General features: G+C 31.2%; 5 protein-coding genes and 1 long non-coding RNA gene across 7 annotated transcripts; 3 read left to right on the top strand and 3 right to left on the bottom strand.

Moving 5' to 3' along the window:
* Positions 1 to 804: 804 nt before the first annotated feature.
* LOC114396072 lies at positions 805 to 4,869 on the bottom strand. 2 transcript variants are annotated; one of them, XM_028357972.1, is made up of 8 exons: positions 4,389 to 4,869; positions 3,381 to 3,528; positions 3,130 to 3,280; positions 2,822 to 2,947; positions 2,641 to 2,721; positions 2,245 to 2,437; positions 1,895 to 2,165; positions 805 to 1,577 (listed from the first exon to the last, which is right to left on the bottom strand). In XM_028357972.1, exons 1-8 carry the CDS (start codon positions 4,587 to 4,589, stop codon positions 1,309 to 1,311), a joined length of 1,440 nt encoding a protein of 479 aa, XP_028213773.1. In that variant the 5' UTR covers positions 4,590 to 4,869; the 3' UTR covers positions 805 to 1,308. The 2 variants fall into 2 exon arrangements, with proteins under 2 accessions (XP_028213773.1, XP_028213767.1); XM_028357966.1 differs by having other exon boundaries at positions 805 to 1,580; positions 4,389 to 4,868.
* Positions 4,870 to 7,484: 2,615 nt separating this feature from the next.
* On the top strand, positions 7,485 to 9,945 carry LOC114396061 (ataxin-2-like). Its single transcript, XM_028357958.1, has 3 exons — positions 7,485 to 7,884; positions 8,027 to 8,279; positions 9,103 to 9,945. The coding sequence occupies exons 1-3, from the start codon at positions 7,705 to 7,707 to the stop codon at positions 9,642 to 9,644; spliced, it is 975 nt and encodes a 324-aa protein (XP_028213759.1). The 5' UTR covers positions 7,485 to 7,704; the 3' UTR covers positions 9,645 to 9,945.
* A 6,974-nt stretch (positions 9,946 to 16,919) lies between these two features.
* On the bottom strand, positions 16,920 to 19,141 carry LOC114396053. The gene is made up of 2 exons (XR_003663199.1): positions 18,749 to 19,141; positions 16,920 to 17,694 (listed from the first exon to the last, which is right to left on the bottom strand). It is a non-coding gene; the product is annotated as an uncharacterized LOC114396053 (long non-coding RNA).
* A 7,000-nt stretch (positions 19,142 to 26,141) lies between these two features.
* Positions 26,142 to 28,360, bottom strand: LOC114371766 (hydroxyacylglutathione hydrolase cytoplasmic-like). Its single transcript, XM_028329110.1, has 4 exons — positions 28,217 to 28,360; positions 27,906 to 28,019; positions 26,687 to 26,863; positions 26,142 to 26,437 (listed from the first exon to the last, which is right to left on the bottom strand). Exons 1-4 carry the CDS (start codon positions 28,340 to 28,342, stop codon positions 26,363 to 26,365), a joined length of 492 nt encoding a protein of 163 aa, XP_028184911.1. The 5' UTR covers positions 28,343 to 28,360; the 3' UTR covers positions 26,142 to 26,362.
* Positions 28,361 to 31,149: 2,789 nt separating this feature from the next.
* On the top strand, positions 31,150 to 32,948 carry LOC114396045 (60S ribosomal protein L10-like). The gene is made up of 4 exons (XM_028357942.1): positions 31,150 to 31,295; positions 31,836 to 32,337; positions 32,468 to 32,549; positions 32,722 to 32,948. Exons 1-4 carry the CDS (start codon positions 31,286 to 31,288, stop codon positions 32,794 to 32,796), a joined length of 669 nt encoding a protein of 222 aa, XP_028213743.1. The 5' UTR covers positions 31,150 to 31,285; the 3' UTR covers positions 32,797 to 32,948.
* A 6,269-nt stretch (positions 32,949 to 39,217) lies between these two features.
* Positions 39,218 to 43,629, top strand: LOC114396033 (probable inactive receptor kinase At5g58300). Its single transcript, XM_028357932.1, has 3 exons — positions 39,218 to 39,467; positions 40,821 to 42,233; positions 42,743 to 43,629. The coding sequence occupies exons 2-3, from the start codon at positions 40,910 to 40,912 to the stop codon at positions 43,363 to 43,365; spliced, it is 1,947 nt and encodes a 648-aa protein (XP_028213733.1). The 5' UTR covers positions 39,218 to 39,467; positions 40,821 to 40,909; the 3' UTR covers positions 43,366 to 43,629.
* The last annotated feature ends 7,488 nt before the right edge of the window (positions 43,630 to 51,117 follow it).

Here is a 51,117-nt window from a genome sequence, read left to right as displayed (position 1 = left end):
TAAAGTAGTTGTTTTTATATGTAATTATTGACGTATTTGTGCCTTCGGCCAATGAGCGTACACAAAGATTTTTATATGGTATGTGACAAGTTAGAACATAGTTTTCACTTAGGTGTTGAAAGATAAGCATGTAAAAACATACTATCATACAAGTGAAATGGGTAAAACTTGTTGAATGTCCCACTTAGAGGGAGAGAGAGCTTGTTGCAAGATCAGAAACTGATTATAATTAGTTTGGGTTGATCACGTGATTAAATCGATTCACATTAAAAAAGATTAATTCCAAAATCAAATCAACTACAAATGATTTACTAGTTTATATTTGAAATAAATGGACTAATTAATTAAATTAAGTCAATCTAATCTAATCAACACTCATTTTCTAATAAATTTCAATCAATATGAGGGTTTTAAAAAAAAACTTATCAATAATTTGTCAAGATTTTCCATATGCAAAGGCATTTGATCCATGCCAGCAACAAAGCATGTTTATTATTAATTATTTTTTAAAAAACCATTTTTTTTTTTTACTTTTAAAGAACATTTTAATTATTTTGTTGGAACAAAAGAATAAAATAAACTACGTACACATAATGTTACCAATATAATTGCTTTCTCAAGTTTGCACTATACAAATAAACTTAAGTCTTGAAATTAAAATTAAATAGTACATTTCAATTATATCAAGATTCAAGAATGATCTTCCACTTGCTGAAAGCAAATTCATTTTATAACAATGTCCTTTTCTATTTGGCTTGGCAACTGACTTGGATAAAAGCGATAGAAAAAAGTTAAGATACAACAGAACAAAAAAATTTGAATTGATTGAAGTACCATCAGAAACCAGAGTGTAACAGCTACAATACAACACTATCTATTGCTTTCTCCCTTTCCTTTTATCCCCACACAGATTTGGCACTACGGCTCTAACAATCCATGTGAGAGCAAACAGGTTAATCCACTCTAGGCCCCAACAAGGCAAAAGTATCAAAGAAGGAATGAACAGAGAAAAGTGAACATTTATTCACATATTTCACTACATAGAGCTGACTCCATAAATGTAAATATAGATTACATCTTCAATATTGTGGAGAGGTACCAACATACTATCACTTTAATACAGGGGTGTTGCCACCTACGGATTAAACTGGCCTAAGACATGACAAAAAAACTAAAAAACGAATGATACAATAACACTTAATGGTTACAGCTCTCCCAAAGGTTATTATTATCAGGTGAGGACTATCACCGCAACCATGGATAAATGCTAATGAGAAAACACAAGGCAAGAATAAGCTTAACAGTGCATTAGTTAGACCAGACATGAACCAGACCGAGCCTATTGCCGGTATAGATCTCGTTGCGCTCTTCATCGTAGAAGAGAGCAGTAATGTCTTCCAAGGCTTCCGCAACTGTGCTCCTAATTCTGGAGGAACACTTTCGTTTCCCTGAATTGCAAGCACTACTTGAACAATTGTCATCGCTGCAACTGCATTCCTTCACCATGGGTAAGCCATTACTTGCTCTTATCTTTGCAAGACACTTGCCAGTTAAAATGTTGCTGACATTAATAGAACCTGCTGCGTTAAAGAAGCATAACTTGTTAGTAACCTTCAATGATGGTGCTTGCTTAGAAATACATAATGATCACTGACACGTTGGAGAATTATATATGATTTGCTACCCTGTATTACATTTTTAGTTTATCAGGTCAACATGTAAAAGACTTGGCTAAATCAGCTTTTAGTTAAAAGACTAAAACACATTTCAAAATATTCATCACACTGAACCTCCAACACCACAAGGACAAAAGTGCATAAAGGGAAAACAAAAAAATAATTTAAATAAAAAAATGTGGGCGCAACTAGGAAGGGATAAAAAAGAAGAAAAGTACCATTTCCTTCGGACAATGAATCATCAGAATCGGCCTTGCAATATGATATGATAAGATCCTGGTCACTGGTTATATATATGTTGTTTGTATTGCAATCAGGATGCCACAAGAGGTGATCCTCAAAAGAAGTTACAAGTTCTCCACGGAAGTTCCACACAGCCACAGTTCGGTTTCGAAATGTCAGGAATAATTGGTTCTCATATAGAAATATAAATGCAGATGGTGTCATAAATTCGCTTCTGCTAACTTCTGTTAGCTCAGAAGTCCTTACCTAGATTTAATTAAAAAGTCAGATATCAGGGTGTCAATACATACAACTCATCTCATGTATAAACCAGAAAATTACTTACATCAAGAATTTGGAGATTCTCATTTTCTTGTTTAACAAGAAGCTTTTCATTGAATTGTTCAATGAAATCCACCTTCTTATTCCGATGAAGGAGATGGTTGAACGATTTCAAAACAGTACCATCTTCTATTGAGAGGATTTTCAGTGGGACATGGCTACTTGATTTAGTAAAAATCAACAACATGATCCCTGGGCTGATAAAAAAATCACAAAACAAAGAGTTAAATAGTGTAAATCATGTAGAGCCACACAAATATGAAAAGGGAAGAAACTTTAATACTATCAAGAACTAAAGATAATGCAATATAATTTTAAAAAAATTGTGAAATACCATAGACCATATATTTATCCACAGTAGAGTATTGTAAATGTCAGGAAAATCAACAAGAAAAAATACCTGATCTTAATCTCTTGTACATTTTTATCTGAAATGGAGTACAACATGGAATAGTTTTTCAGGTCAAACACTTTGTATATACTGTACAGGGAAAAAAGAAGATATTTATCACAACCAAGAAGCTTTGAAATATTATATAACAATTTCACCATACCAATGCATAAAACAACAAAATATTTACCTATCTTGTGCAGAGTATGTGAGCACCTTCCCATTTACATCATCGAACTCTACAAAACCTGGCCACTTTAATGACTCGGATTCAAAAAGAGCAAAGCCAGCATCCGGTTTAACCCTCCTTATATATCTGGAAAGGGGAAAACAGATATTTTAGCATAGAACACATCAGCACAAAATTGGACAGGCAACTATTGCTATCAGCTGTTTTTTCTTTAACTCTCCTGACAAATTTATTTTTCCTAAGGCTTTCTTTTGTTGAGCAAGGAAAACAAGGGTAGGAGTTACAAAGCAATAGAGAGTTATACTCACTCAATCCTTGTACTTCGGCATTTTAAAGAACTGTAATTGTCTGATGCATAGACAGAGACTGTGATAAGTGAGTCGTTATTTTTATTATAAAACAAACTCCTTATAACTTCATCAGGACTGACATTCAAGAAGCATATTCTTTCATTGGTCTCTGCAGTGAAACAAACATGTAACATATATCATGTAACAGCATGTTCAAATATAAAATTATAAAAAATATATAAATACCAGTAACCAGTTACAAGAACTACCTCGGCTAAATGCTGCACAAACACCGGATTGTGCAAGTGCAAAAACAATGTCACGTGCTGCAACGATCTCAATTATCTTTGACCTCTTTCTCAGAAATTGCAATACAGCAGACGAAGGACCTTTTGGATCATGTGTATCATATTCTTCCTGTAAATAGATCCATAAGACACAATCAAGAGAAGTGGGACAAAGGGGTATAGTAAATCAAAGTACACATCTCACTAGAGAAAACAGGAGACAGGTAGTTTCCTCAGCATCCAACGATTAAAAATAGTGGTTTCAAATGATGCATTACACAAATATATAGGGAATTTCCACAAACAAAGTAACACAATACGTTTGCATTAACATTGGAAATCAAATTTTCTACTACATATTCCCCCAGAAAATTTTCTACCACATAATCATCTTGCTCTCTCAAACACAGTTTTCTCAGCATCCAAAGATTTAATAGAGTGGTTTCAAATGTTGCATTACACAAATATATGGGAAATTTTCACAAACAAAATAACACTCGAAAATTTTCTACCACATAATCATCTTGCTCCCTCAGCAATGACCATTCTTAACCTCAAGACAAATTTATGACCTAAGTAATCACACATCCACATTAACCTAATTATCTATTCCTACTCTCTTATTTGGATTGCCTGTTGTTTTGCACTGCATACGGATCAAGCATATGACACGCCCACATTAGTCCTTAAAATCTGTAAAATCACCATAGACAGTAAAACTATATACAATAACACCGCCGACAAAATCTTAACGGACAATCATTTAGACGCAAAAGAATTCATAATTCAAGCAACAACTCGAGACTTTCGAGTACAGTTTCTGCTAAGACAAACGGACAAACCAAATAACATTAAACCCTAGAATTGTTCCGTATTGAAAAATTTCACAAAACACTCCGCAACTAATTGCTTATGTTTGAATAAATTCATCACTCTTACTACGCATATAAATTCAATTTATCACTATTGATAAGCGAAATTGAAACGAACCTGCAAGCGAATGTTGCGAAACCTCTCTTGCGCGTCCGTCATGGAGAAAGCGCGGTCGCGGTTGGAGCTGATTTCGCGGCGCTGAAGCTTCTTGACGCTGTTGACGAAGCCGTCGACCAGACGCGGCCTCTTCTTCGCCACCACGCGCCGGCCGCAGCACGGCCGCGGACTCACCGTGATCCGCCTCCCGCCTCCTTCCATATCTCAGCGAGCGAAGGAGACCTCCGCCGCCGGCACTCTACGCCGCACCGAGCGCGGGAAAAGCCTAAATCCGGCGAGAATTTTACCGCGAAAAACGGGGAATTTAGGGTTCGGAGAGCGCTGGTCGCAAAGTGCTTACTCTGACTCTCTTAGTTCAAGTTTTCGATCTGGTTTTCAAATTTTTGGAAGGGAAACGGAAGAAAATAAAAGAAAAAGAAAAAAAGAGAAAATAAAACAATATTTAACGCGAGAGACAGCGCGTGTGGAGTGCAGATGATTTGAAAAAAGTGTTGTGTCGTGAAGGGGTTATTATAGGGACACTGTGTCGTTACTGCCGTAGCAAATTTGGTAATGATAATGACTTAGGCCTAAACTCGTTCACAGGCCGGGCCCACCGGCCCAGCATGGTTAACCTCCTCTCAGCCCACCTTATTTTAAATTCGTAATAGAGTATTTTATTTTGTTCATCGTATATTTTTATTAATGATCTAAACATGTTACCCTAACTTTATTCTATATTATATGTTACTAACTAAAATATTAAAACAAAAAAATAAAGTAAAAATTAAGTGGTAATTTTATTGTTTACCATACATTATAAATTTAAGCTTTCATTTATAGATTGGAGTATTTTTTAAAAGTCATTTTAGTTTTTTTTTTAACTCGTGTGACTTCTCATGCATTAGGTGTTTCATTTTATTCTTTTACTTGTATTTTTTTTTATCCCTCTCAAATATTATTACTTAAATTTGGTTACTTTGACTTTAAATTTAAATTGTATTTTAATTTTTTATTAAAATTAAAGATATTTTCTATAAAATAATTTTTTTAAGGTTATTATAATTTTACTTAATCCTAATTTAAAAATACCCTTTATTAATTTTGACACATTATATTATATTAATAAATATAAATATGAAGTTTTTAATTTAAAAAAGTATCATATCTTAAATAGAATAATTAAATGTTTTCTTTATTTTTAAAATTTTAGTTAACTTAAAAATGCCTATAAATAATATAAGAGAAATTAACATAAATAAAAATAATAAAAAAATCTCACTATGCACACATGCATTGATGTGAAAATCGATTCGAACTTACTAGTTAGATTAATTTGAGTTGGTTATTGATTATACAATTAGCCCAGATTAACTTGATTTTTTTCATCGGACTTTTTTTATATAATTCTTGAAAGGATGTAGCTATTTGAAATTCTTTTCCATTGTACCATTTTAAATTTGAAACTTAAAACCCGTGAATGGAGCTTAGTAATTCAAATGTTGTATGCTTGGTATCAGTAATATTATAATGAAGATTTTTTTTTAATTAAAAAACATTCTAACGAATCTTTTTAGAAAATAGAAAGATTGTTAATAGTGAAGGGTTGAATAGTATAAAATAATATAATAATATGTTTCTATAACATATCAAGGATGTATTTGATTCGTTTATTATTATGATACTGGATAAGACAAAATCTGTAATTTTTGTTACGCAGAAAACTATGAGACAATTTTTTTGTCCCATACAAAAGACATATATTTATATTTATGTTTATATATCTTTAATAATAAAAAATAATAATTAACCTATATAATTATTTTAAAAAGAAAATATCCTATTTTTTATTATAATCTCTCTCGTGTTAGTTTGGTAAACACATTAAATTTGAGATAAATTATATTAAGTTAATTAATATTAGTTATTTTAAAAAAATTTATATTATTTTATTTGTATTGTCTATTATTTATACAAGATAAAAAAATTATCCAGTAATTTGTATCTTTGTCCATGTTATTTTTTTTCCATTTAGTACCATATTTTTAAATCAAACTGACGCTAAATTGTTTATAGCTAATTTTTTAATATTATATAAAAATATACTCTTATAATATTAATTTAATCTTGATAATATTATGTGTCCTTTATTAAAAAAATATTAATATTTTGTGTTTGATATGATTTATTATTTATGTGTCTTATATATCTTTATAAGACTTGTTCACGAACCTCCAACAACTTTTGTACTCAGTCATACAAAATAATAATAAGAGTTTTCTAATTAGTAATATTATGAAAATACTCAAGAAAATAATTTATAATAATAGATGATTATATAAATCATGATTTATTTAATTATCCTTCAATTTTCATTTACTTTATCATGATAGTTATTTTAAATTTAAAATATGAACTCATCACATTTTGTTAGTTACGTTATATATCCTTTTAATTTTTAATATATACTAGATTATCTCATTCAAATTTTTTATTTAACTACTAATCCATCAATCCAGTGTTGCAATCATGTGGATAGCCAGATGATCAATTTTTACAACCTAATCTCTTCTTCTATTTTTTCTTATTTCTCATGTACCATATGGACCCATCATAATTATAAAAATAAATTAATCTTCACTCAAACCTTAATGTGTCATTGGTAACTTTTTATAATTTTTTAATATAATTTTTATAAACTTCACTTACGTAACATTTGGTATTTTGGTTACAGTTTCGACTATACCCTCCCCTTCCCTTCTTAAAAAGAAGTTAGACTATTAATATTTCTTTTAAGAAAATAGATTTATTTCATATAAGTTAATTTAATTAAAGAAATTTTCACTTGAAGAAAGCTCAAAAACTTAATTCTAGAGTCTAAACCTTAACAAAACCCAATAGAAAGACCGAGATCGCCATCAATAACAAATTATTATAAAATTTATGACGCCCGTGCTGAACCTTATTTTCAGGATGAATTCAATAAAACTTTATCATATACAGTACTACTAGATATTGTTATTTTTTTCTCAAATTAAAAAAATTAACTAGATATTACTCCAACAATTTTTCATATATACATGCTTTCTTTCATTTTTCCCAATGTACTTCATATTATAAAAATAAATGTAGACAGATTCTGCCTGGCTGTGATGCACTTAACACTAAGAAAAAGATGGCACTCAGAAGGGCAACCCCTAACACCGTTCATATGTATAGGAATTTTTCTTACCACCACCTAAAGTAGTAGAAGCCTTTGAAAATTTGACACAGTGCAACAAAATCCCTTCACCTTATCTCTTTTTCTTCATGCACAGTCATCACCTTTGTCTTTTCCATGGCTAAAATCTGGATTGAGGTGTGCTTGATATCTGCTCGTGGTGTGAGGGGTTCTCCCTCACTTTGGAAGCGTCAATGGTATGCTGTAGGGTGGGTTGATCCTAAGAGCAAGTACTGCACCAAAGTTGACGCTTCTGGGAACGCCAACCCTGTCTGGAGGACCAAGTTTGCCCTTCAGGTTTTCTCTTTTTTATCCGCAAATATTAGTTATTAGTTGTTAGTTTTTTGTTACTCAGATTCGAACTCATCACGACTTTTTTCATATTTTTTTTCTCTCTTAAACGCTAAATCAATCTTATATTATAACTCTTGTTTGTCAGGTTGATAACTCTGAGCCAGATCTTGCACTCCACGTGGAGGTTTACAGCAGAGATCCTGTGTTCTTAACTGAGAAGCTTCATGGCTCAGCTACCGTTGTTCTCAGAGAGTTTCTGACTAAGGAGGTCCACAACAACTCTGAGGAAGTGGGGAGCTACCAGTTGAGAAAGAACAAGTCTAATAAACCAAGTGGCTTCGTTGATGTTTCAATCCGTGTTTCTGAGGACAAGGAGGAGCTTAATTTCCACCCACAAGGTATGTATATATATATGTGTGTAGAGAAATTATTGAATGATCTGATATCACCACATGTTTATATTTTCAACCATTTTTTTTATGTGATTTGTAGCTGAGTTTTATTATTCTAACTCTTTATTGTAAATTGAAAAAATTAATTAGTTATGTGTCAAGTGAAGATCAGTTAAGATCATAGACATATAAAATAGTATCCTGTATGCGTTTTTATTATTAGTGTGTTTCGAAGCTGTTAAAGAAGGAGCAAATGGGATGTGAAAACTATAAAAGAGAGATAATTTTAAAAAGTAAAAATAAAATGATATGTTGTTGTGTTGATTGGATTAAGAGAAATAAATGAAAGATAATAATTTTTTTGTCTTAAAAATTGATTTTTGTACCTAAAACATTGATTCTTTTGCTTAAAAAACTAATTTTTTATCTAAAAATCAAAGAAAATTGATTTTTTGTTATTGTTTAGTTTCAAAAAATTGACTTTTGAAGTCCAAAAAATCGATTTTTATACAAAAAAAAATCAATTTTACTATAATTAGAAATAGAAAATTTTGTAATTTTACTTCAAAAACGCAAGAACCAAACATACCTACTTCATTTCTGTATTGTTAACTTATTTCTTTCTTTTAAACCAAACACAACCTGAGTTTCTTTAAATCACTTCTAAAATGTGAAAAATCAGATCCAAGATACAAATCAAATAAGTTTATTTTTTTGTAAGTCCTCTTATGTGAGTGAGTTTTTGATTCAGTAAGCTAAAAAGGGTTCCACATTTTAATGTCAAAGCTGGCAACTTTGAGTGATTGGAGGCTTTATGTCTGTTATGCAGGTGATGGGGGAGGAATAATACTAGATTATGGCAATAGTACTACTCACTTGACCACAGGGGCTGGATTTGGGCAACCCTATCCACAGAAAAGGGCTCATGGTTCATTCCATGGGCCTCAAAAGCAGGCCCAAACAAATTTCCCCTACTCACACCCAGTGCCATTTCCTGCAGACTATGCTACTGACCCTTATATGGGTGGACCAAGCTATGCACCTGCTGGACCAAGTTATCAACCACCCAGAACAATAACACCTCCACCACCACCACCACCACCACCCTCAAATGTTAATTACGCTCCCAATTTTTCCCCAAGTAGTGGTGGAATGGCACCTAGTTATTTCAACATGCCATCATCATCATCATCATCATCTGGGGCAGGTCCTAGGCCAAGGGGTCCTCCAGGATTTGCAATTGGGGCAGGTGCTGGAGCATTGGCTGCTGGGGCTGTTATGTTTGGTGATAACTTCATGTCAGGATTTGATGTTCCTTCTGGTTTTGGAGGTGATCCAACTCTTACCATTGCAACTGATCCTCTTTTCTGAACTAGAATTAAGCACTTTTGTAATTATTATTATGTTGGGCTGCACATATATATGGTCATTGTGCCATATAAAAGAGTTCTAGCTACATGCTTTGGGATTAACACTAACCTGTTAGAGAAAATGCATGAAGAGTTTTCTTCTTCTGCCCGAATCTGAAAAACAAATTTTTTGGCGGTATTACTGTTGTTTTTTCTTTAGTTTCATGGTGCACTTTGGCTAAAAGAAAAAGAAAAATAGGTGCCTTGTGTTGGGTTTAGGGGAAAATATAATTAAAATGTATACAATACTGTCTTGTTATATAGATCCTAGGTGAACCTACCTAATAATGTTGGTCCAATTGCATAACCGCGTGTTAGGATCCTTATCCATGTACAACTTGATCTCTCTCACGTCATTGAAATAAGTCAAATAACTATTAAATGTTGCCCTAAAAAACTATATATATATATATATATATTTTTTGTGTGCATTGTGGGTGATAATGTCTGAGACGTGGATCACGATGATAATTTAAATATATGCACTAAAAAAAGTTGCAAAATCTTTTGCTGGATGAAAGTGCTACACCCGTCACGTACCATGAAAATTTGCTTGCAACTGTTTTTCTGCTGACCGAGGTTTTCTTCATGTTGGAAAACTTCTTTTCTATAATGACGACAGAGATTTAGCATCTTTAAACATGTGATCGAAGAAATGATTATAATACCAAAATGAGTTTTAATGTTTATATATTATTTACTTGTCAAAAAAAATTAATGTGCGATTTTTGTGGAGCTGGTTTCTTAGAAATTTTGTGCAATTAATGTGCTACTTTAAATCATGTTTTCAAGACATATCGATCTAAACATCATGGTCAATGAAAAATTAAGTTTGACCTTAGGCCATCCAATTATAGCCAATCTCATACAAAAGACCAAACTATCCATTACTAGATGAATTCTAGTAGGTTAGGCAGGTTTTAAATTGTCCTATTCCTTTTCTTGTAAAATTTAAATCTTATATATTGGAATTACATTTTTAAGTTTAATATTTTTTCTTTTAGTTGTTACTTTTTTTAAGAGTAACTATTAGTGATAACTTTTTACATTAAATATTTTCTTAACATATGTATCATTTTCTTTTATCTATTTTTTCTATCATATTATATCATCTATCACATTTATAATTTTGTTTTCTCTCACCAAGTGCCATTTAGGTATAAGGGCATCCACCAATCATTTTTTATTTTTAGACATTATATATTTTTAATGAAAAACCAATTGATATTGATGAGGAATAATGTTGAATTGGATCAACTTGATGAACCAAAAAGATTCAAAAAAAAAATGATGAACCAATAAATAAAATTGAACTTATTATATTTTTTCCCAAATTGAGTTTAATTTATACTAAATCAATTAAATTTATTTTAAGGGTTGCTCTATAATTTAACTGTCCTTGTCTAGTACTAAGAATGCCATCAAGACAACTACACCTGCTAGGTAAGGGAGGTCACATGTTTTAATTAGAAGCCAAATCTAATCAAGCTTGACCTTTTATCTGGTTGATTGGGCTTCATTAACTATATCATATCTTTTGTCACTAAGAGCATCTTTAGTGATGGGTTTGTCATAATTCGTAACACGGATGAACTCACCTATGTTGCATTCGACCATTGCAACATCGAACGAATGGTTCATCACCACGAGCGCGATCACAGGAACAAAAAATTAATTCATTTTAATTGTAAAAAGCAACTGAGAAGAAGAGGGAAAATAACCATAAATGATCTAGAGGAAAACCCCAAATTTAAATGAATCAACAAAAACAGAGGAAACCATGGATGAACAACAAATAAAAAATAACCAAATCTGAAAATTAAAGGATCAATCTAAATTAAGACCAAAAATCAACAAGGAAATAGAAAATTAAAAATCAACCCCAAAATGATAAAAAAATCTCAACTGCAAATCCAAAATCATAACCATTATAACAACATAAAGAGGATTAAAAAGAAGGAAATTTCAAATCTAGGTAGAGGTAGATCTGGGTCGTAGAGGTGTGTGGTGGTGCGATGGTGTTCATGGCAATGCTGATTTGGGTTGGAGTCTTCCCCTCCACATCATCTTTGACATCATGGGCACAACTTGGCGATGACGATGCACATCATTTGTTAAATGTTTGGAGGGCACATGGGTTGGTGTTGAGGAGTGTAGGTGGCCAGGAACTTTTTTTCTTTTTTGCCTTTGGAGCGTTGTTGCTAGAGTGAAAAAAAAAAGATTGAATGAAATTATCTTTGTGGAGAAGCTATATATTTTTACCGTTTCCTAATGTTTGTAGTTGAATTGTTAATATTTCCTATTATGTACAATTGATGTAAATTAAAGTTACTTTAAATATTTATTGAAATTAAAAAAAATTATTTTTATAAAATTGTAGCTGTTACTTTTATAAAAAAAAAAGTTTATGAAATATTGTACTAGCTTTTATTTTTATTAAAATAACTTGTTATTCAAACTAGATGTTATTCAAACTAGCCATTATTTAAAGTGTTACATATACTCTAAACAAAGAAGCAAATTTTCATCCCATTCAATTTGTGCTATTCTCTTCTTACCCAATTGTACTAAACATCTTATGGATCCAAGCAATCCAAAGTACTACAATATGCTGGAATGACAAGGAAAAAGAAATTATGAACAAAAGTGAAGAAGAATACATGAGGAAACTAATCGAGAGGCAAAAACAACGTGAAGCTGACAACTCTAGTAGACAAATACATAGAAGAAAGGTGATTGATCAAGGTCGTGAAAAAGGACATCAATGATTGTTCACTAACTACTTCACTGAAAATCCCATACACACAGATGTTTAATTTTGGCAAAGGTTTCAAATGTGAAAACATTTGTTCCTTTGAATTATAGATGCGTTGGACAATCATGATGTGTACTTCCAAACAAGGTTCAATGCAACTGATAGAATGGGTCTTTCACCATTGAAGAAATGCATTGCCGCTATCCATGCATTGGCATACGAATTGCTTGTTGATAGTGTAGATGATTATGCTCGAATTGGTGAAACTACTATAGTAGAATGCTTAGAGAGATTTGTAAGAGGTGTGAATGAAATATTTGGGGTTAAATACTTGAGAAGACCTAATAACAACGACATTCAATATCTACTACAAATGGGGGAGGCACGTGGCTTTCCAGGTATGTTAGGTTCAATTGATTGTATGTACTTGGAATGAAAAAATTGTCTGATAGCTTGGAAAGGTCAATATACTCGAGGTGATTATGGTAAACCCACAATTATGCTCGAAGTAGTTGTTGCACAAGACTTATGGATTTGACATGCATATTTTGATGTTGTATGTGCAAATAATGACATTAACGTCTTAAATGGCGTTTAATGACGTCATTTAAGACGTTAATGTCATTATTTGTGAGGAGAAGTTGTTTAATGATGTTTTGTGAGGATATATTTCATATGCTAGATAATACAAGACTTATGCTCGAAGCAGTTGTTTAATGACGTTTTGTGAGAAGTTCCTACCGTGAATGGAACAAAATATAATATGGGATATTATCTAGCATATGAAATATATCCTTAGTGGGCTATGTTTGTGAAGACGATCCCAATGCCACTAGGAGAAAAGAGACAATTATTCGCCCAATGACTAGAATCAACTAAAAAGGATGTTGTGAGGACTTTTGGAGTACTTCAAATTATATGTGGTCTAACCTGTGGTTGGAAAATGAATACAATGGAAGATATAATGTATGCATGCATGCATCATATTGCATAATATGATTGTTGAGGATAAATGACACATATGATGATAATTTTGAGCATTCTTATGATCGTTTAGACAATGACATTACAACTATTCCAACCACTAATGGTCATCATTCTGATTTTTTAAAAAATATCTACAAAGGAGAGCACACATGCGTGAAAAGAAAATTGATCGACAACTTCAAGCAAATTTGGTAAAACACATCTAGACATGTTATACAGAAGAAGAAAATGCTAATTAAATTTTATTTTACCTATTTATTGTTATGTATTTTTGTTAATATTTTTAATTTATTGTGAACCCAAAGTTAATGTCATGTATTTGTTTTTTAATTCGAAGAAATTAATTATGCTTTAAGAATATATGTTTTTAGTATATTTATTAATTAAATGTAAAAATAAAAATGAATTATTTTAAAGTAAAAATATATAAATATAAAATTACAAATATGTGGAATTCAATTGAAGTTATTAATAATATCTTCATTAGAGTAAAAAATTTACTAAAATCTTAAAAGTTAATGTAACACATGGAACCACATAAAATAACTTAAGATCCAAATAGCAACATGTCTATCAAAATGCTCTAATGAACCAATTGTTGTGTCTGTTGGAAAAGTTGCTCACCTCCCTCAATATCATGGCTTAGCTATCATATATAGGGCTGAGACGAGGAGAACACATGCGCAACTCCTGGATAATGAACATATCTCAACCACACCATAGACACCTCCTTGAGTCTTTCCTCATTAGCATCAACCTACAAATTGACATAGCTAGGTTGAAAATTAAGTCAACCTGTTTGGTCCCACTTTTATGCGACAATTGGGTCGTCTATGCTGGCTCTAATTGATAACGAAGTTAGTGACTTTTTTTATCCATTAAAAATAAACTCAAATATTAAAAAATTTATAATAATTCATAGACATCTCAATCAATTAACTTAAATCTTCATGGTAAATCAATAATTATGTTCAAATGAAAAACAAAAAAATAGTATAATATTAGTCATTACATCAATATCATTTAACTACTTAGTGAGGAAGTTTGAGTAAATTTGCATGAGGTTTTAGCTTTTAACCTTAGTGATGCTATTATACAGAAAGAAAAACAATATTATTTGTAATTAGTAAATATGAAACAATTTTCATTTGACTTACATATATATGTTTTCTTCGCTCGACTATATCAACCCCAAGTCTATCCTTCTTTCATGTGTGTAACCCAATTGGGTAACCTTAAAAACATAAGTTAAACATGCGTGACATTGACTAATAACATTATAATGTTCGTAATCATTTGATTAAAATTTATTTCGATCAGCATCAGAACCACTAGACACCATGTGATAATATATAGTCTAACAAAAACGTATGATGGATAATGATGCTCACATATATAATGGAGGAGGTAAGAGGGGAATAGTAGATAAGACATTTTTATGGTATAACATTATATATAATTTAATTTAGTTCTCATTGTTTAAATTAAGTTTAATATGTTTGTTTTTATTTTATTTTTAATTCTAGTTTAATTCTTTAGGATACTTTTAGTCAATTTTTCCATTTAACTTTCAATTTATTATTGGCATTAAAAAATAATTTAAAAACTAAATTGAATAAAAATATGGAAATATGAAAAAACTAAATTGAACTTTAGATTATATTAGGACAAAAATTAAAAATTTTATCTCCACACTTGATACTATTTTTTGTTTTAGTTTTTATAGGAAAAAAATCTACATTTTAGTATCTGCCTGCAAAAATACTCGTAACTTGATTCCTGTCATTTGCCAAAATTATAATGGTATTATATTGATTTATTTGACACCCGTTTTATTTTACTCTCCGTGAAATAATTTACTTTATTAGTTTTGGTCCTTACATAAAAAATTTAATTCTTACATTTGATATATATATATATATATATAGTTTTTTGTTCATGTATAAAAAGTTCTAATAACATACAATTTCAATATATAATATAAACCAATTTATAAACGTCACTTTTTCATGTAAGGACCAAAATACTATTTTTTTCATGTAAGAATTAAAACAAAAAAAATGTTGAATATATATACTAAACTTATAATTTAGCCTTTATCTATGTTTATCAATTTTAATTAAAATGTTTTTTTTTTTGTGTTCAACTTAATTAGATGTCATAAATATTAAAAAAAACTTAGATCAATGCCATGCATGTGGAAATACTTATTAGTAATAGATAAATACTAATTAGTATCATTATATCATTGATTAAGAAATTAAAAATAAATTATTTTTATTAAGATATATAAAATTACAATGTTTATAATTTTTTTATATTTTCTTATAATTTTAATATAAATACTTATTTTTTTAATCCCTTAAAATAATTAACGAGATCCTTAGTTATACTATATTCATATACATTTTTTTACCACACAAAAATAAGTAGAAAATTTAATATAGGGTCAGGTCTCACCTGACTGTACACTCATTCAAATGTTCACAGTCTACTTGAGAAAACAAGAAGTTACAGCTTTATGCTGTAAACATGTATCTGGATTCTGGACACAATGTCAGAACTATTTACCACTAATTTCCAAGCCACATTTTGAATAAAACTCATTATTTTATATAGACAACTATATATCCTAAGCAAAAAGACATACTGCCAGATTACTGTTTAGGTTTAATGTCAATTCAATATGTTAATGAAAATTGTGCAGGTGCAACTTCTCGAGGTGTATAAGAGAAAGTGGTGACCAGTGAAATCGTGATGGCTTACACAAAAATATTAACTAATGCAATTTGCTCTGTGTTAAAGCAGGAACATCAAAACGTGGATATATATCCATTTGTTAGTGACATACTACCTTGGAAAATGAAAGAGACGGAGCAATTGGCGCATAGGAATGAGAAATATACATACCCCCAATGCCTTTGATCTCACTCCAAAATAATTTGCTGCTGTCTTCACACTCAATAAAACATGTAAATGCAACTATAATGAAGTACTCTCTTTTATTATAATTATCGTTTAGATTATTTTATATAGATGAACAAAAAAAGTTAATAAATAATAATAATTTTAAATAAATAATGAGTACTTATGAATTATGAATTATATATTGATTATAAATGAATAGTATAATTTTTTTGATTTAATTATGATTTTAATTTTGTATACTATAATAGAAAATTATATTATCAATTAGCATATTTGAATAATTATTATAAAAATTGACACTTTTATCGTAAATGATATATAGTTTGTGACTAAATAGCAAATAGTAGTGTAATATATATATATATATATTTTGCTTTCAGAATATACACTAGTATTTACTCTTTAATTATATTCCATTTATATTAAGGTAAATGAATAAAATTATAAGATGGATAAAAAAGAAAGATAAACACAAATATAAAGTGAGTGAAAAAATACTACCTAAACCAAAGTTCAAAACCAAATAATGATTTGGCATATGTTAATTATCTGTAAGGTCACGGAACCTAAAATGGAAAAGAATAGACAGCTGCAACGATTCCAGTGAGTGGTACAGATACAAGTGAACTGTTAACCAACTTTTACCTAAAATTTTGCTTTCCCAACCCCCAAAGAAAGAACTCAGAAAAGTGTTGAGAGAAAAAAAAAAAAAAAAACTTGTACCTAATAAAAATTAACAAGCAAAGTGACACACTGTATCATTATCTACTTCACGAAAGAAATTAATATATATATATATATATATATATATATATCGGAGATCATGATTTTTTTCGTGTAAAAACAGTACCAAGTGGGGTGACAAGGCTATTAAACTCATATGCAACTGTTCAGATGCTTGCTGAATCTATGGCAGTTGTGCTAGAGTAAATACTTACAAAGAGCTACAAGACAAAGTGTAGCATCAGCTACAGTGTACTGACCTCACCTTTTTTGTGCCGAGCATCATATTATGTAGATTAAGCTTTAGACAACAACATGCATAAAGCCCTTTGAGACATGGATGATACAAATGGAGGGAACAGAAAAAGAAGGAGCTCCCTTCAGTCCAAGCACAGAGAAAGAGGGGGTTCCAATATAGATACTATACTCTCTTCATTCACACAATATTACCCTAATTGAATACTATTGTATGAATGAATCAGTTAATTCAGCAACCCAATCTTTCATTATATCCATGAATGGGCTGAGGGAAACTCCTTCACTCTCTTTCCCTCCCAATGTGACTAGACTAAGCTGCAATATTAATAGAACAGCTGCACATGTACATTTTTCCTTCTTCCTGACACAAGATGAAGAAAGTATAATCAGATCAACCAATTTAAATTCCAATAATGAAGGCTAGTTTTCTTTTGTATTAAAAGAAATGAGAATCAATTCTAACAAATTAATCCAGACTCAGATATATATAAACTTTATGCACACATATATGATGAAGTGGGAAAGAGGGGTATGAGTGTACAACATCAAATTAAAGGTTATGACAGAATGGACAATTAGTAATAGTTGACTTACAAGTAAATAATATATAGTAGATTCAATGGAAGGAATTTCTTTAAGCATGTTTAATTACTGACTTTGTCAAATAACTCAGTGAATTAATGTGAAGTAGATAAGAAAAATGGAGTTTTCAGAAGTTAGAACTACATATATTTGATCCTGATCTGAAACCAAATCCGAAGTTATATTGCAAAGCAAACTAATTAATATGAAAATAAAGATAGAAATACACTGAAAAGACACATGTTAATTGTTGGCCCAAACTTCCACAAAGTATTCAAATAAAAGAAAACTTTATCAAAACAAGAAATAGGAGAGAGGACGTACTTGCAAGGGCGTGAAGAAGGGAAAGAAAGGTACCATAGCAGAAAAAAAAAATCAGATTCTTAATAAAGAAACAAGCAAGGAAATATATATATATATATATATATATATATATATATATATGTGTGTGTATGTATATGTATATGTAGATATGTCCATGCAAGTTTGTTATAAGCTCAGAAAATAATAAAAATATGCAAACCAGTTTTAAATTGATAAACTTTTTCACAATAATTGGTACCAATCAACCCATTAGACCATGCTACAATTAATAACCAGTGGCACAGATCACTAGAGATTAGAGAAGAAACCCTACTTTTGAGAACTGGGTAGAGATCGGGTCAGCGAAGATCATATAGAGGGAGTGAAAAACAAACAAAACCAACATCATACAATTTACATCACAAACGAAATTAAATCTAGAAAAAGAAGAAAAAATCTCTGATTTCCTTATATATACGAGAAAATCAACTTGAAGTTGAGTAATTAACTATATAGCTAGAAAGACCAACCTTATTAGAGCTAAGAACTCAAAAGCAGGTGCTACCAGAAACCCTAATTCTGGTATTGTTGTATCGATTCCTGCGCTGAGGAGAAGCAAGACAACCAGAGTTATTATAAAGACATGAAAACTGTAAAGACGAAAAAGGACTCGCAGGTTGTAATAAGTGACCATATGAAGAAAAAAAATAGAAAAAAAAAAAGATTGAGAGAGATTAATTAATTGTTTATTTTATTTATTCAAACGTTTTATGTTATTGAAGAAAGAGAAATTCATAGACATGATGATGGGTCATTGTCCCCATGAGAGTCACAGACAGGAAAGTGAATCCAAGAAATATTCTAGTGGAAGAAAGGTGCAAAGGAGAATGGGTTGTGACAGATGAAGATGTGTATAACAGTCACACATTTTCTTTTTCTGGTAAAAATTTGCACTCTTCTCCTTTTACAAAGTTGGATATCACATATTGATTAGCAAATTCACATTATATAATGGGATGGTTAATTTCTCGCATAATTTCAAGTGTAAAGCCTCATAGTTTCTGCACTTTATTTTCCCTTAAGTTAAGGTTTTTTTATTGATCGCATGTATATATGATGTATCTCTATGTTCATTTAGGTAGACTATTATAAACGGGAAAAATATTTAACGTGAGTTTGTTATTTGAAATTCAAATTAGAGATTCCTTCTTAACTCAAATAAGAGACAAAAATTATATACCGATAGATTAAAATTTTTTACACCGTCATTCAATTGTAATTTATCATATATGATAAAATTGTTAATTTTTATGATAATTATTTTAAAATTTATATCAACGACGATTTATAATTCGATGAGTGTAAAACTATTTTATACCATTTGTACATGACCATTCAATTTTTGGAATAGTCCTGCATTAGTTAATTCATACATTCGATAGAAATATTTTTTATAAAGAAAAAAAATACATTTTTTAATTGTAAAATAATTTTTATAATAATTGAATCAAAAATTATCATATTGATAATACATCAAATTTAAAACTAATATTTATCATGATTTCACATTAATTTGAGAGTATAAGATGTTTTATTGTTTATAATTTTTTTACTAGTTAAAAAATCATTTAGTTATTCGATAAATAAACTTTTTTTCATAGTTTTTGAGTAATTTCTAATATTTTTTTAGACTCTACTTGAAGTATCATTTTTAAAAATATTAATTTCTAATTTTTACTTTTTATATTTTCTTTCAATTTTATTTCTAATATATTTATTCATTTTTTATTATATTTTTAAATAAATCATAATTTTATTATTTTTCTAATATTTTAGACTTTTTAACTACTTCTACAGCTAATTATATCAAACATTTCTAGTTTAATAAACATATTTTTCAATTTTCAGCTTTAAGCTTTCAACTTTTAACTATTAATTAATTTTTCAACTTCTAATTAATTTGTTAACTTTCTATTAACTTTTCAGCTAGCTTATATTGATAATACATAATTTAAACTCTAAAAACTAACTATAAAATTTAAGAATATTGACCATAATCCTTACACTGTCTGCCAAAAATCATAATATTGATAATATTCTTCACACTGTCTACCAATAAAAGGACATTGTTGACATATTTTTCATTTGATTGTCAATATAAAAAATACTTTACTCATTGAACTCTAAGTTTAATAATTTATTTTCTATACACATTTTGCTGGTACATACTTTATGTACACGTAGACGTACACGTCTATTGTATATAGTTTTCTAATTAACGATTATTATTGTATTTCATCTTGTAAAAATACGCCCAAGAAAAGCCAAGTCCTCCTGTGATACTATTGGCCGTGAATTAGTAATTAAAAATCCGACAAACTTAACGTCATTATCGGAACTACTGTTCATACGTGATCAACAACTTCTCGAAACCCCTCGCCTCTATTTTAATAACCGTGATTGTTAGGTTTATGTGGAAATTAGCATGTGGAAATACATTTTTTTTAAAGATTTTGAACACTTATTTGTTTTCAAATCCCTTCTTCCAACTCACAGGATTCACAAAATTGTATGAGATTCTATAGCATTCACATGAGAAAAAAATTATCTATTTAATAGGATAATCTGTATTTGATTGTGTTATAGGGACAATCACACAAGAATAAAATTGATTTTTGATTCAATAAACAAGAAGATAACCGGAATCTAGGGAAAAAAATCCCTTCTTCCAAACAACGACAATAATTGAGGATTCATATGGTGACTGGTGAGACTGAATCATTTTATCCGTGTAATTTTAATACACACACTTTCTTATTATTATTTCTGCATTTTACTACATTTAACTTTGTTTTCGGTTTTTTTTACCAACAGGGGGTATTTTTTTAGATGGGTAATTTTTGAATTATTTTTCAAAAAAGAGTAAATAGTAACATGTGTTACAATTTTTAATTATTTTAATTGAAGTCATAAATAATTTTACGATTTTAGTGTAATTTATTTTATATAACTTTTTTTTTTTGCTTTTACAACTTTAGTGTAAATCTTTTTTACGACTTCGAAGTTGTAACTATTTTTTTTTTGTTTTTACGATTTTGAAGTCATAATTTTTTTAAAGTAGTACGACTTCAAAGTTGTAATTAATTTTTTTTAAAGTATCATGACTTCAAAGTCATAATTATTTTGTTCTTTTTTCATGCAATTTTTTTTCAATTTTTTAAAATTGTAAAAAAAAACTATTTATTTAATTATTAAATAATTTATTTTAATTTTACTTGATATTAGTTTTATTTAATATTTTGTAAATTTTTTGTGGTTTTATTTAATATGTTATATATTTTTTTAATGTTTTTTTATTTAAAATATATTTTTTTATTTAATATTTTTTGTATATTTAAAATTTAGATAACCTTTTAATAATGTTATGCAATTATTTTTTTAAAATGAAATATAAAGTAACTTAATGACATTTAATATATTTTTTTGAATATTTGTTTTATTTGAAATACTTAAATTTTAAAATCTAAAATTTCAAACCAAATATTAAATTTTTTTTACTAATATTAAGTTATAATTTATGAAATAATATTATTTATTTTGTGTAAAGGAATTTATTTTTAACAGCATGTAATAATTTAGTAATAAAATTAGTTATTAAATTAAAAACAACATAAAACATTAATATAAAATAAACAATACAAATTAAAGAGAAACATAAAAAGTAGAAACTATATTAGTCATCTACTTGTTTGTATAGGCAGTTAGTACGATTATGTCTTTCACTTCTACACAATGAACATTTCTTAGGCCTATTTGGAATTAGTTCATCCATCTCATTATGTATACGAGTAGTGACTGGTCTTCCCGATGTCTATCGTCGTTTCGAAGGATCAAACATAAAATGTGAACCTAAATATTGAGGTCATTTGTCTTCACTTCCAAGAGAATGAAAGTGATGCTGATAAACTTTGAAAATATTTTTCAACTTGTATACAGGGTCAACAAAGTCATCATACTTTAAATTTCCAAAAGCGCACACTGCAATCGCATGTGAGCAAGAAATTTGAAGTGCTTGAAATTATCCACAATCACACGACCATTCATTCAATTTGACAGTACATGCAATTGCTCGTTGACCAAGCTGCGTATTTACAATTTCTTGAACCTCAAACTCTCATGTTTCTCGAACATAATGTGAGGTAGCAATGTGTTGATTTCCTTGCATCATAACATATACGTATTCAAAGTACCTAGGTCTTGCCTTTATGACAATGTGGAAAGGCCAAGAGAGAATGATTCGTCTGAAATATAATTATGTCTAGGCTTTTACACACTTGCCTTCATCATCTATTGCACTATCAAGAAACATATCATAGTCTTATACTCTTGTTGGCAAACTTCTAGTCTTTGTGGATCTTCTTCCCTCTACTACTTGAACTGCACCTGTAGGTTTAGCTTGAACTTCACCTGTAACATCATCAGGTTCTGGTTCACTCAATGTTTCTATGTTGATCTGTATTATTGGCTTCTTACTTGGATCATGCTTGTCCTTCATCCATGTGTTTAACTCATCAAATTGCACATCCCTACTGAAAACTATTTGATTCGTTCTTGGATTTAAGAGTTTGTATGACCCTGTGGGATTGTAGCCAACAAAGATCATGTGTTCACTCTTGTCATCCAATTTCTTCCTTGTTTGATCAGGAATATGTCTGTAACATGTTGAGCCAAAAACTCTCATATGCTTCACAGATGGTGTTTTCCTTGACCATACAACTTTTGGTACTTGATTTTTAAGTTGTTGTGTGGGGCACCTATTCAGTACATATGTTATTGTGACAACTGCTTCTCCCTATAGGGCTTTAGGTAGGTTCTTTCCTCTCAACATGCTTCTCACCATGTTCATCATGGTCCTGTTTCTTCTCTCAACCACACCATTGTGTTGTGGTGTGTAGGGGACTGTTACTTCATGTAGGATGCCTTTGTCTGTGCAAAAGGCTTCAATTTCTCTAGAGTTGAACTCTCCTCCTCCATCTGTTCTAAGGATCTTCAACTTCTTCCCTGATTGTTTTTCAGTCATGGCTGTGAATTTCTTCAGGTTCTCAAATACTTCACTCTTAACCTGGAGTAAGTATGTCCACATTTTCCTACTAGATTCATCAACACAAGACACAAAGAACCTGTTCCCACCTACAAAGGGAACCTCAAATGGTCCACAAACATCAAAGTACACTACATGTAGTAAATCATTGGCTCTAGTGAGTGTGTAGTTGCTAAAGGATGCTCTTGTTTGTTTGCTAATCATGCCATGGTCACAAACAAATTTGGGGATTCTAACTTGTGGCAAACCATTCACCATATCTTTTGCATGTAGAAGGTTTAAATCTTTGAAATTGAGATGTTCGTACCTCACGTGCCAAAGCCAAGACTCATCTGATTTGGTTTTTGCATTTAGGCACTGAGAATCAAATGCTCCTAGCTTTACTTGGAAGGTCCTGTTCTCTAAGATTTTGGCCTTCAGTATTTTCTTTTGCATTCTGTCAAAGATCTCCATTGTGCCATCATGAAGGTTCATGCTGAATCCTTTTTGCAGTTATTGACCAATGCTTAACAGATTGTTCTTCATTGTGGGAGCATACAAAACCTCTGTTATCAAGGCTTGGCCTCCATCTTTCCTTTAGATAAGCACATCACCAATTCCTTTTGCTTCAATGACTCTATTGTCTGCGAATTTGACCTTGCTTCTCTTCTTCATATCAAAATTCACCAGCCACTCTTTATGTCCAGTCATATGATTGGAGCATCCTGAGTCAAGATACCAAGTATCATCGTTCCAGCCTCTATATTTGTTGTCATCATCAATAACAAGGTGTTGTCTTCTACATCAACATCTTCACCTTTTGCCAAGTTTGCTTCTGGATCTTGTCTCCCCTTGGATTGATTCTGATTTGGTGCCTAGCATTCTGCAAAGAAATGCCCAATTTTACCACAATTGAAGCATTTAAGCCTCTTTCTATCAAATCTTTTCTTTCCTCCTCTATACTGCCTATACCCTCCTCTACCATTGGATGATTCAGGTTGTTCTGAGTCATGTTTTTCAGGTTCTTGCTGATGAGGAGCCTTTCTAGCATTTGATCTTGGATCTCTACCCCTACCTCGTGTTTTGTTGTAGCTTCTACCATTGCTTCCTCTTCTTCTGTGAGTTTGTGCTTGCAATGCTTGATTTGTGTGCCTCTCAGTGGTTCTTTCATTGAGCCGTTGCTCATGGGCTTCAAGGGATCCTTGAAGTTCTTCGATCCTCAAAGACTCTATCTTTCTGGATTCCTCTATCGCTACAACGATATGATCGAATCTTAGGGTTAGAGTTCGCGATATTTTTTCAATAATCGTGGATTCTGTGATTGTTTCGCCACACAATTTCATCGAATTCGTCAGCTTGATAATCCGATTGAAGAAATCTGCAATCTTTTCTGTATCCTCCATTTGCATTAGCTCGTACTGACGCCTCATGGTTTGCAACCTTACTTTCTTCAATTGATTTGCACCGGCATTTCCCTTTTCCAGAATGTCCCATGCTTCTTTGGAAGTTGCAGCTCTTGCAATCTTCTCAAAATAGGGAATATCCACACACTGGGGAAGAAGACACATTGCCCTGTAGTCTCTCTTCTTATTCTCCTTGTGGATAGCTTTTTGCGCCTCCGTGGCCCTTTCAGGAAGGCTTGGGTAGCCTTCTTCCACGATGTCCATGACATCTTGATAGCCGAGGATCTCCTTCATTTGGATGCACCATCTTTCCCAATTCTTGCCATCAAGGATGGGGAGGACGGTGACAAAGCTTCCGGTGTTAAGAGCCATTCTTGCAGCAGAATCTCCCTGGGATTCTTTGCTCTTGATACCAATTGTTAGAACCCAAGAAAAGATAGAGCTAAAAAAATAGAAATATATGAAATGTATTATTGAGAAGTTATATCAATTACAACATGTATTGAGTCTATTTATAGACAACAGTAACTATGCCTATTTACAAGATTAACCAAGAAACCTCTTGGTTACAGACTAGAGGTATTGAATTACCCTTTTTAATACTTTGAGTATTGTAAGTTTATGATATCATATAATATAATGAATGTTGATGAAATATTTTTCTTTTTCCCTAAATTATTATAAGATTTATGATGTGATAGAAAAAAAAAATATTAATAAAATTTTTAAAATAAGTGAGTATTTATGTATCATTATTTTTAATATTAATGTAATGTGATATGGTAAAAACTAAAAGACATCATTTTTTGTGCCTAAAATACACAATCCCTTTGGCCTTGTCAAAAGTAAATCTTAATAGTTAGACCTCTCGAGATCTTGACCCCGCATAGGCAGCGGAAATTTACCCACTGAAAAATTACTATTGCCAATATTTGACATTGTAGAGGACCATTCAGGGGTTGAGAATTTCAACCAATTACTTATAACGTTGACTTCTCATGAAATAATTCGTTTAAAATTTTCTTAAGATCCCAACGGCCAATCGGAGGCCATTTTGGTTCTTTTTCCCTCGGTTCTGTTAGAGACTAGATTGCAGATATTTATCATTAGATATGATTTTACTTGAATCAGGTAAAATTAATATCTATGACAAAACTCTTTTTAGGTATTTAACATACCCAAGACTATCCTAAAATTAATGATCAGACCTGCTTCAGTTGATCCATTTACTCGTTTATTTCTTCTCCATGACTTTGCATGAACTACCCAAAGCCAATAAATATCAAGGAACAATGATGCTAGATAGAAATTAAGATATTAAAGGCATTCCTAAGAAATACTAGTAGAATATGTTACCACCACTACTGATAAAGCTAGGTCATCGTTAACATAAATAGAAAGGAAAAAGTAATTGGATTTCAAGTTCAGAAGTAAATGACATGAATGAAATGGACCATCTTAGTATTTGGATTAAACAACAAAATGCATATAGGCAACAGTGTGCTAATCACAATCCATGCCCCTAACTTGACAAGCCTCTGACTCTGTCATTTAAGTTTCAGGCAAAACAAACAGTTACAGTATCTACATAAAAGGCCTTATTCATATGAATAAAACAGAAAAGGAAAATGAAATATCAACAAATGAGAATGCTAGTTCCATTAGCCTCTCCAGTTGTCTTTCTGCTTCCTTATCTCTCCTAATGCTTCAACAGGTGACTTGCAGCCCACCCTCTCCTGCAAATATTCACAGTTCAAGAAAAGCTTCAGGTTCAGCCTTGTGTCACTTTATTTTTATCCAGGAAAATAACATGAAAGACTGCCACAAATTGCAGCTTCTTTCCTAAGAAAATATGTTAGAATTTCAATTTGATTATAGAAAGCACAGATAAACTCCTGAAAGCATTACTAAGTATACACTACATTTACCATATGAAATCATCTATTTGTTTCACACTTTGAAGAGGGGCTGGAGAGGTGACAAACCTGGATCTCAGGTAGATCAACCCTCATAAAGGGATTTGTCTCCAACTCATCCTCAATGGTTGAGGGAATTGTTGCTTGGCCAGCTTGCCATTGATTCCGAGCCCAGGCTAATTTTTTTTGTATCCTCAAATTGTCCGGCTCAAGTGTCAGAGCAAATTGCAAGTTGTTCACTGAGTACTGGAGAAGAAGCAATTTCAAACTCTTACAAGTGATTAATGATATAAGTGGAAACTAGCATATAACAAAATAGGCCACTAAGAATTTAGGCTTTTCTAGGTCAAAAGTAAAACAATCTAAAATTTCTCCTTCCTCACCTTGCATGTTCTCTGTGCCTCAGCTGCATTTTTTATTTAATCTAAGCCATAAGTTTTGCATTTTAAGCAGAAGTGCACAGCCAATTCAAGCAAATGAGCTTCTTATGAACGATCACTACGGATTATCTAAAACAATCCACTTCTTCCCAAATCAGAACTTTACACCTGAGCAGCTGAATTAAATATTTCAGAATCAATTATATCTTATTTCAGAAAATCATAGAAGTATGTTCTAAAAAGTGGAGGATTTCTGGTTTTACTTGCTTGAGGTTATTGTAACAGAATTCTATCTCTTAACTAGAAATATAACTTTCCATTCTAGAAGCATAACAAAAGGATAGGAAACAGTATTCATGAATACTTAATGACCCTAACTTCAGCATGAGTTCTTATTCTGTTATATTCATATCAAGCTGGCTACTCCATGCTGCACAGATGGGAATATTATCCTTACATTTACAATACTTTACAGTTTTTACATATAATATTAACAAGTGTGGACTGGCCCAAGAAGCTTATGTCTAACTATTTACAACTTCACAACCAACAATTCCTAGGGTAGCACCACTACCATCCTCAAGAAGTTCACACATATTTTGTGGATCGATCCAAGATGCTGAAAGAATTCAGGGAGCTACAAAACATCTTCACCATCGAATAAGATATAGATCCTCATTAACTGTAGAAAGAATTAGAACTCATAAATATTTGCATCATTCCCATCCTCCTATCTCCATTAATTAAATTAGAAATGTTTACCAGGTAAAATCATACATGAACTAACTGCAAGAAGCAGTTTTGTGGCTCAATCCCATTCATCATTTATACTTATAAGATCAATCATCAATGACACTCCCATAGAATTTATTTTTTCCAGTATGGATGGAGATTTGAGTATGATTTACCTCATGGCCACGGTATACTCGAGTTGACTTTGGTAATGAAGCTAGTGTTACATTAAGTGACTGATACATCTGTTCAGCAGTTTCTTCAAAAAATTTCCCACAACTAGCAATAAACTGTAGGGCAACAATAACACGATAAATCCAGAGATTTAAAAGGACCACTTCAAGATTCATATACACGAAAGTGTTCAGAGAGAAAGAATGAGAGCCAAAAATACAAGCACTTGGCACAGCTTTAAGAATAAGTTTATTACATGTTTTCCAAATAACTACTTCTTTGTGATATTAAAAAGATTGAGCAGTCATCTTACCAATGTATCTCCAGTAAAAACAGCCGGTTGCTCATCCTCTTTGCCAGTAACATAGTAACTTATATGACCTTGTGTGTGGCTGAGCCAGTCACAGAAATAACTTATGTTAACAAGAGAGGTAAACATGTAAGCAAGGTTGAATTGTTACAGCAAACATCAAACAATACCAAAAGAATGATAAATATCAACAACTAATAACTCACTAACAAAAATGAATAATAATAATGATAATAATAATAACAAAAATAGGAATAATATTAATAATAACTGATAGGGCAAATGAAGCAAGGTAATGCCTTCTTGGTATCGTTTTACACAATTCAGCGCATCTATTGTTTTTTATCATCAGATAAGAAGGGCTAAATCCCTCCAACAGAGGATGAGAACAATTATCTCAATGAGTTCAACAAGCAGTGCACAATTGATTCTACAATGCCAGACTTTTCTAGCAAGAGAAATACATTGCAAAAATTTATAGCTGGTTGTCAAAGACTAGCACAATATTCACCCTGACCTGATTACAATTTTCGGCATTCAAACATTATGCTTGTCACTAAGCAAGCTTTTGACTTGTTGAAATTAGTTCCGGCCATGAGTTAGTCTACTTGTTTCTTCTTATTCTTCTTTTGGAGCTTAGACTAATTTTATTTCCGTTGAAACAGGTTAAAATATTGGGAGAATTTCTATAAATTAACTTTCTCATAAACTAATTTTAACTTGTGAAAATAAACTCATATTTTGTTTGGGTAAGTTTCTCTACAAATACTTACAAGAGAAAAAAACAAGAATGTAAGATGAAATAAGCTTCTCTTATAAGCTAAAATTAACTTCATCATGAGTTAAAATAAGCTTTTTGGAAAAGCTTCTCTCATTTAACTTTCCCAAAAAGCTAATTTTAGCTTATACAAGAAAAAATTATTTCTTTTTTTTTGTTTTGTTTTCTTCTTCTCCTACAAGTGTCTATAAAGAAGTTTATCGATCTAAATAGGCGTAATTCATTTTACTTTTATACTTTCTTCACCTACAAGTGCTTAATGAAAAGTTTATCCAAAATTAGAGCACAGCACACTAACTATAAACAGTTGATAATAGCAAGGGCCATAGTGCATAGCATATTACCAAGGCGTGAGAAGGGCCAATACAGTGACATCAGGTCCAAGAGAGACCTTATCACCATTTTCAACTTTATCAGTGCAACCCTTGACGTTGTCTTGGAGGTTAGTTACAAATACAACAACATACAGATAGGAATAATTGGTATGTGATGGATTCTCATCTTTTCTTCCTTCCCAATTCAACCACTCCCACACGCCCAATTTCTTCTACCAACAAGCCAACACCTTATATCTAACCGTCACAGAGATGTTTTAATATATAATGGAATCATTTTATGAGAAAAACAGTGTAAAATAAGCTTAGTCTGTCTTTGGTCTTTGGTCTGGCGTGAGGGAATTTATTCTAGAACACAACTGATTTTAGATCCAATTTTTTGATTTCATGTTTTCAAAATTAACTCTGTCCAGAATTAATTCTAAGTTTAATTTTTATGTTGAATCAAAAAATTTATATTATATTTTACCAATAACTTGATTTTATAATAAAAATATTTAAACATAAATTATGTCATTTTAAAAATAATTTTATTTAAAATTAATTTAGTGAACACTCGTCCAAACACATACTTATATTACTATTAAACTCTAAAATTATTGTTTGATTGTTTAGATAGTTTTTTTCATATGTGATAATTAAAGAAAGTATTAGAAGATCTATTATAACTCAATATTTATTCGATCAACTGAATCATATCTCTTGCGTTTGTTTAGATAGGTTGTGATATAATAAAATGGAATGAAATTAAATTTTATTGTTTTCTATTTCACTCTTGTTAAAATATTTATGTTAATAGATCACATCATCATTGTTCACTCGCTTGCTAAAACAACATTTATCCGAGTTTGCTTTATATAAAGAAAATGTTGGAAATAAATTCTTTTAATACACACCTTTGAACAAATTCTATACTTATTGACTAAAATTTATTAACAATTATAAAATTATAAGAAATAATCATTAAATAATAATGATTCACATAAAAATTTGTTCTTTTTAATAATTTTTCAGCTGATAATAAAATATTTTTAAAATAATATATTAGAAGATGGGTTAAAAAGTGTATCTGTGAGCTTTCTTTAATATAAATTGCTCAAAAAGTAAATTAATTCAAGGCAATTTATATTTTTTTTGAGAAAAAAGAGTTAAATATAATTTTAGTCTCTCATATTTAGAGGTTATAAATTTTTTTGTACTTCAAATTAAAGTTTTTTTAGTCTCAAATTTGAGAAATGTTGTTTTTAGTTCGTCTACCCATATGCTAACTGTGAGTGTCAAACATAATTCAGAGTTTATGGCAACTTCAATATTTCTCGTTTGACACATATATGTAGAAAGATTAAAAATATATTTAAGTAAAAATATGTATACAAATTAAATGAGGAGTGAGTAGACTTAAAAGTTGTCTCACTTGATTAATTTTAAAAATAAAATATTAAAAAACATTACTATCAATAAAATTATCATGGTAATTGATAACAATGAGCTAAAATAATAATAAATAAAATAAATAAATAAATTAAGAACAAATAAATCCAAAAAAGCAAGAGAAAAATTATTTTAAAAAAAACACGGATTAACACAAATTGGCCTAACTGATTTTGATTGACTAACCTCGTTAAGTAAAATAAAATCAATCTAAAAAATAAAATAAGCCAACCATTTTTTTAACCCATTTGATTCACTGGTGCTCACTTTTACATCTGTAGACTAAAGAATATGTTATGCCTATTGTAAATTTGTAATGATATATGTTTTGCCATTAAAAAACCAATTTATTACTTTACTGAAGAAACTGGACCTAATGGACCATTTTGGGCCCAAAGCAAAGCCCGTCTCTTAAACAGGTAAAAGCCCTAAGCAACTGTCTCTATATAAACCACTCCTTCTAGGGTTTACTTTTGCGTACACAGCCTCAACAACCCTAACGCGTGCAGAGCAGAGAGAGACGCAGCCATGGGGCGAAGTAAGTTCTGAGCACCTTTTCCCTTTCGAAAAATTTCGATTATTCGTTTCATTTGCATATCTGCTATGATGAAATCCGCTATTGTTTCATCGAGTTTCTTAGCTGAATCTATTCTGTTCTGAAGCTCGAAAACTGTTTCTTCTTTTTAATTTAGATTTAACTCGTTTTCTGAATGTGATTTATTTTACGTGTTCGTTGTCGTTACTGTTAATTAAATTTAGAACTAGGTGGTTGTTTTATTTTGTTCATCAATCACTGTATGAGATATTTTGTGTTGTTGTGCTCAATGAAATGTTTGTATTCTAAGTTGTCAAATTCTAGTATTAATATCCATTAAAAATGTAAGTTATTCATGTTTTGGAATAATCAGGTCCAGATTTTGTATGTCATATTCTAAGTTGTTAATTTCTAGCATTAATATTCATTAAAAATGTATGCTATTGTGTCTGAAATTACAATCTCATGTTTTGGAATGAGCTAGTTCAGAGTTTGTGATATTGTTGTGATTGTAATTGTAATTGTGAATGGGTTTTGATTTAGGACCCGCGAGGTGTTATAGGCAAATTAAGAACAAACCATACCCCAAGTCACGGTTTTGCCGTGGTGTTCCTGATCCCAAGATCAGGATTTACGATGTTGGTATGAAGAAGAAGGGTGTTGATGAGTTTCCTTTCTGTGTCCATCTGGTTAGTTGGGAGAAGGAAAACGTTTCTAGTGAGGCCCTGGAAGCTGCTCGTATTGCTTGCAACAAGTACATGGCCAAATTTGCTGGAAAGGATGCTTTCCACTTGAGAGTCAGGGTGCACCCATTCCATGTTCTTAGGATCAACAAGATGCTTTCGTGTGCCGGAGCTGATAGGCTCCAAACTGGAATGAGAGGTGCTTTTGGAAAGCCACAGGGTACTTGTGCTAGAGTGGCTATTGGACAGGTCCTTCTTTCTGTCCGCTGCAAGGACAGCAACAGCCATCATGCCCAGGAGGCCCTTCGCCGTGCCAAGTTCAAGTTCCCTGGTCGTCAAAAGATTATTGTTAGCAGGAAATGGTATGTGTTTGTTCTATTGGTTGATGTTACCTATGCATCTGGAATTAATTGATTTGATCTGTGTAGTTTCTTACATAGCCTTGCTTTTGTTATGTTTTAACTCTAATTATTGTTTGAAATGCTTGCTCAGGGGCTTCACCAAGTTTAGTCGTTCTGATTATCTCAAGTTCAAGTCAGAGAATAGAATTGTGCCCGATGGTGTGAATGCTAAGGTAATATGAAGCTGCCGAAGTATTTATAATTTGTTAACATGGAAGTTGGGAATTCATTTGAGGACGTTTCTGAATGAATTTTGATTTGTGCATTCAATTGGCACTTTTCTTTAGTAATTTTAAGTGCATGTTGTCCACTTTAGCTTACAATTTCCTTTTTGTGATCTTGCAGCTTCTTGGTTGCCATGGACCATTGGCCAACCGTGAACCCGGAAGGGCCTTTTTGGATACTGCTACTGGTTCTTAGTCTGTTTGTTAATTTGGAAATACTAGACTTTGGATTACTTTAGTTTTGCAAGAGTGAATTTGAGTTATTGTCAGAACATTCCAATTACTTAAATTGTTTGCGAACCTCTTCAATTTGGTTATTTTAATGTTATATTTTGTTATGATGCACAATTTCTCCTTTTTACTATTTGATATTCGATTTTCCGTCAGTTAATACTGGATCACGAACGGTATCTAGTATTGTGTTTTCATTGTTAAAGAGAGTTTGATGGCACTCGCAGAGTGTGAAATTTCATTAACCGGACAAAATATCATGTTTTGGTAGCCATTTGCAAACTGCTTTGGCGATATCTTTGATATTTTGATTGATAGCTGCGTAACATGCCTGAACACTTTCCTTGGAGAACAGGTCCTGATGGTGAGGCAGGTCTAGTAAACCCAAATCTGTTTCCCTTTGAACACGTAATTTCTCGCTGCTTAATGAAAATCCCCAAATCCACTTCTCCGCATTCCTCGTAAGAAGCATTTTCCCGCATTTTATGCGCTACAGCATATTCTGTCTAATCAAATCAAATTGTTCTGGGCATCCTCTCAAGATGGACGTTGAGTAAATGGTGGAGGCTGGCTATTGAATCTGGAAAACTCTTTAAAGCAAGGCAAAAATCATGTTCTTCATACCAAGGAAATAATTCTACTGTAATAAGGATGCGAAAGAGTCTCTAACAATAGCAATGAGAAAACATCCCCAAAAATAGAGCATGTTATTCATACAAAGTATATACAAGCTTTGTAGATGATTAAGAGAATTCATCACCTTTATTGTCTCTCAATTATATTTTTTCCACCTTTGGTATTTTGAATTAATTTAGCATTAGATAAATGGTTTTCTAGTATTTGAATTTGTTTTAAAAAATGTAAAATAATAAAATAAAAATTATCTTAATTAAAACGATATTTGATCTAATTGTTTGTGATAAGATTTAACATATTTTAAAAAAATGTTTCTTACAAAATTTATAAACAAATAATGTTATTATTTGTAAGTTCTAAATAATTGAAAACGAGAAGGAACAATATTAATTTGGGGTCCACATTTTTTTCCTTCCTTCTACACATCATTTCGAACAGAGTAAAGATCTAGAATTTTATAATTTTTCTTTCTCATCTTATCCGCAAACTAAAAACACTGTAAATTTTGTGCTTCAAAATTTTCTGTTCAAGTTTTTTGGTTGCGCTTGTGTTATTAGATGATAAAAATAAAACAAATAAAAATATTAAATTTTAACCCCTAATTTGATTTTTTTTATCCATGACTTCATGTAAAAATATTCAGAGCTGATAATTAATCTCCACAAGAATATTTGACCGGCGTGGATGGAGCTGGCCCTACATCATAGGGGGCCAATTTCGTGTATTATATATATATCCAAAAATATTAATTATAAAAACGAAATGTATTTTTTTAAAATATTAAAAATTATAAATATTGATCAGTAGTTTCAAATGTCATAAAGAACCATAAATTTCTATTAAAAATTGGTATCTACACTAATATTATTTTTTTGAGAAAAATATCTTATTAATTATGATCTAAAAGCTTATTAAATTAATGTTAATTATGTTAATCACAAGATGATAGTGGCCAAAAACCGCTCAAAAAGAGTCCCCATTGTTGAAAATTAGAAGAAAAATGTTGTTTCATGACAATAGTTATGTAGGAAAAGCAATGACTGATCTACGGTGCAACTCCATATTTGTTTGCTACTCCGAAGGTTTACATAGCAACATGTTGGATATATGCACTCGAGCTAGAAACACATTGAAGCATCACAACCAATGTCGAAAAAAATAAAGAAAAGGAAAGAAAAACGATAAGAATAAAAAAAAGTTATATGAAAGAGAGCATACTTGTTAAGTGTGCCTCAAATATCAAATTGTTAATCAATTATATAATGGTTGTAATTAAGCTTATCACATTGACAAAGGTTAATAAATAAAATTTAATTCTTAAACTATCTATAATAAAATTATATGATATAAAAAAACAAAATAAATTATGATATAAAGGGAAGACTAAGTCTTGTAAATGTAATTATTTATAGCCTTTAAAATAGAAAATGATAGGAAAAAAATTAACATTTGAATATTTTGTTTATAAAAGACAAAATAATATAATTATCTCTATAAAGCTAAAAGGAAAATAGAACATTTATCCAAAATGGTGAAAGAATGAGATTATCTTCACAATAATAACTACACAAGTAGAATAAAATATTTTATCAATAAATATCATTATTTGTTTTCAAGATACAAATTAATATTAAATATTAATATATTATAACATTACCTTATCCCCATGTAATCCTTGTTGATCATTTTTAGTGGTGTTTTTTTCTCTTAATCATGATTTTTTATTTATTTACAAGGTTCGAATCTATGACCTTATTTAAGGAAATTGAGTTTAATATCACTTGAACCATCTACTTATTGGTTAATTTGAATTTATTTTAGAATCATTTGAATAGTTCTTGTTTTATTTGATTTTTCTTCACGATTAGGATAAGAAAATGTAGAAAATAAAAGTTTCTTGGTCTTTATTAAAATGATATTTAATCTAATGGTTTGTGATAAGATATAGCGTTCATTTGTCTCAGTTTTTTCCCCTTAAAAATTACTTTTTTTAAATATTTTTTTATGTGTTTGTCTGAACTTTTTTTCCTGCTTTGTTAAGCAGTAAATTCTATTTGCTTCTTAAAATCGTTCTTTTAAAAAGTGTTTTTTTCACTTGCTTTTTTAAAGTTTAAACAAACCCTTAACATATTTTAATAAAATGCTTCTTTGACAATTTATTAACATATTTTGTTTATTATTTGTAAGTTTGAATTAATTAATAATTATTATTTATTTTTGGAAGATATAAGGTTAGATAAAACTTGAATACAAATTACTGATTAGACAAATCCTTTATATAAGAAATGAGTTTGTGAAATTTTTGAATTTACATTTAGTGGTTTTAAGAAAGGAAATCTTCTTTGCTGTCCATGTAAAAAAAAAAAAAAGATTGATCTCGAAAATTTATATGTGAACACTTGATCATAATTGGAATAGAAAAGAGACTATATTGGAGCATTATGAAAAAGTTGTAAGTGAATATGGTATATGATGATACAAAACAATTATAGTCGTGGGATTCATGATATGTTACATGACCTTGAAAGTGTCATCGAAAGTCAAAACATCGCAACATTTTTTAATTTTGTATCTGTTTTAATTTATCTTTTTCATCTTTATTTTTAAATTAAATCTCAATATTTTTAAAATTTTATTTATCAATAGTTAAAAATAACCTTATATCATATTATAAATTATTTACCACAAATCTAAAGTATAATTAATTAAAGAATTGACACAATGATATAAGACTCGTAGAAAAGTGAAAATGATCTATTTATTTATGACAAAAAATCTAAAGTATAATTTATATATTAAAAAAATTATTTATTATTTATTATAATATAATTTATATATTCAATTTTTTTATATAAATTTTAGTTATATAAATTAACATTTATCTTGTGCATGGAATAGACTAAAATAATAGTTTATCATAAATGAAAAATAAATAAAACACTCTTCATTCAAAACTATTTTTAATTAACAAAATACACAAAAATTAAGAAATATTTAATTAATGTAAAATATTATTATATAATTTATTAATTAAAGAATGATAGCTAAGAGAGAAAAAGTAAAAATATTATCAATGAAAGAAAAAAGGAAGGAGTAATTGAAGTTCTAAAAATAATTTTAATATAAATAAAGATATTAATAATATTTCTTAATCTATTGTGCATTATCCTATACAGATAAAATAAAATAAAATAAGAAAGAGTAACTCAGATCATCTACTTTAATTAATATAAAGGAGTACTAAAAATATTTGAGTTGAACTTGAATTTAACTTGTTAACATACTTTTTAAAAAATAATAAGAGTGTGCATATATATGTTTAATTTATAAATTAACTTTGTTAAATTAATTAATAGTTCAAGTGAGTGTAACTTTTAATCTTTTTTTAGAAAGGAAAAAAAGAAAAGAAAAGAAAAGAAAGTGAGTGCACACATGTTCAATTTATAAAGTAATTTGTGAAATTAATTAATAACTCAAGTATCGAATTATTTCTTAGTTAGATATTGTGTAACCTTGTGCTTACTAAAAAAAAAATGCCCAGCTTTCACATCTGAAATCTGACATGAGTTATGGCACCCATTAGTTTGTAGTAATGCCATTTTCTTTTCAAAATAGCAATGACACAAGGAAATTAGGAGAAAAGTTATTTTATGTGTAATTCCGTATGAGGTTCAAACGAATTCATATCAACAAGACAAAATTAAAATTACATTATTTTACTGGGTGTACCACAGTACCAGCAATTATGCTAGGGGTGTTGTTAGGTGCACCCAGCATTATTGCTGGTGTACCCAATACTTAAGGTGAAATGATAAAAATATCCTTGATCCGTAAGCCATTTAAGTTGATTCGTAAAAGGCTTACGGATCAAGTTGATCCGTAAGCCTTTTACGAATCAACTTGATCCGTAAACCTTTTATGGAACAATACAGATCAACTTGATCCGTAGAAGCCTTATAGATCAACTTGATCAGTATCAATCTTACGGATTAACTTGATCCGTACAATTTACGGACCACCCTTACATACACCATCACAAATGCGAAAAAAGCGCAGGGACAATTTTAGTATTTTTAAAAAATACTGGGTGCACCTAGCAACACGTGCTAGATACACAAAGCAATGCCCCACAGATGACCACAACGTTATGGCCCAGCTCTTGGCCTCTTGCCCCTCTCGAAAACTTGGCCAATATGTATCCCATTAGCATTAATGTACTGAATCCCTCATCTAAGTTTTGAGTAAAAATAATTCTAAATCTTATTAGAATATTTTTGTACTAATTCTTCTATTTTATTTGTAGCTTTGCATAATAGTATTGAATGAGTTTTATATTTTTGCAATATTAAATTTATTTTTCATTTAATATTTTATAAAATAATAAAAAATATAAGTAGTTTTGTAAAAATATATGATATGGTATCACTCTTCAATAGGTAAGTAGTTTTGTAAAAATATAAGTAGCATTTAACCCCAGAATCAGTGACGGATCCAAAAATATTAAAAGGGGGTCGAAATCTTTTTTGAAAACAATTTAAATCTCTAATTTTTAATAAATAATGTGTTTGATAAAAATATTTATTATTGATTTTATGTGTTAAATTAGTAGTAGGATCCACAACTAAAAGGAAATTAAGGAAACATTAACTCAAACATCCTATTTTTCTTATTTATTTAACTCAATTTGATAGTTTTGTAAAAATATATGATATCACTTCAATATTGCTGACTCGGACAACCATGTATTCATATTTAACTGTAGAAGCAAACAAAGTTAAAAAAAATTACTAAAATCTGATATTTCTAAAATTCAGGGTATCAAATGCAACATTTGTTTTTGAAAGGAATAAATTCAATTCTAGCTTGTAAAAAAAAGTAAATTCTGGTGTATTTTTTAAGGACTTTTAATTATTATTATTTTAAGTTACCGACAGTTCTATTAATTAATTAAAATATGGATTCAATGTCAGTTCTTATTAACTATCTCCCTCAGCATATATTCACTATCACATTCTCACCATCCCCAAATCATAGAACCCCATAATATACTTTATCGGTGATCATACGGGTTCTGTCACAAGGCATGGGATTCGGTATCACAAGTTAATTAATGAACTCCGTTTTATCTTCGTTACATGTATAAATGTGGATATTTTTTTTATCATGGTGTTTGTATTGGTAAGAGATAGTTCCCATTAAAAATAATAACTAATCTTCATCGAATCGTGAACACATATAATAGAAGTATTTCCTCTCAATATCGTTTATTTCATATCACAAGTCAGGATTCAAACTCACTTTGAACTACTTGATTAAGGAAAATAAACTGCTATAACTTGTGTTAAATATTTTATCTTCGTGACACTTTGGAAATAATCGCTGTCTTTATGCTACAAACCACATGGAAAGTTCTCTTGTACGTTGTTTAATTAGTTAGTATAAGTACTCTATAGGGTCCATTCCCGAAGACATGCCAGCTAATTTCTTGCTCTTTGATTTCAAACGTTTAGACTTTAAACCCATGCTAGCTGTTTTTTTTTTTCCTTATATACGTTGAGCTAATTTCAACAGCAAAAGGTGCACATTAATGTGATTGTTAGTTAGATAGAAGATTTTGTAGGTTAATTAGCTCCCTCATTATTGCTGTCATTGCAGATTTGTAGTTGAGTAAGAAAATTATTTTTTTTCTTTCTTTCTTTCATCAATGATATAGCATAGTTGTGTGTGAATATCTTGGTGTGACCAACTCCTAAGTGCTTAGTTTTAATCTCTTTATTTATTTCATAGTTTCATGTCATATATTGCGTGCTCAATAAGTTTAGTTTAGCCCTGTTGCACGCCATTTCATTTGATCCTCATTAAATGGCAAGTGGGAAATTTTGAACTTCATAACACTTTCTCCTCTCTTGTTGAACTGGATTGAATATCTCCTACTTGTTTTTGTGAAGTGATCATGTTTCATTCTGTTCTTGGTATCTTCACACTGAATTTCATACAAAGGTATTTTCTCTTAGTTCCTCTAACTTATAACATTTTCCATGATTAAGGATTGGAAAACAAGGCATTTCCAATGAAGCTGGTCCATTTGTAGTTGGTTATCTCTGCTGCTCATTGTTGAGCCATCGTAATTGTTTTTTGAATCTGATCCCATGATTTTAGCCATCTTCTTCACAGATCTACATAAATGTTTTTTTTTGTATATGCATGCTTGCAATGATCCATATATCTCTGAAAATATGGTCGCTAACTAAGTCGAATGACATCCGTGTGATTCATGTAGTTGATCTCACTTAGTGGGAAAAATGCTTTTATTGTTGTTGTATACATGCTTGCAATGAGTGTTATTCTAGCATGATATGTTATTAATTCTTCTAATTCCTTCTCTCCTGGCAGTTTTATCTATTTAATATTTCTAGTAATGTTTCTAAGTGGAATGATGTTTTGTTTGCATGACTTCACTGGAGGAATCAGCAAGTTGTATCTGTTAAAATATTGATGGTATGATTGCTTTGAGTGTGAAAATTTTGACCCATTTGCATCCCTTTTGATTATCCTTTGTCCCCCGTTAATGTCTCAATCTGGTTCCAAGACAAAAACAGTTTTCAATATTAGAAGAAGAATGAGGATGAACTTTTTAGAGTATGCATTGATCAGGTATGGTGGTAAAAACTAGAAATCAGCACTCATGAATGACATCATCATTTTAAATTAAGAGATTGCAGCCTACTTTTAGCAATGAATGCATTTTCTTTATAAAGTACAAAGAGAGTCAAACTTTAGCTTTTTCTTTTTTCGAGTTCTCTTTTTCTTGGATTCTCAATTAGTACCTTCCTTTTCCCCCTCTTCCTTCTTGCTTGTTTTGAAACATGTAAGAACTGATTTCATGTAAGAATTTCTTTATTCTCAGTTAAAAGTGCACTTTAGTCTCCCATTGACTAAAGTCCACAGTGAAGCCTTTGTCTTTTTCTTTTTAATTGGAAGAGTTCTGATAACACGGCAAATGTTGAAAGAATGAACTTTCTTCAACTGATTTATTTGAATTGTTTTACCACATGTAACATTCTCATCTAAAATTCAAGCTCTCAAATAAAGGAAATGATTCAACTCATTTGACTTGATTTCTGCACAATTTAGTATCCAATCTTTAAACTAATAATCTAAAACACTATTTCATGTTTAAGTTCTGCATCACTTTCCAAGTGGCAAATCATTGTTTCTAGACCAAGTTAATGCTTACTCAAATGACTCCATGACTCTTGAACAAAAAAGTAGTTCATTATGACTTTGAAGTTTGAACAATTTTATCATTCTTAGCTATATGATTAGCTAACACTTTATCATTATCTTCCAAAGCTGAACCAAGCAAGAATGACGAACAGCTAAGGTCAGAACTTGGAACTACAACTTGCCTCCACTTCACAGTTCACACCAAACAGGCACCAATGAAGTTCCAATTCCATGCAGTTCCATTTGTTCTACTAAGCTTCACAGTGTCTCTCTTTGGCCTAATTGAGGCTGACTTGAACTCTGACAAACAAGCTCTTCTTGAGTTCTTTTCCAATGTTCCGCATGCCCCAAGGCTAAACTGGAGTGAGTCCACTCCAATTTGCACATCTTGGGCTGGTGTCACTTGCAACCAAAATGGAACTAGTGTCATTGAAATCCATCTTCCAGGGGCTGGATTCAAAGGCTCGATTCCAGAGAACAGCCTAGGAAAACTTGATTCTCTTAAAATCCTGAGCCTTCATTCCAATGGCCTTAGAGGAAACCTTCCTTCTGACATTCTCTCCATTCCTTCACTCCAATATGTAAACCTGCAGCAGAATAACTTCTCAGGCCTAATCCCTTCCTCTATCTCACCAAAACTCATAGCATTGGATATTTCCTCTAACAACTTCTCTGGCAGTATTCCAACTACCTTTCAGAATCTTAGTAGACTCACCTGGTTGTATCTCCAAAACAATTCAATCTCTGGAGCTATCCCTGACTTTAAAAACCTTACAAGTCTCAAGTATTTGAATTTGAGCTATAACAACTTGAATGGCTCAATTCCAAATTCCATCAACAATTATCCATACACTTCTTTTGTTGGAAACTCTCACTTGTGTGGACCACCTCTCAATAACTGTTCTAAAGCTTCCAATCCATCTTCTTCTACTTCCTCTCTTTCTCCTTCTCATTCTCCTGTTTCTCAACCACTCTCTCCAGCAGAAACTCCACAAAATAGAACTGCTACCACTTCAAAGAGTTACTTTGGCCTAGCTACTATACTTGCTCTAGCAATTGGAGGCTGTGCCTTTATCTCCCTCCTAGTTTTGATCATCTTTGTATGCTGTTTGAAGAGGACCAAGAGTGAAAGCAGCGGCATACTGACAGGAAAGGCACCTTGTGCTGGAAAGGCTGAGATTTCAAAGGGTTTTGGGAGTGGAGTGGAAGAGGCTGAAAAGAACAAGTTGTTCTTCTTTGAAGGTTGCTCTTACAGTTTTGACCTTGAAGACTTGTTAAAGGCTTCAGCTGAAGTTCTTGGAAAGGGGAGCTATGGAACAACATATAGAGCTGCTTTGGAGGATGGAACAACAGTGGTGGTTAAAAGGTTAAGGGAAGTTCTAGTTGGAAAGAAAGAGTTTGAGCAACAGATGGAGGTTGTAGGAAGAATTGGAAGGCACCCGAATGTCATGCCCCTTAGAGCTTATTACTATTCCAAAGATGAGAAACTTCTAGTCTATGACTACATTTCCAGAGGCAGCTTGTTTTCCTTGTTGCATGGTACGTTTTATTTACATTGATACATTGTCTTTTTCTGTTACCTAAATCCATGCATGAACCTTATTTTATTAATCAAGAGAATAGACAAAGGATGCTTTTCTTCACCATTCTTCAACTGCATTATATTTATCTAGCTACTTGATGTGAGTAACCAAAAGGCAAAAGCTGAAGTTAATAGTTATTAAAGGAGAATTTAATTGACTTAATGTCATGGAAAAGGTAGCATGTTTTATGATTTTTACATGAGAGTCTAAGTTATAGTTAAAGTAGGATAAATTAGCATAAGATAGAATCAATCACCATTGAGGATTGCTTAGCAGTAATTTTATGGATTAGTCAAGATAATGGACAAATTATGCTATATTTTGTTCATCATTCTACATCTGCATTATGTTATTTATGTAGCAATAAACAATTCATGGAACTAGCTGACACATATTTTCTAATTGTCAATTATAAGAAATCTATATCTTTGGTATAATTCTTCTATCCTTCCTGAATAACAATAGGAAACAGAGGCATGGGAAGAGCTCCGTTAGACTGGGATTCAAGAATGAAGATTGCACTTGGAGCTGCAAAGGGAATTGCTTCCATTCACACTGATCACATGGACTCAAAACTTACTCATGGCAACATCAAGTCTTCCAATGTGCTCATAAACCAACAACATGATGGCTGCATCACTGATGTAGGACTCACTCCTATGATGAGCACTCAATCAACCATGTCAAGAGCCAATGGCTACCGTGCTCCCGAAGTAACCGAGTACCGGAGGATCACTCAGAAGTCTGATGTTTACAGCTTTGGGGTGCTCCTATTAGAACTGCTCACTGGCAAGGCGCCACTAGGATATCCTGGCTATGAGGACATGGTTGATCTTCCTAGGTGGGTGAGGTCTGTGGTTCGTGAGGAATGGACGGCTGAAGTTTTCGACGAGGAACTTCTTAGAGGGCAGTATTTTGAAGAGGAGATGGTGCAGATGCTTCAGATTGCACTTGCCTGTGTGGCAAAGGTATCAGATAATAGGCCAACAATGGATGAAACTGTTAGGAACATAGAGGAAATTAGGCTTCCTGAATTGAAGAACCGTAACACATCATCTGAATCTGATTCTAATGTACAAACTCCATGATTGTTTTGTATATGTATGCTTGCCCCGCCATGATGCACTTGTTATTTTCTGTACAATGCAAGGAATAACCTTGTTTTGTCTCTAGAATTTTAAAGCTGTGGTTACTCTACTGTATGTTTAGATGACATAGTAGTCTCTTATCTTATTCCCCAAATGTGGTAAGGAACGTAGTATCAAGTGAGTGATCATTGAAGAAGTAAATTTTTAAAAACCTTACATTCTTGTATAATTCATAAATGTATTTTGCATGAATTTTCATTGTCACACTGATCCAAATAAGAAAGACGGGAAATCTTTGAATTCCCGTATCAGGGTGTCATATGCCTCTGAAAATGCCGTCATTCTAAATGCAAAACAGTGGAATTCGGACAGAATGTTTTTGCAACTTTTTCTTGTAAAATGATTTAAGATTATAGAAATGGGGTCTTATTTTCACGGTTAAAAAACAAGAATAGGTACTCCATTGGTGTATCCACCTATAGTTGGGTATATATGAGAAATGCTAAACACACTTTTTAATTTCAAGACATTCTGTTGAACATATTTTTTTACTGAGTTATTTTGAAAATCAAGTGAGTCTCACTTTTTATTTGATGAGTTTTTGTCCTAATTTTGTAATTTTTAATAAAATTATTTATACTATATAAATTCTGAACTATGAAATCATACCCTATCATATCATCATATTAATTAGCCTTTTGCTCACGTGTCAACATATCGAAATTTCTACTTCCTAATATATATCAAAATTTTCCCATCACAATTGGTTTGCATCAAGGGTCAACTCTTAGCCCCTACCTTTTTACCTTAATTCTGGATGTCCTCACGGAACAAATCCAAGAGATAGCGCCGAGATGCATGCTTTTTGCAGATGACATAGTCCTCCTTGGAGAGTCGAGAGAGGAGTTGAATGAGAGGTTGGAAACTTGGAGACGAGCTCTAGAAACACATGGTTTTCGCCTAAGCAGAAGCAAATCGGAGTATATGGAATGTAAGTTCAACAAAAGAAGGAGGGTTTCTAACTCAGAGGTGAAAATAGGAGACCATATTATCCCTCAAGTCACACGGTTTAAATATCTTGGGTCTGTAATACAGGATGATGGAGAAATTGAAGGGGATGTGAATCATCGCATTCAAGCAGGATGGATGATCAAGCTAAAGGGAAAGTTTTATCGGACTGCGGTAAGACCGACGATTTTGTACGGAACAGAATGTTGGGCGGTCAAGAGCCAACATGAAAATAAAGTAGGAGTAGCGGAGATGAGGATGTTGCGGTGGATGTGTGGTAAGACTCGACAGGATAAAATTAGAAACGAAGCTATTAGAGAGAGGGTTGGAGTAGCGCCTATTGTAGAGAAGATGGTGGAAAATAGACTTAGGTGGTTTGGGCATGTAGAGAGAAGACCGGTAGACTCTGTAGTGAGGAGAGTAGACCAGATGGAGAGAAGGCAAACAATTCGAGGCAGAGGAAGACCCAAAAAGACTATAAGAGAGGTTATCAAAAAGGATTTCGAACTTAATGATTTGGATAGAAGTATGGTACTTGATAGAACATTATGGCGGAAGTTGATCCATGTAGCCGACCCCACCTAGTGGGATAAGGCGTTGTTGTTGTTGTTGTAATATATATCTCTTCTACTGAAATAGCATCTCATTGTTCCTGTAGACCTGAATTAACCACTATTTCAAGATAGTATTTCTTCTAACTTTTTCATTGGTATTATTTCTCTAGTTTTAATAAATAACAAAGAATATATTACTAGTACTCTTCATATTGATATTAGGAATTATTAGGCTTCACTTAGGAATTTGATGTCTCCCCTTAAGCTACACTAAATAGCAAGTTTTTATTGGAAAAAATAGTTATTAGATCATAAAGATGAAAGTTATATAATATTTGTCTTTTTACGTAACCAGAGGCATTTAATAAGGTGTATTTTGACACTCCAACAATACCTTGTTTATGAATATGAGGACCCTATAAACAAAGCATGTAGGACTGTAGGAGTGTGGGATTAAATATGTCAGCTTCAAAACTTGTACAAATTGCATGTCCATAGCTTGTGTTGTTGCACTATTGCAAAACATGCAGAAGTGTATAAGGCTATAACCCTAAGAGGAATTATTGTAACTTAAATTTATCTACCCATCAAGAAAGTTCTGGTTGTTGTCTGAGATGATATATGGGAAGCAATAAAGGAAGGTTGACATAAAGCCTACAACACGTAAAATAAATTAAAAAGAATTTTATTTAAAAATAAATAAAATTTTAGAAAAATAATGAGATTTTTATAATTAAATAAATAAGGAGAAATAATTTTATTAATTAAAATAATGATTTGAAGAAAAATAAAAAATAATATTTTATTTATCCATTTAATAGAGAGTAAAATAATCTTCTTGTTTATAAAATAATAAAATAAGAAAAAGCAGAGTAAGTGATAGACTGAGAGTACCCTAGATAAATAAACATATTAGGTGAGTTTTTATCTTTACGATACATCTCTACACTCCTTTCCTTTCAAATTCGTTTTTCCTTCTTTCTTTTCCAAAATCCTCTCTTTCTCCCGCATATGTCCCAATTTATCCCAGTAAAACTAAGATTTCGGACTTGTTAACCGTTAGATCGTCATGAAATTTTAATACTAGGTTTTAAACTAATTTTTGCACATCTTTACCTTTGGAATTTTTGAAATAATGTATTTACTGAGAGAAATATCCCTCGCGCGTAGCTCTCATTTTCCCGCATACACCTAAACTTGTCCGAGTAAAATTAAAATCATGGACTCATTGACCATTGGATAACCATGAAATTTGAACAAAAAGTTTGAAATTCATTTCCCTCATCTCCACCGTTGGGATTTGCAGAATAATATCTACGGAGGGAGAAATGATCATCACACGCAGACAGTACAATGAAGGTTCTAATCCTTTCTCCTTCTTTCTATCACTTGGAAAACCTAGCAGAGCAACAGAGGAACAGTTTGGGAAATCTTAGAAAATTGCTAGAGATGCCTCTATAACTGTCGGACTACACTCTTGAGCTACTTAGAGGTAAGGGATGAGTTTATCGCAATTGGGGTTAGAATGAATATGTGTATGGATTCTTAAATGATCAAATTTAGGTTTATTTTTGGATGTTTATTGTATTATAATTCTTCCTGTTTGATTATATTTTGTTTGTGTTTTGGATAAGACTTACTAGATTAACGTGATAAATTGTTATATTGGGATCATGAAATTGTGTATAAGTGGTAAATTGAATATGTGATGAATTGTGAGATAACATGTTGCTTTGAGATTATAACATTGTTATTGAGATTGAGTATAAGTGTAAAGTTGAATATGTGATAATTTATGAGATACATGTAAACATGTGATAATAGATTATGACATGTTAAATTGTAGACATGAAATATAATTGTGAATAAATGTGTGATTAATACTTGATATGATAATTACTTGTGTTGTGAGTTGTGAGTTATACAATGACCCAACTAGTGTTTACCTTAAGAAAAATATTTATGCGTGAGGTGTTAAAATGAAAGTGTAAGGTTCCAAGTTAGGAACCTAAGGTGTTAAATTGTAGCGCAATGCATAAGGTGTTAAAAGGAAAGTGTAGGGTTTGAAGTTAGGAACCTAGGGTGTTAAATTGTAACGCAATGTGTTAAACATATTTGAAAACAAGTGTGAGATCGTGGGTATTGTATAATTTATGAGTAGTGTCTGGGTGCAAAAGTTGTTTTAGGGGTTGGACCTGAATCAGGAAGGTGAAGACCTAACGAATTTTTCATAGTCTAGACCTTAGGAATAAATACACTCGGTTTGAGTGCTCCTTTAAACCTATGTGGATCCCATATGGTTGAAATATTCTTACAAAACAGAGTGACCCTGACTAGTCACCTTATGATTTTACCTAGTGAGAGTGACCTGACATATTGTGTGGTGTGTCTTGTTATGTACTCTTAGGCGCTTTGATATTGTTTTTCACTAACATGATACCACATTGTATATAAGATTGAGTCTTAGTGTATCTGTTACATAACGTTTGTGTAATGATCATTGTGACTGTAGAAGTAAAGCTTCCAAGATTATTTTAATGATGCCAAAGATTATTAAAGATCCATTCAAACAAGATTAAAGAATCAAGAAGATTCAAGTGAAGAATCAAGAGAAGACTCAAGATATGCAAGAACCTCAAGAAAAGCATCAAGGTAAGTTAAAAAGAATTTTTCAAAGAAAAGATTGAACAACACAAAATTGTCCAAGAGAATTTTTCAAGAAATATCTTTTACTAGAGTTTTTACTCTCTGGTAATCGATTACCATAAGGTAGTAATCAGTTACCAGAAGCCCAAAACATTTTATAACTGATTTACAAAGTAGTAATTGATTACTATGGACATGTAATCGATTACCATTGTCTTGTAACGTTCAAAAATATTTTCAAAATAGTGTAATCGATTACACAATATTTGTAATCGATTACTAGTGGTTTTTGAACGTTGGATTTCAAACCTCAACATGAAGAGTCACAAGTTTTGATAAAATAAATTGTGTATGGTAATCGATTACCAGTGATTGATTTTGAAGAAATTGCCAAGCGTCACAACTTTCAAAGTGACTGGTTTTGAAAAAATTGTCAAGAGTCACAACTTTTAAAGTAATTGATTTTGAAGAAATTGTCAAGAGTCACAACTTTTTAAAGTGACTAGTTTTGAAGAAATTATCAAAAGTCACAACTTGTAACATGGCTTCTTCAAGAGCCATCAAATGGCTATAAATATGTGATCATGGCACGAATTTCAAACAACTGATTTCTCAACATCTTTCTAAGAGTTTTTGTTCAACATTTTCTTTTTCAAGAAAAGTTCATTGGGCAAAAACTTGAACTATTCTATTTTCTTTCTCTCTTTCATTCTTACTAAAAGCTTTTCAAGAGACCGACCCTTGGTTGTAAAAGTTTTCAAGAGACAGTCTACTTGGTTGAATTACTGGACACAAAGGAGTAACGTCTTTTGGGGTTCATTGCAAGAAGTGGAATTTGTTTGAGGACTGGACGTAAGCACGGGTTGTGGCCGAACCAGTATAAATTCGGTTTTGCATTCTCTCTTCTGTTAATCTCTTTTACTTTCTGTTGTGTTTATATTTTTTTAAGGTTATCTCTCCTTATTTGTTATTCGAGTAACTTATAATTAAAGAAATAATTGAATCCATGAAATATCTAAGTAAGAGAAATTTTCAATTAGGAATAGTCAACAAAATCTTAATTTAATCCTCCTATTCTTAAAATTTCTGAGGCCATGTGACACCCTCTACCCTCACAAATAACAAATAAAAGGAAATAAAATCATGCGGATTTTTTTTTAAAACACATTGACTTTAAATTGATTTCAAAAGGTAAAGGGTTCGCATTCACTTAATGAAAACATAGTAGAAATTGTTCGAATAAAAACAACAAAGTTATCCCGACTCAAAACAAGGTCATCCATGCTAAATAAATAAAAAAACTAAAACAATAAACATAACACAATTATATCGTTTACGGAAAATATAACATGCGAAGTAAAATTCGATGCCCCAATGTCACACTTATCAGAGCATGTCTCTAACACAGACTAAGTCTCTTCGGCTCTATCATGGAACTCATTATATGATGACTCACTTGAAACAAAATGGCAATCAGCCCAAACACAAACACACACCGAGAGTGAGTTATCACATTCGTATATAATAAAACATTAGAGCATTTGGAACATATAATACTTAAAGATGAATTTATATAAATAACATCACTTTACAAAATCACTCACATTATTCACACCCATTTGAGTTCACACACTCTAGGTAATAACATCAAACCACAATTGTTAACTCAATGAAAGTCAAACATAAGCGTTATGCAACAAATATACTAGACTCAAGCCTATATGCAATGTGGTACCATTTTTCAGTGAAAAACCTCGTCGGCGCCTAGGAGTACATGGCAGGACATGCCTCACAATGGGTAAGTCAGGTCACTCTCACTAAGTGAAATCATAGGGAGACCAGTCAGGGTCACACTGTTGTGCGAGAATGCTCCAACCATGTGGGATCGGCACCGGCTTAAAGGAGCACTCAAACCGGATGACCCCCAAGGTCTACACTCGAAAGAGTCCGTCAGGGTCTCTCCCTTCTGATTTAGGTACAACAAAAAAAAAACATTTGAACACACAAATTCTACCTATGAATTATGCAATTCCCACAACTACTGAATTGTTTTCAAAATCTCAATTATATATATATATATATATATTCATAATTATATTTTAACTCAATGCGCCTCAAGTGATTAAACTCGTCGGGTTTCCACAGTGGATCTCATCACAACTCATCATGCGTTAGCTCGTCGCTCTTAAAGGATCTTACAGTTGTGTGATTACATAATTCATGGCTCACAACTCAAAACATACAACATCTCAACAATCATGTAATTCACAATCCATTACGTATCAAATAATTGTCACTTACACACAATCTCAATCACAATTTCATAATAAAATAATTTATCGCATCCTATGCATCCTACACATATCATTCAATAGTAACATTTACTTGACACAAAAAAATAAATATAAATTAAACCGATAATATCTATAAAGTCACAACAATAATCACTATGAAACAATAATATCTATAACTTTATTTTTATTTATTCATTATTATTATTATTACACATCACAGTGAAAGTGCATACCTGGAATACACTAAGCCAAAAATAAATAGAGTACTAACCATTTTTTTATACTTCCAAATGTTTCTTAATGCTCAAATATATTAATTCAACAAAATAATAATAAATTATTATTAAGCAATAATTTTACAACAATATTTAATTTATTATTATACAGATCTAACATATACAACTAAAAAGAAATAAACTAATAATTTCACAACACTATTTAATTTATTTCTGAAAATCAATAAACAACAGTTTCACAACAGTATTTAATTTATAATATTAAACATATCAGTTTACACAAAAAAATAGCTTTCTTACATATGTATTTGATATATACAATATAATAATTTTTTTCTAAAAAAAAACTTACTTTATTATTAATTGTATTTGCTAAACAAATATTAAAACAAGTAACTAAAAAGAAGAATTTGTACCTGCCACTTCCAAAATAAAAACAAAAGAAGTGGTTATAAAATCTGTTATATAAAATTAATGGCCACTTTATTAGGTACCAACCAAATAAAATCAATTAAATCCATTAATTAGTACATTCAAAAGCTTTTATTTAAAAAAAAACATCTCAATTAACGTGAGCGTCAATCTTCTCATCTTCTTTCTTTTCAAAAAAAAAATTAAAATGAAACCAACAGAGGAATTCCTTAACCCCAGTCCCTCACCAAAAAAAAATGATCAAGCTTCAATTCTTACAACAAACTTTTGTGTGCAACTCAAAATATTACCTTACAAAAATCAAATAACTAAGATTAAAATTAAATAAAAAGAAACAAAACACAACACTGTTTTATCCATGCTTGGTGATATGATAATAATAACTAATAATAATAGTAACTATACACATTAATATTTAGGAATATGTGTATCTACTAAAAAAAAATCTGATTTCACTAGGTGATTAGATATAATTCAAAATTCGTCATATACACATCCGGGCAAACTTGGGTAAGCAATTCATATAATTCATATAATGTGCTTACATATACGATCATTATTATGTAATTTAAATTGAAATCA

This window comes from Glycine soja, chromosome 2 (genome assembly GCF_004193775.1).
Source record: "Glycine soja cultivar W05 chromosome 2, ASM419377v2, whole genome shotgun sequence".
Lineage (NCBI taxonomy): Eukaryota > Viridiplantae > Streptophyta > Magnoliopsida > Fabales > Fabaceae > Glycine > Glycine soja.
Note: the sequence above shows the minus strand (reverse complement) of the source record. Positions and strands in the feature narration are given on the sequence as shown.

What these genes read in the sequence shown, in the direction of transcription:
- LOC114396061 (XM_028357958.1), top strand. Translation starts at nt 7,705, where the DNA reads ATGGCTAAAATCTGGATTGAGGTGTGCTTGATATCTGCTCGTGGTGTG. An exon ending in GGACCAAGTTTGCCCTTCAG is followed by an intron (nt 7,885 to 8,026) that starts GTTTTCTCTTTT and finishes CTTGTTTGTCAG; the next exon opens with GTTGATAACTCTGAGCCAGA. An exon ending in GCTTAATTTCCACCCACAAG is followed by an intron (nt 8,280 to 9,102) that starts GTATGTATATAT and finishes TCTGTTATGCAG; the next exon opens with GTGATGGGGGAGGAATAATA.
- LOC114396072 (XM_028357966.1), bottom strand. Translation starts at nt 4,589, where the DNA reads ATGGAAGGAGGCGGGAGGCGGATCACGGTGAGTCCGCGGCCGTGCTGC. An exon ending in TGCCGAAGTACAAGGATTGA is followed by an intron (nt 2,948 to 3,129) that starts GTGAGTATAACT and finishes TCCCCTTTCCAG; the next exon opens with ATATATAAGGAGGGTTAAAC. An exon ending in ACATACTCTGCACAAGATAG is followed by an intron (nt 2,722 to 2,821) that starts GTAAATATTTTG and finishes TTCCCTGTACAG; the next exon opens with TATATACAAAGTGTTTGACC.
- LOC114396045 (XM_028357942.1), top strand. An exon ending in ATTATTGTTAGCAGGAAATG is followed by an intron (nt 32,338 to 32,467) that starts GTATGTGTTTGT and finishes ATGCTTGCTCAG; the next exon opens with GGGCTTCACCAAGTTTAGTC. An exon ending in CCGATGGTGTGAATGCTAAG is followed by an intron (nt 32,550 to 32,721) that starts GTAATATGAAGC and finishes GTGATCTTGCAG; the next exon opens with CTTCTTGGTTGCCATGGACC.
- LOC114396033 (XM_028357932.1), top strand. Translation starts at nt 40,910, where the DNA reads ATGAAGTTCCAATTCCATGCAGTTCCATTTGTTCTACTAAGCTTCACA. An exon ending in CTTGTTTTCCTTGTTGCATG is followed by an intron (nt 42,234 to 42,742) that starts GTACGTTTTATT and finishes GAATAACAATAG; the next exon opens with GAAACAGAGGCATGGGAAGA.
- LOC114371766 (XM_028329110.1), bottom strand. Translation starts at nt 28,342, where the DNA reads ATGTTTACCTCTCTTGTTAACATAAGTTATTTCTGTGACTGGCTCAGC. An exon ending in TTTTTACTGGAGATACATTG is followed by an intron (nt 28,020 to 28,216) that starts GTAAGATGACTG and finishes GTTGCCCTACAG; the next exon opens with TTTATTGCTAGTTGTGGGAA. An exon ending in GAGTATACCGTGGCCATGAG is followed by an intron (nt 26,864 to 27,905) that starts GTAAATCATACT and finishes CTTCTTCTCCAG; the next exon opens with TACTCAGTGAACAACTTGCA.